We start from the raw sequence: 60,948 nt of genomic DNA, 5'->3' as shown, positions 1-60,948 counted from the left end.
GAGACTAAGAAGCGCTTCTGGGGCCGGAGGAGGGTCAGAGGAGTGTTTTTTCCCAGGATTGAGGGTCTTGGTCCTCAGTGCCCTCACTCGAGTCTGATAATCCTGAGTCCTTCGAGGACGTGTAATGCACATCACAGCGGCAGTCACTGTCGTAGCGAAGACGTGACCCCTCGAACTTCTGGGAAGTGTCATTGGTCCGCAGACAGCTAATGTAACAGCCCGGACACAGGGCATTTGGGAAAATACAGTCCTGGGCAAGCGGGCGCCAAATACTCAAGACCTATACAAGCTGGACAGCGTGACAGCAAAGTTTTGGATGACAGGAGACCTTTGGCTGGTAGAGGCCACTTCGTGTCCCGCATTAGCAAGGCTGCCCTTCTCCGGGCCGGACAACACCTGTGCGAGCAAAGGAATGACCCGAAAGACGTTTCGCGGCCGCATAATTTTCTGGGAAGTGTAGTTTCGCGGTTCGGGCGCCATTGTCTTCACAGCGCATCTAGACGGCTGCCGTTGGCTCCGGGAAGCAGAGTTCGCCAGAAACGACTGTTGTCCTCGCGATACTTAGCGTGTGTGTCCGGTGGAACAGCCCTGCTGTGTAATTTCTCACACAGCCCAGGCTGTGGTCTCGCGGTGCGCCGAGATCGCGCGGTCGCAGTGCCTCCTGGGAAGTGTGGTTTTTTGGGAGGCGACCGTGCGACGCACCGGCAACTTTTGTATCCGACGCGTAGGAGTCTGAGAAGTGCAGCCAGCCGTGGACTCCGCTTTTGGCCCGCCCCACGGTCGTCTCCGGCCCTGCAGCGGAATTCTCGGTCCTGGAATCGCGGAGGACTCTGGGCAGCGCAGTTCCCGCAAGGCGGGAGGCCATTGTCCGCTGCAGCGATCCGGCGCGTTAGGTACAAGGAGGTGCCCACTGTGGACGGCCGCGCCCGGCTTCGGTGCTGGCGGGCTCCGCTGAGGTTTAAGGCAAGTGTGGGTCCCGGGAGGGCCGCCGCAGGCCTCGGGCTGATGGCACCCGGGCGCTGGGCATGGCAGCCACAACGTCGCTGGTCCCAGGGTCTGCCCCGCGGTGTGAGCCCAATAGGCCCCTAGCTTCTCTGGGCCTCTGTCATGCTTTGTAAAAGGGGAGTAAGGATGGCGCTTACCTCAGAGCTGTTGCGAAAAGGAAAAGGGAGAGCCAGGGTGCGTTGTACGCACTGAAAGAAAACGCCATCTACATTAAAAAAAAAATCCAGTGTGTAAACCTTGAACAAATTGCTTTAATATCGCCGAGTTTCAGTTTTCTCAGAGTTTAAAAAAAGAAATCTGGAATAATGTGAATGCCTACTATGCATAGTGGTGAAGACCGAAAAAGCTCTTATTTAACAGTGTTATTACTGTTGTTTTATGAGTTTGTCACTTATGTATATGATAGTTGATTTACACGCAAATGGCACCTGGTTACCTCTTGCCTAGGGAAAGGTTAGAGCCCTAGAAAGTGATTCCCAGTGTGATTCTCCATGCAGGTGTGTCCAGAGCTGCAAGATAAGCCTGATTTTTCATGACTGCTTTTTCCTGTCCTTGATCTGCCTTTTCAGGCACTGCCCTTCTATAAGAAGAGAGCCTGGAAAGAGGACTGTGTTGACTTTTGGAAATTGCAGAGTCATGTTTCAGGTAAGTTGGTATGTCCCCAAATCTTCCTGAAACACCTACTTATCAGGACTCTTGAGTGTTTGCTTTGCCTTTCCTACCAGTTCCCACCTCACAGAGTCCTTTTAGGGACTGGATCTATGATTCCTTTCATTATAGCACAGGATGTAGACTGCAGAACTCCAAAGTACTGTCTTCTCTCAGTGCTTCTGTTTTCTACCAGTTTCTTGCTAGAAGCCTCTGAAGAGTCTTGAGCAAAACTTTTTTTTAAAATTACAATTCAAAGTTCAAGTTTGGAATTATTTGCTTTGTAGTTGTCCAAACTGTATCATGTGGTCTCAGTTAATGGTGTATGTCAGTCCTTTCAGTTGTTCAAGTCGAGAGGTTTGGAGTCATCCTTGAGATCTCCCTTTCTCTTATAACTAACATTCAAACACTCTAGTTGGATCTAAAATATACACAGTGTATCTACACAATCTGACCATTAGTTACCCCATCACTGCCACTACCACTGCCACCCTGGTACAAGCCACTTATATTTTGCAGTAGTCACCTTGCTGGATTCTCTGCTTCTGCCCTTGACCCTCTTCAGTCTCTTCTCAATACAGCTGTCATAGAGATCCTCTTGTTATATAATATCCTGTCATTCCTCAGCTTAAAACTCTTTGGTGGCCCTAACTCATAATAGAAGTCAGAGTTGGGTCGTGACATAAAAAGCTTTGTACAGTTAGGCTCTCTTATTACCTCCCTGATCTCATCTTCCTTCTCTGTCTCTTTGTTCCCTGTGAGCTCCAGCCACACTGGCTACTGCCTCCAGGCCTTGGAATCTGCTGTACCATCTACTTGGAATATTCTTTCCCTGGATATACACAAGCTTGCATTCTTACCTCTGTATCTCTGCTCAGGGGTTACTTTCTCGGTAAAGCCTCCCTGAACACCTATTTAAAATTGCAGTCACCTTCTCTCGACTGTCACTTCCACTCCTCCATCACTGTGTTTTCATAGCACCTATCACTCACTAGCTGATACACTATGTGTTTAGTATATGCATACACTCATCGTTTGTCTCCTCCCACTGGAAGAGATTTTTTTTCTTTTTTGTTGACTGTTTTATCTTCAGTGTCCAGAGTGGTATCTGGCATAAAACAGATGCTTAGTAAATAGCTACTGAGTGAAAGAGTGATGAGAAAATGATGGGACAGAATCATGGCGTGGAAGTGAAGCCTGCACAGGAGAAGGTATGAGTGGCAGATGTGCGTGTTGGGCAGAGTCTGTTTCTTGGGTATATTAGATAATTAGAATTGAAAGAACTTTTTTTTTTTAAGTAAAAGCTAAAGTGAACTAATTGCCAAAATCACTCATGGATTCATTTTCTAAACACATAATGAAGTACCTGTTAGGAAGACTCTTACATAGGTTTGGGTGTACACTGACATGCAGGATTTCATGATCTCGTGCAATACTGTCCAGGAGAACTTTCTACAGTGGGGGTAGTGTTCTATTTGTGTACTGTCCAATGTGGTAGCCACCAGTGCCGTATGACTATTGAGTGCTACAGTGACTGAGGAACTGAATTTTTAATTTTATTTTAATTTTATTTTAATTAATTTAAATTTATATAGCCAAATATGGTGGCTACTGTACTGAGCAGTACAGGACTGGTAGAAAAGTAAGAAAGCATAAGAAATTAAGGTATTTATTTAATATCCTAAGTTCTGGGGACAAAGGTGAATTAACATCCCAGGCTGCTCAGGCAATTGAAGGGGAAGAAAGAGTTGAAGCATCCCTGGGGAAGCAAGGCTGGAGTTGTTTCAGTGTCTCATAGTACCAGGGCGGCAGAGGTAGAAGTGAAGTTATACCAAACTGAGAAAACACCTTGCATGTAGGTAGAGAGGCCCAAGAGTCTTTCAAAGAAGTGCAAAAATTTTGTACAGCAGTGGTTTTCAAAATAGGGTGACTTTATCCCCCTTAGTCCCACTCATAAGGGACATTTGATAATGTCTAGAGACATTTTCAGTTGTTATAACTGGGGGTGGGGGTGGTTAAGGGGAGTTGCTACTGGCATCTAAAGGGTGGAGGCTAGGGATCCTACTAAACATCCTAAAATGCACAGGACAGCTGGCACAATAAAGAATTGTCCAGCCTAAAATGTCAGTAGTGCCAAGATTGAGAAACTCTGATTTAAATAAAGATCAAAGAGTATCTATTAGATTATGTGAGGTTTCTTCTCTAGACTATTAATACAATGATATTCATTAATATCAAAACTTAAAATGTAAAATATCTTTGCATTGGTGGAGTAAAGCATAGTGTTTTATTCACTTAATGTAGTGTTGATTTTTAAATTTGGCTTATCATTTGGGATTTTTAAAAGCTAATCATTTAAAGACCACTGTGGGGGGCTTCCCTGGTGGTCCAGTGGTTAACTTCACCTTCCAGTGCAGGGGGTATGGGTTCAATCCCTGGTCAGCGAGCTAAGATCCCACATGCCTTGTGGCCAAAAAACCAAAACATAAAACAGAAGCAATATTATAACAAATTCAATAAAGACTTTAAAAATGGTCCACATCAAAAAAAAAATCTTAAAAAAGAAAAAGACCACTGTGGAAAATAGGAAAAGATGGAAATTTTCTCAGTTCATATGATAAGGCTAGCGTAACCCTAATACCTGGCTAAGAGTAAATACAAGTGGAAAAAAGAATTTTCCCTGGTGCCAAAAGAGAGACCTTCTCCCCCTCCCTTTTCTTAGAGTGTTTCCTTGAGAAAAATCTGTAATTGTATATCCTTTCCCTCTCCCTTTGAGATGCTTGTTCATCTTTTTCAAAGCTAAATAAGCCTCTGCCAGTTTTGCAAAGCATTAAACTCTTTCTTAAGGGCCTTGGAGCCATCTCTTTAAAATGGAAACATGAAGGAAGATGCACCCCTACCTCCCTATCTGTATGGGAGTTTAGCCTAGACTCCTGGCTGCAGATTCTAACTACTTGCTTGTCATAAAGATATGAGTTTCAAAATTTTTCTTTGGGATAAAGGCAGTTAACACAGATGACTACCCCAATTACCAGGTGAATTTAGGATGAACTGTGTGTAGCAAATGATGCTGTCAAGTCCTCTTACTTAAGGACAAGTTATCATTTACTTTGAAAACATGTGTAATGGATTGTATCTGCCTGAGTTTGTAAAAGGGTGAAATTTCTTTCTGTCCTTGGAGTCTCATTAGTGGTTACCTGTGAAGTGCATTATAGTCTGGTTTAGTGCTTATTCAGTAATAAAACTGTTTTTTTTTTTTAAACTGTAGAGAGGATTTTCTGCTTGGTAGATTTGATTTTTAATTATTTCCCTAACACCTGATGAAGGTAAATTCCCTCTTTAAAACCAAAGACCAGTGTCACTGGTGAACACGTGTATTAATAAAATATCCAAATAAAGTAACAGAATATTGAATCTACACTTGGAGTGAAAAATTTACAATAGCCAAACAATGCCTATTTCACCAGTGAAAGGTAATAATAATGACATTTTAAATGCATACTTTGTTTGCACATATTTTAATTTGACTAACCAGTAAGCTATTATTAAACATTAAAAATTTTGCTATTTTAAATAATACTGTGAATGAGTACTATTGGGAAGAAATCTATTTTCTTAGAATATTTTCCTTGAAATGTGTCTTTTTTTTTTTCTTTGCCCTTCCTTTAAGGTTCTATTCAAGGACTACCTATGGCATGAAACCATCCTTCAGTCTTCTTGCCCAGGGGTCTCAAATTATTTTAATTATAGATTATGAATATGAGGTTTAATTATGTACCATAAATATTTTTGCTTTTTGTTTATAAATTGGTTATGAATGTGTCTATCTTTAATATAAAGGTGTCTTTTTATTATGAACCTATTGGATTCTTTTTTTTTGAACCTTAATTCATGTTCTTTTACCTGGCACGTAAACTATAAAAAACAGAGCTAAGCACTTGACTATACGCCAAAAGTTGAATGCTGATTTTGAAAAATTTTATAATTCTATTCCCTACTCTCCTGAAGCAGAGCTCTTATATTTATCTCTTATCCTTATTGTATAACAATGCCAAGCACATAATTATCCAATTATTACTTAACTTAGATTCCCGATCATTGTCACAACTGCTGAATCTTGTTCCCTTTCTTCCACCCCAGGGTAATTTTACCTCTTAACCAGTGACAAAAGAGGCCAGGGCTATGGTTGAGCCTAAATGTGTTTGCTATTTCAGGTGACATTTAGTGATGTGGCCATAGACTTCTCTCATGAAGAGTGGGGATGGCTAGATCCTACTCAGAGGAATTTATACAAGGATGTGATGGTACAGAATTATGAGAACCTGGTATCTCTAGGTAAGCATATTTCTGCCTCCACCCCAATGAGGGAGATCTTTCTTCTGCCACTCCAAATTGCTAGAGATCCTCCTTAGTAAATGTTCTGAGGAAATGTATAGCTCTGTTGTGTCCTGCCTGAAGCTTATCTTCCCGTTTCAGTGAACATCCTTCAGACCTTTCTTCGGTCCCTTTTTTGATGATAGTCTCTCCTCCATGAAGGCCACAGCTTAAACAATGTTTGTTCTATATTTTTCCTGTAAGCAGGTCTTTCCATACCTAAGCCATACGTGATTGCTTTATTGGAGGATGGCAAAGAACCTTGGATGGTGGAGAAAAAGCTGTCAAAAAGTTTGTTTCCAGGTAAGTCATGGTGAATCAGGCAAAGGAGATCTTTGTTTAAAGATGCTTGTAGAAAGTATGGAGGCATTTTAGTATATTTTAGGGATACTGTCATCAGAGATTCCAAATGTAACAAAATTGAGGGATCCTTAGCTTAGATTTCAAAACAACCATTCCTCTATCCTAAATTATTATTTTTCTGTATTACTCATGTCATCTCATCAAAAGTGGAGGGTTTTGGCGTCATAATAATTCAAATTGTTATTTATTTGAAATGAAAATAAGGCAATTATTCTTTTTGAGTCCACTTAAGGAAAAATATACAAATGGTTTTAGGCTGAAAAAGCAGAACTTCAAAGAACAAATATGAACATAAGTGTTAGAGGAAGTAAGGGATATATAAGAAGGTTTCTGAGAACAGTATTTTCTTTATTTTTTCTTCTGGCTGCGTTGGGTCTTCATTGCTGCATGTGGGCTTTCTCTAGTTGCGGTGAGCGGGGGCTACTCTTTGTTGTGGTGCACGGGCTTCTCATTGCGGTGGCTCCCCTTGTTGGGGAGCACGGGCTCTAGGGCACGCGGGCTTCAGTAGTTGTAGTGCACAGGCTGTAGAGCGCAGGTTCAGTAGTTGTGGTGCAAGGGTTAGTTGTTCTGCGGCATGTGGGATCTTCCCAGACCAGGGCTCGAACCTGTGTCCCCTGCATTGGCAGGTGGATTCTTAACCACTGTGCCACCAGGGAGGTCCAGAACAGTATTTTTTAATGTCAATAAATATGATTTCACACAGATCCTACATAAACTCACAAAGCTTAAATCTTTCTGAGCCATAAAGAGTATTTAGATTATTTTGTTTTCATTGTAGCTGTTTAGCACAGTGCTATATATTCTCCATATTAAGCATACTAATCTGACAGCAAATTTAGATTAATCAAACGTTGGAGAACCAAGGCTGTGTGAGATAAAATGTAGTCTTTCACATAAGTATAGGCACAAAATGTTGGCTTGGGATCCAGAATGCCTTCTGCATTTTCTTTCTGATAGTTTCCTTTTTTCCCCCAAAACTGATTGCCTATGTTAACCCATTTCCCTTATTATACTCTGTTCCTGCCTCGGTGAGCTGTCTGTATTCTCTGTGCTGCATTTGAACTTTGTTCAGAAATCATTGAATATATGAGAGTTGTCAGAGCCATGTGTCTTGGGGGTTAGAGGGGAATGACTTTATTTTTTATCCAGTTCTCCTATTTCTACCATAGAAGTTTCTTTTCAAGAAGTTCAGTAAAAGCAGTGTTTTGCTGTCTTGATATATTACAGATTGGAAATCAAGATGGGAAAGCAAAGAATTATCAACGAAGGAAGATATTTATGATGAAGATTTTCCCCAAATGGTAATAATGGAAAAAACTATAAAACAAAGTCATGAATTTTCAAATTTTAACAAGGACTTGGATTATATAGAGAAGTTGGAGGGGAAGTGTGAAAATCAGGTAGAACATTTCAGACCAGTGACCCTCACCTTTAGAGAAAGTCCCACCAGGGAAAGTGTTTACAAATGTAGTAAGTTTAGAAGCATCTTGCCTTTAAAGTTTATTCTTTCTGAACCACAGAGAATTTCTGCTGAAGGGAAGTCACATAAACGTGATATATTTAAGAAGAGCTTACCAGCAAATTCAGTTATAAAAAATGAGAATATCAATGATGGAAAGAAACTTTTGAATTCTGATGAAAGTGTGGCAGCCTTCAGCCAAAGCAAATCTCTTACCCTTCACCAGACTTTTAATAGAGAGAAAATCTATACATGTAGTGAATGTGGGAAAGCCTTTGGGAAACAATCAATCCTTAATCGCCATTGGAGAATTCACACAGGAGAGAAACCCTATGAATGTCATGAATGTGGGAAGACTTTTAGCCATGGCTCATCCCTTACTCGACATCAAATAAGCCACAGTGGAGAGAAACCTTACAAATGTATTGAATGTGGGAAGGCCTTTAGCCATGTCTCATCACTTACTAATCATCAAAGCACTCACACTGGAGAGAAACCATATGAATGTATGAACTGTGGAAAGGCTTTTAGTCGTGTTTCACATCTCATTGAACATCTGAGAATTCATACTCAAGAAAAACTCTATGAATGTCGAATATGTGGGAAGGCCTTTATTCACAGGTCATCTCTCATTCACCATCAGAAAATTCACACTGGAGAGAAACCTTATGAATGTAGCGAATGTGGAAAAGCCTTTTGCTGTAGCTCACACCTTACTCGACATCAAAGAATTCACAGTATAGAGAAACAATTTGAATGCAACAAATGTCTGAAAGTCTTTAGCAGCCTCTCATTTCTTATTCAGCATCAGAGTATTCATACTGAAGAAAAACCCTTCGAATGTCAAAAATGCAGGAAATCCTTCAGCCAGCCTGAATCACTGAATATGCATTTGAGAAACCACACTAGATTGAAACCTTATGAATGTAGTATATGTGGGAAAGCCTTCAGTCATAGGGCATCCCTGTTTCAACATCACAGAATTCATACTGGAGAGAAACCCTATGAATGTATTAAATGTGGGAAGACCTTCAGCTGTAGTTCAAACCTTACTGTACATCAGAGAATTCATACTGGAGAAAAGCCATATAAATGTAATGAGTGTGGGAAAGCATTTAGCAAAGGCTCAAATCTTACTGCCCATCAAAGAGTACATAATGGAGAGAAACCCAGTAGTACAATAAGTGTGGAAAAGCCTTTAGGCCATATAAATCACTATACATGTGAAAGATCATATAAGAGAGAAACTGCATAAATGTAGAATTTGTCATAATATACTGTAGCCATAGATCCTCCCTGATTCAAAATCAGAAAATCTATACTGGAGAAAATTCTTATGAATGTAATGAATATGGGAAACTCTTTAGCAATGATACAAGCCTTATTGTCTATCACAATTCACACTGTAGAGAGACTATATGAAGGCAGTAGATGTGGGAAAGACTTTAGCCAGCATTAATCCCTTAACTGACATAAGTAAATCCACACTGGGGAGAAACCCTTTACATGTTACAAGTACGGGAAGGACATTAGGTGATATGAATCTCTTAAAAAACATTAAACACATACAGGAGAGAAGCAATATGAATATAAAAATTGTGGGAAGTCCAGTTAAAATGCATCCCTCATTTTACATCAAAGAACTCACACTGGAAAGAAAGCTTATGTAAGAAATGTAGCAAAGTGTTCACTAAGCATTCTTAGCTTGCTAGACATCAGAAGATTAACGTTAGAAAAACCTGAAGGATTTAGGAATTATGTGTAAGTCTTTCTTTGCAATGATGCTAATTTGTAAACAATTCTACAGGAGAACAAACAAGCATATTATAAATGAATATGCATATCTTATAGTAGCAGCATGCATTTTACTCAAGAGTTCTACATAGAAATTATCTTTAGCTAATGGGCATGTGAAAATAGTCACCCAGTGGATCCAATAAATGTTATAATTGAAAATTAAAGTTGCAACAGAAGTAAAAAGTGGTGTGAATAAAATTTTTGGTCTCTAGTAAAATTATTTTGTATATATTGGACTCTTTCACTGACACACTGATATTTCTTACAAAATTTTCCACTACTTTCCTCTTGAAGAATTAGGATCAGCTTTCCTATATAGCCTTCAGTGGGAGACTAACAAACCTAGAAAAAAATGGCCTGATCTCTGAGCTAAGAATGTCTCTATTTTGATAAGGATAATCCACAGTCCATTTCCAGTTGGCTTAATTGACACATTTTAATTTTTACAAGTGCTGTGAGAACATAACCAAGAAACTATACATACTATGAGGGATTAGAGCAGAGAGGATGTGCTTTTTAATCCAAATCCTAAGGAATGAGTCCTAATTACAGTGATCCTCCATAACTGCAGATTCTGCATCTGCAGATTCAACCACTGGCAGTTGGAAAATGTTAAAATAAGTTTTTATCCAGAAAGTTCTAAAAAGAAAAACTTGAACTTACCGGCTGCAGGCAGTTATTTACATGGTATGTACATTGTGTTTACAACTACATGGCATTTACATTGTATTAGGTATTATAAGTAACCTAGGGATAATTTAAAGTATACAGGAGGATGTGCCTAAGTTATAGCAAATACTATGCCATTTTATGTAAGGGATTTGGAGCACCTGCAGATTTTTGTATCCATAGTGGGTGAGGGAGTATGTTGGTCCTGGAACCAGTCCCTCACAGATGCTGAGGACAACTGTATGTAAGGCACACATGCTCTTGGAGTTCATTCTAGGCAAAGCAGACAAGCAAGTTCTATCATGTTTTCTGCATCCAGAATACATTATTCAGTGTCTAGTTTCAAGTTTTGTGGCTTTGAGGTACTACTGTTGGCAGCAACACTAGTAACAGCAGCAGTCATTTCCCCATCCCTTGATCATTGTTATGGGAGGTTGGAATTTACTAGTCCAGAGCTGTTCCCATTACTTCTCCAGCCTGCTCACCAATTTTGAGAGCACTAGTATCCTGCAACATATCTTCTTAAAATAGTTTTTGTTTTCTACACTGAACCTTGACAGATAATTATAAGGGGGATGGCTTCAAATATAAGTTTCAGATAAGAAATGGAATAGCCTTACGGGCTTCACAGTTTCCTTTCTTGTGACTGGAAAGGTGATACAGATCAGCGATTAGGATTGTATGGACACAGTTGCAAGTAAAGGGCAGTTATATAATTTATATTCCAGATTATGTTCTCTATGGCATTTGATAGTTGTAAGACATTATTTTAAGGAAGAATATTATATTGGTGATATAATTCTGGTATGGAATGAGTAATAGGGTTTCCAACTTTAGACAAAATATTCTACTCTGGTACATATGCTACTTTTAACAGAAAGCTAAGAGGTGAAGGCACATAGCAATTCTCACCAGGTATAGTGGGTCTGGAATGGGATGGTGAAGTTTTAATATTAAGCAGAAATTTATCTTTCCTTTGATTTAGTTTTAGTTATAAGATTTATTTCGACATTCTATGGCATGTTGAAGGATCTTCGATAAATTTATAATTAAAGGAGTATGGGATGGTATCAAACAAGGATAAGAACATTTATAATTATGGATAGACTGGCCCCTAGAAGTATATTTAGTTGTGCAATAATGGCGGTAGCTTTTTGTTTCTCCTGTGCTCTGTCCTCTGTTCTCCTAAGCACTGATACAGCAAAGATGAAGTAGTCCTTTAATCCCCCAGATTTTATTCGCTTTCACTACACATAGTTTTATGCCATCTTGTTATTTTGTTATGAGGATTCGTCCAAATACTCATACTTTGTCATTTAAAAAGCATGAGCATACACGATAATGTTTTACAAATCTTGATTTAAAGTGCCTTCACAATAATACTGAACTAGGAAAAGAAATCCAGAGACTTAAATATTTGAGATAGTGACGGTTTTAAGAAAGCAGTAAGAGTATATACCTGAGATCATAATGATGTTATAATGTCACCAATGGAGAATCGTGCTCAGTCTTATCTCTTAACCATTTCTTGATGTGTATGAAGAGCACAGGCTCTGGAGTCATGTTACCTGGGTATAAAACCAAGTTATGTGTATACTGGCTTTGTATGACCTTGGACAAATTACTTTGCTGCACCATGCCTAAGTTTCTCCATCTGTAAAATGATGATAATAAGATCTCAGGATTATTATGAAGATTAAGTGGGTTAATTGATGTAAGATGCTTATAATGCCTGGTACCTCAAAAGCACTAAAATAAATATTAGCTATAAATTTCATCATCATTATCTTCACATGGCTGCTTCATCATTCTGGTCTCAAATGTCACATCTTCTAGTGGGTCTTCCTAATCACCTGTCACCCATCTACTTACTGTTTCACCTTTTGGGGGGCTCTTACAAGACACTCCCATTTGCTTCCAACAAATCTTCCTTTGGTATTTGAAACATCTTGCAGGGGAATATATTTATTATCCAAAATACTCTGAGGAGACACAAAGGACACTGGATAGGAAAAAGTGAGACAAGAACACAGCAGGGCTGCAGGAAGATGGGAGGGTGTACTACACATGTGTTTTGGAGAAAGAGCAGAATGAAGGAGGCTCCAGGTCCCTGTGGAGAAGAAGTGAGGCTTTGCCCAGTGAGACCAGAAGCCTAAAGGTCTTCAGCATCACCTCTCAGTACAGGGTCCTTTGAAATGAGTGCAACTGCCCTCAGTGTTCCTGAATAGAGTTTACAACCATGTTATTGAAGGTCACTGATGCCTGGAAAGTTGGAGTAGCTTCAGTAGGCTTGGGCTAGTCATATGTTGCTGGAGACAATTGTGCAGTCATTCGTAAAAATCCTGAAAGAACCAAGGCACACATCACTAAGCACTTTGTGGGAGACTAGCTCTGTGTTGGGCACCGAAGGGGAGTCAGATACTACCTTTTAAACAGGATGCAATTGTGTTAGAGAAAAAAATGCCTATGATTTCGTTGATGAAAGAATGACAAGGCTGTGCGGCTTGAGGGGCACAGAAAGTAAGTTCTGGCATTAAAGATGAATAGGGAAAAATTATAATGGTAACAAACAATATCGCTAGCAGCAGTATTTTAGTTTCATGGCTGTATACAGTGCACTGTATGCTGAGAACTTTGTATGCAGCATTCAAGCAATTAAATATTGCCAGCTCTGGACCCAAATTCCCAGGTTTGAATCAGCCTATTGGTACTGACACTTGCTTTTCATTAATCTTAGAAAAGTTACTTCATTTCTCAAGCTTTGATTTCAGCATCAAAACAAAAATAATTCCCACTTCACCAGGTGGTTGTGAGAATTTATTTATTCATAAAGCAAACAACAGAGTGATTGGCACATGTAAGTTGTTTTGTGTGTTTTTCTTTTATTAATCCTCCCAAAAATGCTATAATCTTTTCTATGGCACAGTCAGCAACCTGAGACTCAGGCAGCACTAGCAAATCTCCCAGAGTCACACATCTCAGGAACACAGGCTGAATTTGAACATCCAGTGAAAGACATACAGTTGCCTCCTGGCAATACTGTCTCTCAGAAGATCAAGGTTCTCTTTGCAATCTCACATGTCCTCTCATGCCTCCTTGAACAAAAAATATTCCCTTTGACCATGTGGTTCGTTCAGCCTAGAGTGTTTCCAATATCTATCAAGTTCACCTGCCAGAAGGACTACTGCCTACCTTACAAAGTTCACTTTAGGTGTCTGACAACAATTCCTCAGGCAAAAATGGAGAAAATGAGAGATTAAAAAAAAAAGTAATAAGGCACTTGGAAAACAAAGAGCAAGTTGGCAGAAGTTCCTCCTTTCCAGTAATTACTTTAAATGTAAATGGATGAAACTCTCCAATCAAAAGACAGAGACTGGCAGAATGGATTAAAAAGCTAAACATTATCCAGCTACATGCTGTCTATGAGTGACTCACATTAGATCCAAAGACACAAATAGGTTGAAAGTGAAACAGTGGAAAAATCTATTTTATGCAAATAGTAAAAAAAAAAAAAGAGCTGTGGTGTCTATACTAATACAAGACAAAACAGACTTTAAATCCAAGATTACAAGTGACAAAGAAGGTCATTATAAATAAAATGTCAACACAGCAAGAAGATATAGCAATTATAAGCATTTACACATCTAATAACAGATCCATCAAAATATATAAAGAAAACATGGAAAGAATTGAATGGAGAAACAGTTCTACATTAATAATGGGAGATTTCAATACCCCACCTTCAATAATGCATAGATCAACCACATGGAAGGTAGGTAAAGAGACAGAGAACTCAAACAAGTCAATAAACGAACTACATCTAACAGATAAATGACACTCCACCCCCAAAGTGCAAAACACACATTCTTCTCAAGTGCATGTGAAACATTCTCCCAGGATAGATTATACATTAGGCCACAAAACAAGTATCAATAGATTTTAAATGATTGATATCATCATACAAAGTAACTTCCTTGACTACAGCCAAATGAAATTAGAAATTAATAGGAAAACTGGAAAATTCACAAATATGTGGAAATTAAACTGCACACTCTTAAACAACTGCCATGGTCTGAAAATTCATATGTTGAAATCCTACTGCCCAATGTGATGGTATTAGGAGGTGGGGCATTTGAGAGTTACTTAGGTCAGGAGGGTGGAGCCCTCATGAATTGGATTAGTGCTTTTATGAATGAGAGCCCACAGAACTTCCTAGCCCATTTTGCCATGTGAGGACTCAGTGAGAAGTCTGCAACCAGGAAGACAGCCTGACAATTCTGGCACCCTGATCTCAGACTTTCAGCCTCAAGAACTGTGAAAAATAAATTTCTGTTGCTTATAAGCTAGCCATTCTCTTGTATTTTGTATAGCAGGCTGAATGGACTAAGACAAAAATCCATGTGTCAAAGACGAAATCACAAATTGAATCAGAAAATACTTAAAGACTTATGAAAATGAAAACACAACATACCAAAATTTATGGTACACAGCAAAAACAGTGCTAGGAGGGAAATTTATAGCAGTAATCACCTACATAAAAAAGAGATCTGAAATCAATAACCTAACTTCACACCTTCACAAACTACAAAAAGGACAAACTAAACCAAAAGCTACAGAAAGTAGGAAATAACAAAAAACAGGGTAGAGATAAGCCAAATGGAAAAAGGAAAAACAACAGAGAAAATCAATGAAACCAAACGTTGGCTCTTTGAAAAGATCAACAAAATTATTAAACCTTTACCTAGACTAACAAAGAGGAAAAGAGAAAACACAAATAAACAAAATCAGAAATGAAATTGGAGATGTTACCACCAAACTTACAGAGATAAAGAGGATTATAGTACAATATTGTGAACAACTATACACCAACAAATTAGATAACCAAGCAAAAATGGAAAAATTCCTTGGAACAGAAATTACCTACACTGACTCAAGAAGAAATAAAATATTTCAAAAGACCTATAAGAAGTAAAGAAATTGAATCAATAATCAAAAACCTCCCAACAAAGAACAGTTCTGTACCAGACTGCTGCACCAGTGAATTCCCCCAAACATTTAATGAAAAATTAACACCAGCCTTTCTCAAACTTCCAAGAAATTGAAGAGGAGGAAACACTCCATAACTTATTCTATGAGGCCAGTATTTTTCTGATAACAAAGCCAGATAAAGACATCACAGGGAAAGAAAATTACAGACCAATATCCTTTATGAATATAGATGTAAAAATCCTCAACAAAATATTAGCAAATTGAATCCAACAGCATATTAAAAGGTTTACTCCCCATGACCCAGCAATACAAGGGTGGTTCAACATAAGAAAATCAATGTAATCCTTCCCACTAATAAAATGAAGGAAAAAGCCCCCACATGATCATCTCAATTTATGCAGAAAAGGCATTTGACAAGATCCAACGAACTTTCAGGATAAAAATGCTCAGAAAACTAGGAATAGAGGGAAAATTCCTCAATATGATAAAGTTATTTGTGAAAAACCTCCAGCTAACATCATACTCAAAGGTGAAAGACTGAAAAATCAGAAAAAGACAAGGAAGGAGACCTGCTTTCACAGTTGCTATTAAGCATTGTACTTGAAGTTCTACCCAGAGCTATAAAACCAGAAAAAAAAGTCATCCAAAGTGGAAAGGAAGTTGTAAAATGATCTCTTTTTTTTTTTTTTGCAGATGACATTATCCTCCTATACATTAAAAATCTCCAAGAACTCACAAAAAATAATAAAGCTAATAAATGGATTCAGCAAAGTTGCAGGGAAAATCAATACCCCAAAATCATTTGTGTATCTATAGTAGTGAACAACCCAAAAAGGAAATTAGGAAGCTCCTTCTATTTACAACAGTACCTACAAGGATAAAATATGTAGTAATAAATCTAACCAAGAAGGTGAAAGATTTGAATGCTGGAAACTAAAAATACACTGCTGAATGAAATTAAAGACCTAAATAAATGGAAAGATGTCTCATGTTCAAAATAAAATAGGAAGACTTAGCATTGTTAAGATATCAATATTACCCAAAGAGATAACAGATTTAATGCAATTCTTATCAAAATTCCAACAGCCCTTATTGCAGAAATGGGAAAGCCAATCCCCAAATTCATATGAAATTGCAAAGGCCCCCAAATAGCCAAAACAATCCTTTAAAAGAATAAAGTTGGAGGACTCATATTATCCAACTTCAAAACTTAACAGTGTGGCACTAATATAAGGACAGACATACAGACCAATGAAATAGATTAGAGATCCCAGAAATAAACTCTCACATATATGGTCAATTAATTTTCAACAAGGATGATAGGACCATTCAAGGGGAAAGGACAATCTCTGAAAAAACTGCAGAGGAGGAAACACTTCCTCATTCTATAATGACAGAATTGCCTTGATACCAAAATCAGACAAAGACACCATAAGAACACAAAACCAAAACCAAAACTATAGACCAATATCCGTTATGAATATGGATGCAAACATACTCAGAATACTAGCAATAGACACTTCTCCAAAGAATATACATAAATGGCTAATAAGCAGATGAAAAAATGGTTAGCATAATTAGTCATTAGAGAAATGCAAATCAAAACCTCAGTGAATTGCTTCTTGGCCTTTTGGCTAAGATCAAATGCAAAACCACGAGATACAAGTTAACACTGCCAGGATGGCTATAGTAGGAAAAAAAAAAAAAGAAAAAAGAAAGAAAGGCAAGTAAGTGTTGGTGACGTTGTGGAGAAATTGGGACCCTTTGTGCATTGCTTGTGGGAATGTAAAATGGTACAGCCATTGTGGAAAACAGTATGGTGGTTCCTCAAGAAGTTAAATATATTTATAGAATTATATTTTTAAGCAGTTCCAATTCCAGATATACATTCAAAAGAGTTGAAAGCAAAAATAAAAACAAAAATTAAAAAAGAGTTGAAAGCACGTACCCAATTGCTTAGGACTCAGATAACTGCTCACGGATATTTATAGCAGCATTATTCACAGTATCCATAAAGGCAAAAAACAACCCAGATTTTCATCAACAGATGAATGGATAAACAAAATGTGGCATATACATACAATGGAATATTCTTCAACCTTAAAAGGAATGGAATTCTATACAGGCTACAATACAGATGAACCTTGGAAACATTATGCTAAGTGAGATAAGCCATACACAAAAGGACAAATGTTTTATGATTCTATTTATATGAGATACCTAGAATAGGCAAATTCATACAGACATAAAGTAGAATATAGGTTGCCAGAGACTGGGGGCAGGGTGGGAAGGGGAGTTATTGTTTAATTGATACAGAGTTATTGTTTGGGATGATGAAAAGTTTCTGTAAATGGATAGTGCTGGTGGATGCACAACATTATGAATGTATCAATACTTAATACTATTTTTTTTTTTTTTTTTTTTTTGCGGTACGCGGGCCTCTCACTGCCGTGGCCCCTCCCTTTGCGGAGCACAGGCTCCGGACGCACAGGCTCAGCGGCCATGGCTCATGGGCCCAGCCGCTCCGCGGCATGTGGGATCTCCCCAGACCGCGGCACGAACCCGTGTCCCCTGCATCGGCAGGCGGACTCTCAACCACCGTGCCATCAGGGAAGCCCAATACTTAATACTATTAAATTGTACATTTAAAAATGGTTAAAATGGTAAAATTTATATCTTGCAATAAAAAATGAAAGGAAAAAACCCCCAATACACAATACACAGCTAGCCTTCTTTATTCTTGGGAAATTAGATGCTACATCTTAGATTCTAGCAGAAGTATGGCAAAAGGGAGAAGCCCAAGCAAATTATCTAAATCCCATATGAAATCATATATATTTCAGGGTAATTTTCAGAGTGCCACAAACCATACCTGCTAGCTTTTATCTCCAAAAGAGATAGATACTTTTGTAACTGAGCTAACCTATCTCTATTAGGACTCACTAGTAGACAAGTTAATGGAAATTACACACCAAGACTGAACATGTAAAGAAAGAGGCAGAACAAAGTTTGTAAGTGGTCACCAATTACACTGAGAAAAATCTTTCTAAAAGGGTGGCAGGTTCCAATATGTAATGACATTGCTTAATTGTTTATAGTTTTATTTCTCCTTTAAAACTATTTTGTAAGAATAATAGTCTCATACAGGATTACTCATTAATAATTAGTATTTTGGCTCGGTGCTTTGTGACAGCCTGGAGGGGTGGGATAGGAGGGGTGGGAGGGAGGGAGACGCAAGAGGGAAGACATATGGGAACATGTGTTTATGTATGACTGATTCACTTTGTTGTAAAGCAGAAACTAACACACCATTGTAAAGTAATTATACCCCAATAAAGATGTTAAAAAATAAATAAATAAAAATAAAATAAAATAAAGTCTTAAAAAGGAAAAAAAAAATTAGTATTTATGTGAGAAAACAACCAAGTCTGCAACCATTTGTTGATGACCTTAGTTTGCTATATTATATAATGATTTAAATTTTGTAATTGATATGGAAGATAACAACCCATTTCCTAGTTGTAAATCATGTGAGAATTGAGGCAGTAAAAATAAGGCCCAAGACAAGGACACAGGAAATGTTAGGATAATATGTGAATTTTTAAATAATTGAATGAATCAGTAGTTTACAACATGTGGCCCCTGGACCAACAACATCAGCATCACCTGGAAACCTGGGAGAAAAGTGAGTTCTCAGGAGACTGTTCCTGGCAGAGAGGAACATCTGAACATCTGATTAACTGGATAGACTGGGCTTTAGGGAGAGAAAGAAGGTTTGTTGAGTAGAGGTAGTTTCGGGTGGCTGGGAGTATATTCATCAAAACAGAGCAGGGAGGGATTGGAGCATAAGGTATCTTTCCTGACATAACAGAGGTCTGGATTTCATCCTAAGAACAAAGGGGAACCTGGAAACAAAGGGGGCACCTTCCTCATGCACCAGGGACAGACTGGGTCAATAAGGGAACAAGTGCTGGGCATGGCTATGGTACACTGAAGAGTGGATCCCACCTCCAGGAGTTACTGTTGCAGGCACCCAGCTTCTACTACAAGGTCTTCCAGTTTCTGCAAAGAAGCCCAGGCTCAGAGACAGTGTAAAACTGCACAGATTCTCCATGGTGGGAACTGATTCATATTTTTTTTTAAAAAAAAACCCTTTGGGGAGCCTTAACCTACACCTCTAGGCCCCATGTAGACTCCCAGGTAGTACCTGGTTAAAGACAGAACTGAGGGGCTTGGTCCTACAAGCAATCCAGTTATGCTTCCATATATCAGACCAATGCAAATAGAAGAAACATGGATAGATTACTATTTGTAACTGTACAAATAGTGTAGCCTTAATAAGGTTTCATTTTATTAAAACATAAAAGTTGATCACAGTGATCACTTGAACCCCTAGGAGACATATATGAGGGCAGACCCACAGGTGTCTAAATGCAGAGAATTGAGAGAGGTCTTGATGGTCCTTCTGAGGACTCCATCTTTCACAAGCATTGTTGGAGTTGTCAGTTTACATTTGTTTATGTAATTTTTTTTGCAAGAATGCCAGTCTCCCTACTAGAACATTTACAAAAATACAAAAATATTCCCAAATCACAATGTCTGACATCCAATCAAAAATAAACAGTGATACACAGGAGCAGGAAAATATAACCCAAAATGAGAAGAAAAATCAATCACTTAAAACAGGCACAACATGAAAACATGCTCATCATCACTATTAGAGAAATGCAAATCAAAAGTACGAGGTACCACCTCACACTGGTCAGAATGGCCTTCATTAAAAAGTCTACAAATAATAAATGCTGGAGAGGGTGTGGAGAAAAGGGAACAATCTTACACTGTTGGTGGGAATATAAATTGGTGCAGCCACTATGGAAAACAGTATGGAGGTTCCTCAAAAAACTAAAAATAGAGCTACCATATGATACAGCAATCCCAATCCTGGGCATATTGCCAGACAAAACTATAATTTGAAAAGATGCATGCACCCCTATGTTCATAGCAGAACTATATACGATAGCCAAGACATGGAAACAACCTAAATGTCCATCAACTGATGAATGGATAAAGATGTGGTATACACACACACACACACACACAATGGAATATTACTTAGCCATAAAAAAGAATGAAATAATGCCATTTGCAGCAACATGGATGAACCTAGAGATTATCATACTAAGCGAAGTAAGTCAAAGACAAATATCATATGATACCACTTATATGTGGCATCTAAAATACAACACAAATGAACATACCTACAAAACAGAAACAGAGTCACATAGAGAACAGATTTGTGGGTGCCAAGGGAAAGGGGGGCGTGGAGGAGGGAAGGATTGGGAGTTTGGGATTAGCAGATGCAAAGTAGTATATATAGGATGGATAAACAGCAAGGTCCTACTGTATAGCACAGGGAACTATATTCACATCCTGTGATAAAACATAATGGAAAAGAATATGAAGGATATATATATGTATTACTGAATCACTTTGCTGAACAGCAGAAATTAACATTGTAAATCAACTATATTTCAATTAAAAAAAACAGGTGCAGAATGACAGATAGTAAAAGTAGAAGACATTAAAACAGAAAAATTTATTCCATATGTCCAAGAAGCTAGAAGAATGAATATGTGAAGTAGAGACATGAAAGACATAAGGAAGACCCTAATCCAACTAAAAGAGATAAAAACTATAAATTATGATATGAAATATACTGGATGCGATGAAGGGGAGAGTGCACATAGAAGAAAAGATTAGGAAACTGGAAGATGTAGCAGTAGAAACTATTCCAAATGAAGCCAAGAGAAAAAAAAAACAAATATAACAAAATTCATCAGTGATCTTTAATAAGCAATCCTCATTATTTGCGAATTCACCTATTCACTGAACTTTATTTGTAACTCCCAAATCAATACTCATAGCATTTTTGCAGTCATTTGCAGACATGTGCAGAGTGATAAAAAATTTGAAGTTGCCCATCATGCATGTTACCAGCTAAGGTCAAACACGGTGTCACTCTGCCTTCTGGTGTCAGCTTTCATATTATAAAGTGTCCTTTTCGCAATCTCTTTAGTGCCACACTTTTTTGAATTTTTGTGCTTTTTGGGTGATTTTGCTGTTGAAACTGGCCCCCACTCACAGTGTTGAAGTGCTGTCTAGTGTTTGTAGTGCAAGAAGGCTATGATAGAGAAAATACACGTGTTAGATAAGCTTCATTCAGTCATGACTTACGCAGCTATTGGCTGTGAGTTCAATGTTAATGAATCAACAATACGGCACATCCAAAACTAGGAAGAGGAAATTCACCAGTCTCTACATGTGGCCACTCCAGAAATGTTAAAAGTGTCAGGGGAAACTCTGACTGAAACTGACTGCCCTGGCCAGGCAAGATAGTAGCCACTTGTATGAGTTACAACAGGAGGTCCTGGTAAGGAATGCGGAATACCACCGGAATACCACCAACTGGAAGAATTCGGGAAAGGTCAAAAGGAGAAAGGAGACACCAGTCCATATGTCCTTCCAACCTCCCAGAATCCTTCTCACTGGAATCCATCTTGGCTGAGCAATGCATGTGCCAACAGGAAGGACCCTGAATCAGAATGACTGGCCAGAGACAACCCAGAAACTAACCCCATTTCCGTAAAACCCGAGATTGCAAGTCACGTGGCAGAGCAGTTCTCCTGGTTTCCCTTACCCTGTTGCTCTCCACACGGGGAACCCCTTCCCAATAAAGTCTCTTGCTTTGTCAGCATGTGTGTCTCCTCAGACAATGCATTTCCAAGTGTTAGACAAGAGCCCACTCTCGGGCCCTGGAAGGGATCCCCCTTCCTGCAACAAAAGTAACATCTATAGTAGTGTAATGAATCTAAGAAAAAGATGGAAAAGTGGCAAAAGCTGTGGATTCATGAGATGAAGACCAACTAAAAAAAAAACAAAACTGTACAAGACAGCATTGAAAATACCCACTCCAACCTAAACGATCTTTTCATACCCCTAAATACATGTTATCCAACCTCTCAATCAGGACATAATAAAAGCACAACATGAGGGAGCTTTTTAGCAAAGTTCTCAACACCAACAAAGAAACCACCATGGGACGTCCCTGGAAGTCCAGTGGTTAAGACTGTGTTTCCACTGCAGGGGGTGCGGGCTCAATCCCTGGTCAGGGAACTAAGATCCCAAGTGGTGCATGGTGTGGCCTAAATAAATAAATAAAAGAAACCACCATGATGGACTACTGGATGTCTGTCACCATATGCACTATTATTGTGTTGGCACAGCCTGGGACAATAACAAGCAGACTACTATCATTAACTGTTAGGAAAATGCTTCGCCAGACTGCCTGAAAAATTTCAAAGGCTTTGAAGGTGTTACAGAAAATATAAAGGACAGTGTCAAACACATAATGCATATCACATGGCATATAAGTAAAAAAGGCTTCAATGACATGACGGAAGACATGGAAGAAATTCTGGCAGAGAAGGAAGTGGAACCCACCAACAAAGACCTGGAAGAGATGGCAAAACAAGGCAACAACCTCTCCTTTGGTTTTCCTGGGTCAGGCCAAGGTCAGGAGATTAATCCACTCAGGGCACTGCCCCATCACACATCCTGCAGTTCTATCAAAATCAGAGTTTTAGTTAATGTTTTTAATTTTGGTTAATTTTTAATTGTTTCTAGGACTTTCTTTGCATGACTGTACTGTAGAGCAGTGTACTGTATAGTGTTTACATGTTTATTTTATATGAGTACTGCATATGTGTATTGTTTGTATGTATGACTGAGTGAAAAAGTTAAAGCAGTACAGTAACAATACACAAAAATGATATAATTAAAATATTTTTTATTATAAGGAAATATTGGATGTAACATAAGAAACATTTATTAAATAAGGTGTCTTTAAAAACAGAAAAAAATTCCATAAAAGATTATGTATTGGGACTTCCCTGGTGGCGCAGTGGTTAAGAATCCGCTGCCAATGCAGGGGACATGGGTTCAATCCCTGCTCCGGGAAGATCCCACATGCCGCAGAGCAACTAAGCCTGTATGCCACAACTACTGAGCCCGCATGCCACAACTACTGAAGCCTGCATGCCTAGAGCCCGTGCTCCACAATAGAAGCCACCACATTGAGAAGGCCATGCACTGCAACAAAGAGTAGTCCCCGCTTGCCACAACTAGAGAAAGCCCATGCACAGCAATGGAGACCCAATGCAGCCAAAAAAAAAAAATTAAAAAATAAATAAATAAAAAGAGTATGTACTGATTGGTTGATGAAAATGTGAACAGAGGCTCACAGGAACTTAAACCTGTATTGCCACTAGGAGCAATGGTTCAGTATTCACTAGTTCAGTGTTTGTGGTGAATTTATAGAATATAACTACCATGAATTAGAAGAACTGACTGCATATGTAGGTGTGTATGCATATGTATTTCATGACTCAGGCCTTATATTCAAGGGTAGACATGACAGTGTTTTGTAACAAAGAACTTTTAATAAATGTTAGCAGAGCTGCCCCAATGGTCAATTCTCCTGACTATGGATATATAAGAAAACACATAAAGGTGATGAGGCCTTTTGATCTCTCCCTCTTCATCCCCTCTGCATGTGCACACACACAATTGACAAATTGTCATAGCCTGGCAGGGAAATCAGAAAGCAGCCACACATGCATTTCTCTTTCCTTTCTTCTACATCTCTTTGTTCTTTTAAAATACTCTTGAGATGGATTTATTGTATAAACGTAGGAAGAACTGTTGCTGACATTTTCCTCAAATGCATGACAACCACTGAGTCTCTCTCGTGGATGATTCTCAGGTGTAGTGTAGAGCTGCAGGCTGGGTCAATTTCTAGATGACCTGCCACAGAAAGCTTTCACAGAGATGAAAATTATGATGTTTTTCTTCAGATACTGAGTAAGATATTTCTCTGGCCAAAAGACTTCCCTGAATAGTTATACTCAAAAGGAAAGGTATTTCACCAGTATGAGTTCACTAAAATTGACTGAAGTGAACACATTTGCAAAAGGCCTTGTTACATCTTTTAAACTCTGGTGTGAATCTTTCGATGGTGAATGAAGGATGAACTATGGCTGAAGGCCTTCCCACATTCACCACATTCAAAGGGTTTCTCTCCAGTGTGAGTTCTCATGTGTTAAGGCAAAGTTGTCACAAAAGGCCTTTTCACATTCTTTGCACTCATAGGGTTTTTCTCCAGTGTGGATCCTATTATGCCGAACAAAATTTGCAGGTTGGGTAAAGGCCTTTCCACATTCTCTGCATACATAAGGCTTTTCTCCAGTGTGAATCCTCATGTGGCGAGTAAAGGAAGAGCTATAGTAAAATGCTTTTGCACACTCTTTACATTCCAAGGGTTTTTCTCCACTATGGGTCCTATTATGTCGGATAAAAACAGAATGGTGTGTAAAGGCCTTTCCACATTCACTGCACTCATAGGGCCTCTCACCAGTGTGAATCCTCATGTGTTGAATTAAGGAAGAGCTGTCACAAAAGGCTTTCCCACATTCTTTGCACTCAAAGGGCTTCTCTCCAGTATGGGTCCTCTTATGCCGAATGAAAGTGGAGCGGTGAGTAAAGGCCCTTCCACATTCGCTGCACTCATAGGGTTTCTCTCCAGTGTGAATCCTCACGTGTTGAGTGAAGGATGAGTTCAGGCAGAAAGCTTTTCCACATTCTTTGCACAAAAAGGGTTTTTCTCCTGTGTGGGTCATATTATGCTGGATAAAAGTGGAGCGGTGAGTAAAGGCCTTTCCACATTCACTGCACTTGTAAAGTTTCTTTCCAGTGTGAATCCTCATGTGTTGAGCAAAGGAAGAGCTGTAGTAAAAAGCTTTCCCACATTCTTTGCACAAAAAGGGCTTTTCTCTAGTGTGAGTCATATTATGCTGGATGAAAGAGGAGCGGTGGGTGAAAGCTTTACCACATTCTTTGCACTCATAGGGCTTGTCTCCAGTGTGAATACGCTGGTGCTCTGTGAGGTGAGACCTGCGTTTGAAGGCCTTCCCACACTCAATACACTTGTATGGCTTTTCCCCAGTATGAAACCTCATATGTCGAATGAAGTCTGCCATATAACGACAGGCTTTCCCACATTCACTGCATTCATAAGGCTTCACTCCAGTGTGAATCTGTTGATGCCGAACAAGGGCCCAATTCTTGCTAAAACCTTTTCCACATTCCTTGCATCTGTAGAGATTATTCCTTGCATCAGTAACAGGGTCTCCTCCTGGTTCTTGGGAATCACGTTCATGCAGGGCATCTCGTGTAGTGACTCGCTCCTGTAAAACCCTTAAATAAAGACTATCATCTGTCTCAAAGTCATCATGTTTATGGCTCAACTTCCTAGGGCATGTCTCCTTGTGGATGTCTGTTCCTGGCCTCAAGTTCCCTTCCTGCATTTCTGACAGTTTTTCCTGATCCCTTGCTTGCTCCAGCCTGGAATGCCTTGAGGCTCCATGTGTCACTCGTTCCTCAAAAGGGGCTCCCTCAGTGAGGACCAGGTGAGAAGCAGTAAGCTCTGTGATCTCAGGTTTTGCTTTTTCACCTGAAGGAAATCCAATATAAGAAAGGTGCCTATTAGTGATGTCAACACAGAACAAAATAAATTAACACTTTAGTGGAAGAATGAAGGTGAAAATAAAGCCTCTACTGTCTATGGCATTTTTACATCTTTTAAACCCAGGTTTAAAATTTCTTTCTTTACTGATCCTTGGACTCTTGACATCTTTAAAAGGTAACCCAGGAGGAAAATCTGGTGCAGAATAGAAAATCTGGAGTGGAGACTCCTCCTCACTCTCCAGAATGGGGTACGGTGGACAGAGTAATGATAATGACTGTGTTCCAACATCTCATAGTGCTATGACAGCACAGGGAAGGTGGACCTAACTTGGCCCAGATGGAAGACAGAAAGAGGTCAGTGGAGGCTACCTGGACAAGGTGCTACATGAGCTTACTTCTAAAGATGAGTAGGAATTACCTGACAGAGGGATTAGGAGGAAAATTGTAGCAGATGACTGAAAGTACAAAGGTTCGGGGTTTTGAGAGAATGTTGAATGCCAGGCAAAGAGAAGAGGATGACAGGATGGTGGAGAGGGAGGCAGGGAAAGAGGAAAAACAAAATCTTAGGATTCTGGAGTGTGAAAGTTGGGGCAGGGGCAGTGATAAGCAACTGGGTGCAAATATTGAGTCTATTATATCTAGTAAAGACTAGGTGAACAAACTCAAAATAGATAACATTTAGATGAAGTAAACCAGGAAACATATCACATTAATGAAGATTTAAATGAAAAGAGATTAATAATATAAAGTTGCCAATTTCCCTCAAATTCATCTATAAATTTAATACAACTTCAGATAAATCCCAGTAGGGTTTTTCATGGTTATTGGCAAGCTGATTGTGGAATTTATATAAAATAACAGAGAGACCAGAATATCTCTGAAGAAGAATAAAGCAACGGGACTTGCCCTTTGAGGAATTAGGATTATGATGAAATCATATACATCAAGGCAGTGTGATGTAGCATAGACATAAGATAAGCTGTCAAATTGTCAAAGGAAAAAACAGAATTGGGAGCTCAGAAATGTATATATGGAACTTTGATATAAGACAAAAGCAGCAGAGACGCCAGTGGAAAAAGGAAGGAATACAGGAAGTCCCCTACATACGAACCTTCAAGTTGTGAACTTTCAAAGATGCGAACAAGGAGCTTACTAATGACTGGATGGAATTGGAGGCTCAGAGAAAGAATGAAGAGAGACAACAGGAAGAAGAAGTAACTGAAGAACCAAAGAGATTCATGACGCAGGAAATGGCAAGGGAATTTTCTTTATTTGAGGAGGCACTGTTAGTCTTTGAGGCACAGGACCCAAATGTAAACAGTACACAAAAGTTGCAGCAGCCATTCAGAATGCAATCCAGTGCTACCGTGTCATCTATGACAAGAAAAAAATAGCTACTATCCAGACATCATTGGATCATTTTTTTCAAGAGGGTAGACAGAATTGAATCCAACACGGAACCAGAACCTGTGCCATCAACATCAGGTGTGAGTGAAATTGCAGCCTGCCCTTCTCCTATTGCTGATGATCCTTCAGCTCTACCATCTCCCACCTCCTCCAGTCAGTAACACTTCTTGCCAGTTCACTCTATGCCAGCTCCTGTATACCAGCTGTTGTACTATACTACTGTACTTTTCAAAGTACTGTACTGTAAGATTAAAAATGTTTTGTTTTTTGTGTTTGTTTTTTATGTATTATTTGTGTGAGAAGTCTTGTAAACCTATTACAGTACAGTGCTATATAGCTAATTGTGTTAGTTGGGTACCTAGGCTACCTTTGTCGGACTTACAAACAAATTGGACTTATGAACGTGCTCTTGGAACAGAACTTGGTCATATGTAGGGGGCTTGACTGTATTCAATAAATGAATGTAGAAAAATTATTTGCCACAATGGAAGAAAATGAAATTGTATTTCTATCTTGTACAAAACAAAAAATTAATTCCAGACTGATTAAGACTTAACTGTTAGAAGCTAAAGATTAAAAACTTTTAACAAATAGTGAAAATGACTATCTTTTAGATCTTAGGGAAAAGATTTCATAAACATACAGAAGCATTCTTTATAAAAGACTAATCAATCTGACTAAACTAAATATAATTTTTAAAAAGGTAAACAAAGAAAGATGGCTATATTAACATCAGGACTATATTAACAGACTACAGAGCAAAGAAAATGGGACAAAGAGGGACATTATATAATGATAAAAAGATTAATCCACCAGGAAGACATAACAATCCTAAATCTGTATGTACCAAATATAAGAGCCTCAAAATATACAAACCAAAAACTGTGTTGAAAGGAGAAATAGACAAAACTACAATTACAGCTGGGGACTTCAACACTCCACACCCAAAATGAAAACTGAACGTATTATGAACTGATATTTCACAGATGTATATTGGCCAATCAACATATGAATAGATAACTCAAATTTCTTAGATATGAGGGAAGGGCAAATTAAGACTACAGTGAGAGACCATTTTATATTCACCTGATTGAAAAAACTTATCAAGTGTTAGAGAGGGTATGGATCCATGGAATTGTTCATACAAGGCAGATGAAGTGTAAGTGGGTATAAATAACCATTTTAGAAAACAACAGGGCATCATCTAGTAAAGTTCCCCTTTTGCTTAACTTATAATCCCCAAATTCTAGTCCTAGGAATATTTCTAAGAGAAATTCCTACACGTTTGTGAGAACACATGCATGTGAATTTTCATGGCTGTATTGTCTGTGGGTACAAAAAATTAGAAACAAGAAAATTCCCATGAAAATGGATGAATACATTGTGTTATACTCATATAAACGACCATAGAAGAAAAAAATGAGTAAACTATAGCTTCATGCATCATGAATCTTAGTAATGTACTGTTAAATGAAAAGTACAAATCCTATACAACAACATAAATGGATACTTTTTATAGTATTCAAATAAAAAAGCAAACCATACACACACAAGTACGATGAACAATCTTTATTTTTTTGAGAATGTCAGTTTTTTATTTTTTATTTTTGCGGTACGCGGGCCTCTCACTGTTGTGGCCTCTCCCATTGCAGAGCACAGGCTCTGGACGCGCAGGCTCAGTGGCCATGGCTCACGGGCCCAGCTGCTCTGCGGCATGTGGGATCTTCCCGGACCGGGGCACGAACCCGTGTCCCCTGCATCGGCAGGCAGACTCTCAACCACTGCGCCACCAGGGAAGCCCGAGAATGTCAGTTTTAATGGCATTATAAAAATGATATGTACAATACATACCTAAAATTTAAATTGTGGTAAAATATACATAACATAAAATTTACCATTTTGAGATGAAACCATCTTAAAAAGTAATGGATAGAATAATTAGATGAAGTGGACAAATTCCTTAAAAGACTCAAATTACCAAAACTGATACAAGAAAAAACAGAATATCTGAATAGCCCTGTATTTACTCAAAAAACAAATTTTGGTATGGACTGAATGTTTGTGTTCCACCAAAATTCATGTGTTGAAGCCCTAACCTCCAATGTGTATTTGGAGATAGGGACTTTACAGAAGTAATTAAGGTTAAATGAGGTCATAAGGGTAGGGACCTGAGAGGATTAGTATCCTTATAAGAAGATACACCAAGGGACTTCCCTGGTGGGCCAGCGGTTAAGACTCCTCACTCCCAATGCAGGGGGCCCGGGTTCGATCCCTAGTCAGGGAACTAGATCTCGCATGCTACAACGAAAGATCCCTCATGTTGGGCTTCCCTGGTGGCGCAGTGGTTGGGGGTCCGCCTGCCGATGCGGGGGACGCGGGTTCGTGCTCCGGTCTGGGAGGATCCCACATGCTGCGGAGCGGCTGGGCCCCGTGAGCCATGGCCGCTGGGCCTGCGCGTCCGGAGCCTGTGCTCCGCGGCGGGGGAGGCCGCAGCGGTGCGAGGCCCGCGTACTGCAAAAAAAAAAAAAAAAAAAAAAAAGAAAGATCCCTCATGTCGTAACTAAAGATCCCTCATGCTGTAATTAAAGATCCCGCACGCCACAACTAAAGATTCTGCATGCCACAACTAAAAGATTCCCACGTGCCGGAACTAAAGATCCCGCATGCTGCAACGATGATCCTGCACGCGGCAACGAAGATCCCGCGTGCCGCAACTAAGACCCAACACAGCCAAATAAATAAATAAATAATTAAAAAAAAAAAAAAAAGAGACACCAGAGAACTCTCCTTCTCTTCCCCACCACCCCCAGCACCACACACCACACCTAGGAAAGGCCATGGTCTCTTTGTCTTCATATAAGAACACTAATCCCATCATGGATGCTCCATCCTCATGACCTCATCTAAACCCAGTCACCTCCCAAAGGCCCCACATCTTAATTTCATCACATTGGGGTGTTAGAGATTCAACATACAAATTTTGGGAGGACACAGACATTCAGTTCATAACAAGGTTACGTAAGAAAATGTAAATCAATCATCACAGTGCATGGCAAGTGTTCTGTAAATTTTAGACCACTGTCTCCTATCATTATCACAGTTGTTGCATTTGTCCATCAGAATGTCAACAATAACCTGTAAGAACATTTTTAGTACTGTGGTGCTGAGAAATACCCCTACTCAAAGAGTAAAGGGGCAGATACAACCTGCTCACTAGTATCTGAAGCAATGAGGACTCTTACACGTGGCCGGTGGGAATGTGAAACGGTGCAGTCACTTTGAAACTGATTGATGGCTTCTTTTAAAGCTAATCATGTAACTACACCATGATCCAGCCAGTCCACTCGTATGTATACTCCCAACAGAAATGCATGCTTATAGCCAACAAAAAATATGATCAAGAATATTCATAGCAGCATTCTTCATAATATTCCAAAAATGGAGAACAGCCAAATATCCATCAACAGGAAAACAGGTATATATAATCTTTTAATTCATTGAGATATTGCACAGCAAGAAACTAACTCCAAATATATGCAACCACATGGGTAAATTCCAGAGTCATAATGATTATCAAAAGAAGACAGAGATAGCAATATTGTGTACTGTGGAGTTCCATTTATAAACCTTCAAAACTAATCTATGGTGACAGAGTCTAAACACTGGTTACTTTTGTAGAAGGGGATATTAATAAGGAGAGAAGTACAAAAAGCCTGAGAGGTGCTGGAAATACTATATTTCTTATCCTGTGTGGTGGATACTCTGGCTTATATATATGTAAAATTTCATGATGATGAACTTTAAGATTTGTACATTCACTATGTGTAAATTACCCCTCAGTACAAAAATTACAGAAAATAGTAAAGGGTAGGTCTGTGTAGATGTCTCTTCTGAGAATGAGAAAAGTCCTCGAAGAAGCTTGGTAGTTCAGCTGAAATAGAGTCAACAACTTTTGGAGGGCACTGGAGAGCCAAGAGCATTTATTTTTTAAAATGTTTCCCTCAAGTGTCAGAAACTTGACCACGTTTTTTATGTTGAGTAGAGAGAAGATGGAGATATACAAGAGGTAGGAAATAAATGAAGACACACATTCCCTGATACAGTGGACAGACTCATGTATGGTTCCCCATAATCCCTGCCTCATGGTGCTCACACAGTTTTGATACCCTCTGCCTGAATCCTAGTAGGACCTTGATTTACTTCTAAAGAATAGAATATAACAAAGGTGACAGAATGTAAGATGTAAGAGATAAAGTATATGTGTAAGATCTCTCTTGCTGGAGTCTCTCACACCATTACTTGATTTGAAGAAGTAAGCTGACATGTTGTAAGCGGCCTACGATTGCAGCTTTGCAGAGGACCCAGCTAAGCTGTGCCTGGATTTCTGATCCACAGATGAGAGATAATACATGAGTGATATTTTAATATTAAATAATGAGTGATTTTTAATATTGCTATATAGCAACAGATAACTAATACACCTGAGAAGGTAAGTGAAGGTATGACCTAGATGCTGCTTGGGGAATTAGCCATGGCTGGGGATGAGAACTCTTCTGAGAGGTGAGAAGGAACCCACAGGGATAAATCAGTAAGGGTTAGAAGGCAAGAAAAACAAGTGAATGGCCTTTATTTTCAAAATGAACTAGGCATATGCTGAGATCTCAGTGGCTAGGGAGGTGGTGATATTTGGAATAAGGTGTGAGTAGACGGGGAAGTGGATGTAAGACATAAAGCTGATCAGAGGCACAGAGCAGATATGGGGGGAACCAGTTAGGAATCTGTTAGCATCATGCAGGCAAAAGATGATTATAGCCTGGACTAGGGTGACAGTGCTGGAACTGATGGAATTGGTGGAGACGATGGATTCAGGAGAAACGTATGATGAAATATGATCAAGATTCAGGGATGGCTGGATATTGGGAATGATGAAAATGGAGGTGTTGAGGGGTTGTTCAAGTTTGGTTTTGGCTTTCTCATCTTAGTGAATGGCAAGACCATGAATTGAAATGGGGAGACGAGAGGAACGGGCAAGATCATGAGGTCCTTTTTAGGCATGATGGGTGTGAAGTGCCTTTGAAACATTCAAGTGAAGGTGGAGAACTGCGGGAAGGGGTGAAGGCTTGAGACAGACTCAGCAGGGCTGAGGAGGCGCTGGCCAGAGATACTCACTGGCTGGCTGAGCAGCCTGAAGGAACCCTAGTGGGGAGAGATCATGAATCTGCGTCAGTGCTATCCACACACTTGAAGTGGAGCTGACAAAGGCAAATGTCCCCTTGAGGTTTTACAAGACAGGAGGGTAGGAAGATGACAAGGCTAGGGACTGCTTCTGAACATCTCATTTACAAATGGAAGGATGGATGCATGCAGGGATGTATAGATAAATAAATGATTGGATGCAGGTAGAAAAGAGTGGGAGAGCAAAATATAGTTGGAGATAGTAATCTGCAGAAAAAGAAAGGACTGTCTTTTCTGAATCTGGAAGGAAGTTTGAGATATCATTGTTCTCTATTCATTATGAGTAATAATATATGAATATTACTAGTAGGTAAATTTATTAAGCCACTAACTTTGGGTCAGGCAATGTCCTAATAAGCAGTTTCAAGTTATCTAATTACATTCCCAAACAATACAGTGATGCAGAAACTATTATTACTCTATCTTTTTCTAATATAGGCTAAGTTTAGCAAACTGAGTATATGTTCATCATATCCCTGGTATTTTGTCCTTGGACACAAGGTTAAACCACATTTCTATGACAAAACACGTAGCCTAATGCCCAGTTCTTGTCAATGGAACGTGAATGGAAGTGACTGTGTATGCAAGTGGATATGACTACTCCCCTTCTCTCCTGTTCCTCTTGGCCAGCTGGATGATGCCAGGGCCACCTTACAGCCACATACTGACAATAGAATACACCTGGGTCCCTGAATAGATATGTGGTACAGAGCTCCCCTGCTGACCCACATTATACCATGGCACAAATGAGAAACAGTCTTAACCAGCTGACCCACCAAGATTTTGGAGTTATCTCTTATAGCAGGTAGCACCAACTCAGCTTTGAGTTGATATCAAAGGCACAGGGAGATCATGCAACTTCCCCAGGGTCATGAGGCTAGTAAGTGGCCAAGTTTACAGCCCATCTCTTACCCAGTATACCACATTTCAACCCTAGTAAAGGCAAAGAGTGTGATGGGATTGGGAAAACAGAGGAAACACAGTTCAAAGTGCTCCATGACCACCTAAGACCCCAGGAAGGCTGCAAAAAGAAACTGCCCATGGAATTTCAGACACAGTCATTCCCTGGTAGTCTGCCAGCTGCCATGCCACCCACCTGTACAGGTGCTTCTGGAGAGGCCTCTCTTCACTGTCCTTAGTTCTTGCCCATGCTCCAGTAGGTGAATCAGCTCTGGTTTGGGAACAGGATGCCCTGTGCATGGAGAAATAAATGGGGCATGGGTATATAGGTAAAGACAAAAGGAAAACTCTCAAGTATACTGGAGTGTACACCTTTAACACACCACCATGAAACCCCAGAAAGGGGATGACTCCTTTCAGAAGGTTTTCCCTAATTAAATCAATAAGATTCAACCTTCCCATGCATCAGAACTACTTAGACATGCCTGGTTCTAAACACAGAACAAATTAAACCAAATCTCTGGGCATAAAAACTGAGCTCTGGTTGTTTTCAAAGCTCCCCAGGTGATTCTGGTGGATTTAGCCAAGGATGGCTAAAAACACTAGACTAACTCAACTGATAGTCAGTTATCTGAGGTAGGCCATGACCTAAATTGCTACCCATTCTTAAGAAAAAGCCTTCAATCCAGGTTGGGAAGACAGGGCTGAATGTGGGGACCTGCTGCCTTACTTGCTGCTGCATCATCCTGTGGCCACTTCAAGGATGCTGGCCTGATGATCTGGGCCAAGGAGAGAAAGCAGACAAACAGAGACAACTGGGTTGGTAGATACCAACCCAGGAGCCAGCACCACCTCAGGGCTTCTCATTAGGTGAAGTAATAAACTTTTTTCAGGGTGAAACCTGTATGAGGTGGTTTTCTGGTACATGCAGCCAAATATATGTTGCCAAATTCGAAGGCTAAGGGACAGGAGGACTCTGGAGAGAAGTCAATGACTTAGAAACCAGGACCACAGAAACTCTGATTAGAAAATCCTGTACTGCAAGCCAGAGTGCACCCAGCTGTCACTGAGCAAATGTTCACTGATGTCTGCCATACGCCTGGCACCAAGCTCAGTGATGGGGCCGTGGAAAAGGAGAACCAGATATTCCTTCGCCTCTGTTGGACCTGAGCTCCCTGACCCCTCAGGGACTTGGCTCGTGTTGGTCCCTCCACCTGGAATACTATCCCCCAGATGTCTCCTTTCAACAACTAATCACAATTGTCATAAAATAACACTGGATTTACTTCACTGATGACTGACCTCCTGGGAGAGACTATGTGGACACAAGGCTGGGAGAGCCCTGTCAGAGGTAACCATTTCTGGATAAAGTGGACATTTAAGGTTTAGGTGGGAGAACACTTGGGATTTATTAATTTATTATATATAACAAATGCATGTGTGGCACTTGCTATGTTCCCAGTTCTATTCTAAGCACTTTACAGATACTAGTTCACTGGGGCTAAGTGGAAGGTTACTATAAAAATATGATAAAACAAAAATAATCATGGTCCCAGCAAGCTCATGCTGCCGACTCAAGTCTGTGAGTCCTGCGACGGTTCTTTCTGCTGAAGGGGAATCAGCCAACAGCCATGTGAACGCTGAAGACTCAGCACTAAGCCCAGACTCTCTCAACAACAGTCAAGAGGCAGGAAAGAAGGGAAAAAGAAATAGCCTTCTCAGATGCCCATCAATGCCATTTGAAAATATGTCTGTGTACTCTCTAAAATTAACTCCCATAGCCTCAGAGAAGCAAGGCACAGGCCTTAGGACATAAGGGACGACTGTGCAGGTACCAGGGGTCAAAGAAGTCTTTTAGCTGAGATTGTGTTGCTTAGAAAGATACCAGTAGCACTGATGACAAATAGCTTCCTGTCTGTCTAATTCACCATGTTCTTGGAGAACGTCCCATTAACCACAGGTCCTGTTAACTGGGCTCTGAGGACATTTGACCCAATCAAGCTGAATTCCAGATCATGGGAATCTGGAATAAGAATGTCAGATTGAGGTCAGCTTATGTTGGACACTTGGGTAAAAGTGTTAAGAAGAATTGCGTTTGTTGTACAACAATCCTTGATGCAGACAAGAAAACCAAGCAAGAGGAGGTTAGATAAGAACATGCTGGGGCTGGAGGGAGAAGGGAAGGCAGGTTCCTCAGGTCTTCTCAACCAGCCATGCTTAGAGAGAGAGAGTGGAATGAAAGAGTCTGTGGGTACCACACAGGTGAGGCCTTACCCAGTGAGACCAGGAGGCCACAAGTCTCCAGCATCACCTCCTGGTATAAGGTCCTCTGGGCCAGGTCCAGATGTCTCCATTCCTCCCCAGTGAAGGTTACAGCCACATCTTCAAATGATACCAATGCCTGGAAAGTCAAACAGAAGTGGTGGGGTGCCTGTATGAGCCTACTGCTTGGTTAGTGGCAAAAGTCTAGAGAGACCCAAGGCCTGAATCACTGAGTATCTCCTGAGAACCAAGGTCTGTGCTGGGCTCAGGAGGGAGGTAGATGGTGCCTTTGACAGAATACAAAGGTGCAGGAGAGAAAAGCCACCTATATGGGAATCCACTGGGGAGTGACACAAACAGTGGTAATCTTGTGTGGACTGTGAGTCCATTACTGTAATTCAAGTAATGATAACACAGCAGCAGCTGAGCCTCACTGGTCTGCACTGTTTGCCTGCACCTAAGGGCTTTAGATGCTGTGTTAAAGCAACTAAAAGTCTCTAGATCTGGAGCTAGACTTCCTGGGGCTTAAATCCAGCCTTTTGATGCTAATTTCTTTGAGCCTCAATTTCCACATTACCACCTTCACCATGTTATTGTGGGAATTTAAGTGAAAATGTTCATAAAGCAAACACTGCAGTGCCCAGCACATGTCAGTGCTCAGTGTGTATTTATGAATTTCATTAATCCTCCTGCAGCCCATGGGGTAAACACCATCACTGTCTCCATTTCACACTCAGCAAATGGGGACTCAAAGTCAAGCTGCCCAGAGTCATAGGTCTAATGAGAAGGGGCAAGATTTGAAACCAGGTCCCTCTGGTTCAGCCACGGTGGGGGAGTTAGATTTAAGTATAATGGGAGCCCCAGACGGCAGAATCTTTCATTCATCAACTGCTTACTGAACACCTGGTACAGGCCCAGCACTCTTCTAAGCCTGGGGATAAAGCAGAGAACAGGACTCACACTCTTGTCAAGGAAAGATCCTTGACAAGAAACTAAATAAATGATCAAGATAAAGTCATATGGCCCTAAGGGCTCCGAAAAAACCCCCAAAAGTGAGTGCGATGACTACAAAGATTATGGGAGACTTTATGATACGGGAGACTTTAGATGGGGCAACTGGGGAAGACCTCTCTGAGTGGATGTGGAACAAGGCTGGAATGAAGTTAGGGAGCAAGTCGGGTGAGGAAAAATGGGTAAATAAGAGAAGTTCTGAAGGTGATCTGAGCTATGATGAGCGCAAACAAGGTGGCATGCTGAAGAATAACTTAAGGCCTGTCCATGTGTTTACATGCCTTGAGAAACAACATTCCTATGCACTGTCATTAAGGAATACTGTAATGGATTCACTTTTCAAATATAAGTAAATGTGCTAGGAAAATGGGTTCACTGCCATAAGTGGCAAGCCAACCTCACTTGTAGTACCCAGATGGCATCTGCAAAGATAAATTCAGTGACTGGCTTGTCTTCTGGTCTGTCCAGGGAACTTCTACTCCTATTAGAGGAGTAGCAATTCCAAAAACGCTGCTCCCACCTCACCTCTGCTCTAGAGGCTCTCTCATCCCAGTCTCCCAGCTTTCAGCTGGGTTGAGGCCCGAGGCAGGGAGGCCTGAGGGTCAGACTCCACCTGGGTGTGAGACTAAGATAATAGCAGGACCAGGAGAATCCCTCTCTGGAAACCACATCGAGAGTGATGCTCTCTGGGTCCTGCTGAGCACTGAAGGTCACACGTCACACGCATATCCTCTCCAGTTCCCTCAACCGAAAGAGAAAAATAGTTAATAGTCCAATTTTTGACCCGAGGGAATGGAGGCCAAGGGAATGGAGGCCAATCGACAAGCTCAAGGTTAGAGCCAGAAATGGGTGCCCCTCTCCACACCTGAACCCCTGGCCCGGATTCAGAAGCCTGGATTGGAAGTGATTAGCACTGTCGTTCCCACACCCCATTCTCACTGGACCTCCAGATCCGACGGTATTAAGAGGAAAAGGCGAAAGGTCCCAGGATTCCCTATATCATAGCGAGTGGAACTGTGCTGACAGCGACCCCAGCGCACATGGGCCTGCGGAACCCTCCACTCACCAGCTCCGGCGCCGCCATGGGGCCCAGTGGGCAGAGTGGGACGACGAGAGGCGGCGACAAAAGCCGGTCCAGCGGGCTCAGCCGACTCCTCAGGCCAGCCCTGGGCGGGGGCACCTGGGACCTGAGTGTCCGCGGTGTGGGGTGAGCACAAGGCCCCGGGAGCCGCCTCCGGGACCTGCGGAGACCGAAAGCTGGGAACGAGCTCGGAGAGTGCTCGGCTGACAACCCGCTCGAGAGGGGGTCACGGCTCATACAAAAGCGTAGAGGTGGGCCCCATTCTCCTCGCGGTCCTTTGCTCGGTCTTGAAGACCTTTTTCTAAGAAGCGGCCAATGCCCAGTGCTCCAGCCAGAAAGGCCAGTAAGGACATACCGGCCACTTCCAAACGACGTCCTAAGACCCGACGCCAGAAGCTCCGCCCAAGCTGCAGCAGGGAACACCGGCCTCCCCCGTCAGTCATTGAGTCAGCGCCCGCCGCCGACGTTCGAGGCACTGCCTTGTGGGTAACGTAATTTCTGACTGCATCCGGTGAACTGGGGAGCTCACTTCCTGTTTTCTGTGAAAACTGTACCCTGAGGTTCCAAAGAGGGGGCGTGGCCTCGTTTCTTCTTAAAGGCACGCAGATTTCCTTGTCCCTTCAGGCAATGCCCCGCCCTTAAAGGTCTGTAACACGTGACCCATGCCTTGACCTTCCGCACTGTACTCCTGCCCCAGCGTTTCACCTGTCTGAGCCAGGATTTACAATGAAAAATGAAGATTATTCTTTAAGATAGTAATTTAAAGTGTTCCCCTAATCCGTGGTTTCCAACCCACAGACCACATCAGCATTACCTGGGAATTTGTTACAAATACAAGGCCTCAGACCCCACTTCAGACATACTGAATCATGTACTCTTGGGTGGGGCCCTCATACCTGTGCTTAAGCCCTCCACGGGATTTTAATGCTCCAACACAGTTAAGAACCGGACTCTTTAAATTCCAGTGAATGAGACAAAACTATCTACTTCCTGGGAGATAACTAAAAAGTGCTTAGCACTAGGCCTAACATAATGATAAGTACTTAAGAGCTTTTGCTGTAATTTTATTATTATTTTATATTAGTATTATTGGCAATGCCTTCACAAGGATATGGCATACGCTGCTGTGAGAATAAGTCTGATATACTTCTTTGCAGAGTCATTGGTGATATTTGTCAAAACATGAAATATATTGACTCTCTGGCTCAATAAGAAGCCTCCTAAGTAGTGTTTAAGACTTCTACATAATACAGTGTTGTACCATTTGGCTCACGTCATTTTGTTTTTTTTTAATGGTCCATGCAGCAGAGTTTCATAATATAGGTAAATCTATTTCCCAAGGGATACTTCCTTACAGGCCACATGATTCAAAATTTAGCATCACCAGGAGTAATTGCCTGCAGGCCTAAGTGAAGAGTAAAGTTGACATGGTTTCTAGTTTGTTGGTTAAGATGACGTTATTTTTCATCTTTAATTCATAGGAACCAGGACCTCACCCTTCCAGCCCTCAGGGCAGCCAGGCACAAATGAATGGTCGTGAGACAGCCAAGTCTAACACTCAGGGTCTCAGGGTCACCAAGTCTTGTTCTCATCAAGGGACTGTCAACCCATCACCCAAATTTAGAGTCCACAAGAAGATGGCAGTAAATCCTGGGGGTTGTGAGAAGTGAAAGCATTAAGTCCAAAGAGGCATTCCGAGGATGGAGCAGAAATGAGAAAACATAATGATGACAGCTTCACAATCACTTCTGCCCATATTCCATTACCCACAACTCATTCACATGGTCCCCAAATGGATTGATGACCACCCAGCCATTTTCTAGCACAATCCTTTAATTTGGTCATCAGGTATCCTTTTTATTATTTATCCTCTACATTCCACACTCTCACTTACTCCTTAATGTGACAAGCCAAAACCCTGTCCTGTCTCTGACCTCATCTAAATTTTAGAATCTCAGAGTGATGTGTCATATTACGCATCTGGTCCAGATTTTGTTCCTCTAAGATCAGGAAGCTCAAAACAAAGCTAAATGTGGCTTCTACCCAGACCTGATGTGCAACTGCCAATCAAAGACATGATGGAAGGACATAAACTACTGGGAAAAATACCCCTGCCAGCTGAAATTTCTATGCACAGCAAAGTACCTTCCAAGAACAGTGTGAAATAAGACCATTTAAGGCCAAAAATGTGAAATGAATGGAAAAATAACCCTCACAAAATGACAATCTAAAGATCATGTTTAAGGTCAAAGTAATTCCAGTTGAAAATTCTGCAATGATAAAAGGAATAAGTATACAAGAAAGGTGTGTTTGTGCATTTATACAAGCACTCATTAGCTATATGAAATCATTATATTTCCTTTTCGAGTTAGAAAGATGAACTTACCATATATATCCTCAATAACACATAATTTAATATGGGGAAATTGTTCTAAATCCATTATATTGTCCAAATGGAAGTAATTTATAAATCTATACTTTAATATGTTAAAGATGTAAATAGATGGAAAGATATTTTGTGTTAATGAATTGGAAGACAACACAGTAAGGATGTCAAATCTCCCCAGACTGATAAATAGGTTTAATATAATTCCTATCAAACTAACAGACAGGGCAGGGTAAACAATTTATAATTCAACTAGTTTGAATAATTTCAATGGGCTCTAAGTTATAGGTGTGGTAGCTGGTTGCCTGGTACCTGGCCCTGGAATGATTAAGGCAGAGGAATATTGCTTCCTGGGGCACACAGGCAGATAGAGGAGGTAGAGCTCTGGATTGATTAGTTTGCATGTTCTGGGCTGAGTCCTTTGCTATCCTCAAGAATTGGCTAGCCCTGGGAGGGCTAGTCTCTTCCCAGTCAGAGCTGCCCCTTCTAGGGCTAGCCAATTCTTTTTTTTTTTTTTTGCGGTATGCGGGCCTCTCACTGTTGTGGCCTCTCCCGTTGCGGAGCACAGGCTCTGGACGCGCAGGCTCAGCGGCCATGGATCACGGGCCTAGCCACTCCGCGGCATGTGGGATCTTCCCAGACTGGGGCACGAACCCATGTCCCCTGCATTAGCAGGTGGACTCTCAACCACTGCGCCACCAGGGAAGCCCTAGGGCTAGCCAATTCTTAAGGGCAGCCATACCTCCTGAATATACATTGTTTACCCTGCTCTGTCTTGCCTTTCTCATGGAAACTCCAATAGTCTGTGGCCTAAACCTATCTCTTGCTCTTGCTTCTGTTTTCTGACCAAAATCTCCTGTGGCCCTGCATGCCATGCCATTCCTCTTGTTTCCAGGGGAACTGAGTAACATTATAAGCTCCTTTCAGTGGCATTGAGAGAGAGAGAGGAGAGGGAGAGAGAGGAGGAGAGACTATAAAGGGATAAAGGGATATCATGAGGGAGATTTTCACGGAGATAGGATGGTTCTGTATCTTGATTGCAGTGGTGGTTACACAATTCTTCACATGATGCAATGATGTAGTATTACATGTACACACATTGTATGAGGATTAAATTCCTGGTTTTGATATTCTAATAATTACCTAAGAAGTAACCATTGGGGAGAAACTGAGTGAAGGGTAACATGACTTCTCTACTATCTTTATGACTTATTTTGAATCTATAATTATTTCAAAAACAGATCATGTCACTATCCTACTGAAAACCTCCTATGGACTCCCAGAGCACTTAACATAAAATCCAAATTTCTCATCATGACCTATGAAGACTTATGCCCCAGCCCCCTGTGCCCTGTATCTCACTGCCTTGCACTTTCTTCCTTCAGCCACATTGGCTTCACTTGCTTTCTTCACTAGACCAAGCTTTTTTCAGCCCAGGGGTTTTGGCACATGCTAGTTCCTTTATCAGGAATGCTGTTCCCCACCTTTGAACCTGGTGAGACTATTCCGTCCTGCAGGGGACTGCATGATGTCAGCTTCTGTTTACTCTGCTGTCCATCCTGAAGTTTGTACCTTAATGTCCATTGTCCCTCTTTTACCAATGAGAACACTGAGAGGTGATATTAGCAGGAAATGACAGATCAATATCCCTTACGAATATATCAATAGATACAAAAATCTTCAAAAAAAATTAGAAAACCAAATCCAACATCATTTAAAAATTTATAAAGGGTTATACACCACAACCAAGTGGATTTATCCCAGGAATGCAAGAGTGGTTCAATATAAGAATATCAAGTGGGGACTTCCCTGGTGGCGCAGTGGTTAAGAATCTGCCTGCCAATGCAGGGGACATGGGTTCAAGCCCTGGTCCGGGAAGATCCCACATGCCGTGGAACAACTAAGCCCATGTGCCACAACTACTGAGCCTGTGCTCTAGAGCCCGCGAGCCACAACTACTGAGCCCATGTGCTGCAACTACTGAAGCCTGAATGCCTAGAGCCAGTGATCCACAACAAGAGAAGCCACTGCAATGAGAAGCCTGTGCACCGCAACAAAGAGTAGCCCCTGCTCGCCGCAACTAGAGAAAGTCCGCGTGCAGCAATGAAGACCCAATGCAGCCAAAAATAAATAAAATAAAATAACATTAAAAACAGAAAAAATAAAATCAATAGACCACATTAATAAACAGAAAAAGACATGATAATCTTAATTGACAAAGAAAATGCATTTGATAAAGTCCAACACCTTTTTATAATAACAATAATAGTAATAAACACTCAGAAAACTAGAGATAGAGGAAAAATTTCTCAATGTGATAAGTGGTATTTACAAGAAAGCCACTGTTAAAATTATACTCGATAGTGAAAGACTGAAAGCTTTCTCCCCAAGATTAGGAACAAGACAAGGATTCCTGCTTTTAGCACTATCATTCAACAATGTACTAGAAGTTTTAGCCAGAAATTAGGCAAGAAAAAGAAACAAAAAGCATTAAATTTGGAAAGGAAAAAGTAAAACTACCTCTATGCACAGGTGACATGATTCTAAATATAGAAAGTCTCATAGAATCTACCAGAAAAACTACATGTATTCAGAAAAGTTGCAGGGTACAATATCAACATGCAAAAATCAGTACATTATTGGTGGGAATGTAAAATGGGTCAGCTGCTGTGGAAAAAGAGTTTGGTGGTTCCTCAAAAAGTTAAGCATAGAACTACCACATGGCATATGATTCCATGGCTAGGTATACACCTCAGAGAATTGAAAACAAGTACTTCAACAAATACTTTCACACAGTGTTAATAGCAGCACTATTCACAATAGCCAAAAGGTGGAAATAATTGAAATTTCTGTCAATGGATGGATAAACAATGTGTGCTATAAACATACAACAGAATGTTATTCAGCTATAAAAAGGAATGACACAAGGAATTATACAATGTGGATGAACCTGGAAAACTATGAAAGATTTATAGAAAAATAGAGAAAATGGTGAAGCCTAGATAAAGAATTCTTAGACATGATTGCACAGGACAGAAGGGAAAAAACTGATAAATGAGACTTTATCAATTTTAAAGCTATTTGTTCTGTGAAAGTATTTTGAACTGAATGGAAATGAAGACACAACATATCAAAATTTGTGGGAGGCAGCTAAAAGAGTATTTAAAGGGAAATGTATCACATTAAACACATTTTAAAAAGGAAACGTCTTAAATCATGGAACTCAGTTTCCACATTAAGAAATTAGAAAAATAAGAGAAACCAGGAAAAGGATATAATAAAGATCAAAATGGAAACCAGTGAAACAAAGAAACAAAACTAGAGAAAATCATTGAAACTAAAAGCCTTAAGATATGTAAAATTGATAAACCTCTAGCCAAATTTTATCAAGAAATAGAGAATACACAAATTATGAAATCAAGAATGAGAGAGTGAACAGACATCACCACAGATTCTATGGATATTAAATGTTAATGTGGGAATATTGTGAACTTCTTTTATGGCATTAATTGAAAAACTTAAATGAAATGGACAATTTCCTTTAAAGACACAAACCATGAAAGCTCATTTAACTTATTTAGCCCTATATCTATTATAGAAATTAAATTTCTATTTAGAAACATTCCCACAAGGCAAATTGCAGGCTTAAATGGCTTCACTGTGAATTCTACCAAACACTTAAGGAAGAAGTAATAATTCTACACAAACTCTTCTAAAAAGTGGAAGAGTAGGGAATGTTTAACCAATATATTCTGTGAACTTAGCATTCTGTTGATACCACAACCAGACTAAGGCATTACAAGAAAAATGCAGACCAACATTCCTTATGAACATCCATGCAGAAATCCCAATAAGATTTTAGCAAATCAAATCCAGCAATATATGAAAAGGATTGTGCATCAAGACAGAGAGGAGTTTATTTCGGAAATGTAAGGTTTGCTTTTCCACTTTCACTGCACTCATAGCTCAACTCTTCATTGTCAGCTCTTTGATGAGCAATGAGAGTGGAGGTCTGTCTAAAGAATTCCCCACACTACGTCACTCATAAGGCCTTTCTCCAATATGGATTCTCTGGTGCTGGCCAAGTGTGAAATTGTAGCTGAAGGTTTCTCCAAATTCACTTCACTTGTAATGCCTTTGCACAGTGGGAAAGGCCACTGCACACTTGATGCTCCTGTGAGGTTTCTCCCCTTCCTGGTCATTCCCTGGTGAGTGACCTGACACTGGAGAAAGCCTGATGTGACCAAGCAGTCCTTCCCAACCTCCCTGCATCTGAAAGGTTTCTCTGATGTGTCATCTCTACAGCTCTTTACAAAGGAGCCCCTTCCCTCCTCCCAAAATTCTGATGGACTTCTTGACATTCTGCTGCATCTGTTGCCGGTGAATTTTTACACTAAATCAGAACCCTCTCCGCATGCCACACGAGTGTGTGGTCTCTGCCCTGGGTGTATGGCTTGGTATCCAGCCAGGTGCAAAATGTTTTTCAAGAGTAGACCATGCATGTCACAGGGGTAGGTCTTCTGAGTGGAAGGACCTAACTGAGTGGGATTCCTAACATGCGACACTCCTACTATGCTCAGAAGGGGACCCCTCACCCTCCACTCCGTGCCAGAACACTGAAAGCTGAGACATGCTGGAGAAATTATTGTTAACTTTTGTGGGAAGAAACAGCCCATCACAAACATATGCCTGACCCAGGAATGAGGGCATGGGATTGTTGGGAAGATGAAGGTGTTGAGGTCAGGGTAAGGAAGGCATGCTGTGCACTAGTAAGCCTCTAAGGGTTACAGAATCTAGGGGCAGCCTTAAGAGTGCCACATACTCACCAAAGCCAAGAATACAAGGATGGGACACGGAACTGGATGGAGAGGCAGGGTTCTCAGGTTACTTCTCTGTAAACACTTTTTAGCAAGGCCTTGGCTGCCGGTAACACACGAACCCTGTGCAGAACCAGGCCCCAGGAAAATCTGATTACAGCTGAGCTGCTGGTGTCCAGGGGCTATTAACGGAAATGTGCACAAGTCACAACACATTAATCATAGGCCACGTGGGAGAGCCCTGAGGAGTAGTGGAGAGGGTGAGATGTGGAGACTGCAGGGGGATGGGGAGTGCAGCCAGGGACCCACAGTCAGAGTAGAAATAACAAGTGGTCAAGTTTCAAGAATGGGGAAGGAATGATGTAGAGGAGGTATGGCCATTAGCTTTGGAACACAATAGTAAACAGGAGACATGTCGCTGGTGTGATTTGAACCTAGTCCTGACGTCATGCCATCCCCCAGCTCCCACTCAGCAAGGCCGGACCACCTTGAGCACCTCTTGCCACAGTTGCAGTAATGTTTGCTCTGCTCGGGCACATAGGGCTCTTCCTTCAACTCCAGTTGGGGACTTAGAAGATGAGAGTCCTAAGGGAAAGATATGGTAGGTAGAGTTGCCCAGGTGAACTACTCTACCATAGACTACAGGAGAGAAAACCTAAATGAAACAAAATAAAACAAACAAACCCCTCTGAGGAATGTCTGGCAGGAATAATCCAGTGGTCCCAGACAGATAGTGCCTATGTCAGTGTCTATAATTCCTGGCACAGCCAGAACCCAGGAAATGTCAGCTGAAAGGGGCGGCAGAACCCAAATCACAGAACTGTCCCAGAACTGGACAACCATCTAAGGAGGGACTGGCTAAGCCAGATGGGATCCACCAGGCTGACCTCAAGATTAATGACTCTCGCCCCTTAGGTGCAGGGCTTCAGGGTGGCAGCTGTTGGGGCTGATAGAGGACTATACTGCTTAGAGTAGTGCATACAGCTCAGCCCTGGAACCCTGGCACATAGGCCAGGGAGGTGGGAAGGAAGACGTGCCCATGCTCCAGCTGTGGGAATGAGAGCTGCCTCTGGGGAGAAGGGGACAGGCAGAAACCAGCTCAGGTCACTGGGGTAGATGTGAAGGCCTTATGCAGTGAAGCTATACGTGCAAAGTTGTCCAGCACCACTTCCCAGTACAGGATTGTCTGAGCCTCATCAAGCTGTCCTCACTGCCCCCAGGGAAAACTAAATGGCAATATCCTCAAAGGTCATACAGCACTTTGTGTGGGGGCAGTTCATTCCATGATCGGCAGGGCCCCAGTCCATCCTCCCATAATCCATCCCATGCTCAACTTCTTCCCCAACTTCGCAATTCAGAGGAGATACCAGACACTGGTGCTCACTCTCAACTAATACCCCATTGATCGCTGCGTTAACCCACAGTGACAACAGACAGGCAGGCAGATAGACAACAAGTAAGCTCTGGGCCTTGTAGGCAGGGTATTTTAAGATGTACCTGGGGTTTGTTTTTATCAGGTACGGTAAGATGACAGACATGGAGAAAACTGTCTTTGAAAGAAGAGTTTATTACTTACAACTCCCAAGAGGAAGGAGCACAGCAGGCCATGCTGGACCACATGGGGAGGCACCAGGATTGGTCAGGAGACAGAGGAGTGAGAAGAAAACAGGCGCCAGAGACCATTGTGGTTTTTGCAGGAAGGAATGGGCAAAGCAGGGTAGGCAAGCTGAGCAGGTTTAGGATTGGAGAGTTTGAATAATTTTGGTAAGTTCTGGGCTATGAGGTGGCATCTAGTTGTCCAGCACCTGGCCCTGGGGCACTTTAGGGCAGGGGGATAGTGTCCTAGGCTGCAGGAGCCTGATAAAAGGAGGTGGGTGGGGGTATGGACCCAGATTGTTTGGTTTGCATATCAAAGACTTGCTCACAGGTAACTTTTTTACTGCCTCTAGGAGCTAGCTGGCTCTGGGAGGGGCAGTCTCTCCAGGATCAGCAAGGCCCCCAAGACGTCAACCCATCATGAATGCAGAAAATAAAAAGACATGATGAATACACAAGGCCCAACCCCATCTCCTGGTGGTACCAAGATCATAACTCAGTCTTCTTCAATCCCCAAAACCAGGGCCCTGGAGCCAACAGTTAACACTTCCTCCCTACATGCATATCACTCTTTAGACCCCCCTTCCCCATGAACCCCCAACACCACTGCTACCCAATCCCTGGCCCACACCCTAGCCTTCTCCATAGACTCCCCACAAATCACTCTGCACCTGGCATTCAGAGAGCGTTTTGCAAATGCAACCAGGATCTCATCCTGCCCAAGACCTTCTGTATTAGTTTTCTTTTTTTTTAAATTAATTGATTTTTTTTTGGCTGTGTTTGGTCTTTGTTGCTGTGCGCAGGCTTTCTCTAGTTGCAGCGAGCGGGGGCTACTCTTTGTTACAGCGTGCAGGCTTCTAATTGCGGTGGCTTCTCTTGTTGCGGAGCACAGGCTCTAGACACGTGGGCTTCAGTAGTTGTGGCACGTGGGCTCAGTAGTTGTGGCTCGTGGGCTCTAGAGCGCAGGCTCAGTAGTTGTGGCGCATGGGCTTAGTTGCTCCACAGCATGTGGGATCTTCCCGGACCAGGGATCGAACCCGTGTCCCCCACACTGGCAGGCGGATTCTTAACCACTGCGCTATCAAGGAAGTCCCTGTATTAGTTTTCTAGTGCTGCTGTAACCGAGTACCACATACTGAACAACAGAAATTTGTTATCTCCAGTTCTGGAAGCTAGAAGTCTGAAATCAAGGTGTCGGCAGCACCATGCTGTCTAACGGCTCTAGGGGAGAATGCTTCCTTGCCTTGTCTAGCTTCTGGTGTTTGCTGGCAGTCCCTGGTGTTCCTTGGTTTGTAGATGTACTGCTCCAGTCACCTGGCCATTTTCTGTGTGTCTTCACATCATCTTCCCTTTGTGAGTATCTGTCTCTGTGTCCATTTTCCCCTTTTTCTGAGGACACCAGGCATATTGGATTCAGGCCCAGTTTAATGACCTCATTTTAGCTTAATTACCTCTATAAAGACTAATTACAAGTGAGGTCACATCCTGAGGTGCTGCATGTTAGCACTTCCACATATATTTTAGGGGAGACATGACTTAAGCCACTGGCAAGGGCGGCACCCAATCCTGCTCTGACGGCCTCCCACCGGACTCTGTTCCTGGCTTCAACCTCAGTCATAACTACACACAGATGTCTGATACCCTCGATCATTTTCTCATCTGTGTTGCACATTCTGTCCCTTCATCACCAGTGGTCACCAGGTCAAAAGCCTGGTATGTCCACAGAGGGGTGAATAAGCATTAGGCCAGGCCCTATTGTATTTTACTTCCATTCCTGCTAAACCTCAGTGTCCATCTAAAATCCATTCCCCCTTGGAATGTTTGGCCACCTGCTAGGCCCTGATCTTCCTGCAGGCACCCCTCACGGTCACTGTATTCCCTCTCCTGTCCGTGTGATGCCCACCATCCTCACTCATTTGCCCGAGCAAGATAACCGGTCCTCGGGCCCCACCCTCTCCTTTCTTTCCTTGCATTTTGGTTGCCACCATGACCAGAAGATTCCACCTCCTAAATCTAACCCACAATTCCATACTCATCCATACACCAGATGCCACGTTTTGGATGCTTATAACCTGAAAGGCCCCCAGCACACCATAATTGTGTGTCTAGTTCTGCCTATTCATAACCTCCACTCAGGGGTCTCTGCAACGTCAGACTCAACATGACTAAAACCTAATTTGCAGCATTTGGCTCCTTTAAAATTTTTTATTCTTAAAAATAGATCACGAAGAAGGGTTTCATAACTATAGGCAGGCCTATTGCCTAACAGACGAATTCTTACAAGGCCAAATGATTCAACACCTGACAACATCATGTCTAACTGCCCCTCAGGCCAAAGCTGGAGTGGAAGTGATGTGATTTCAAGAGTGTGACAGCAGTTGACAAGTCACCGTTCATCTCTAATTCTCAGGAGCTTCACCTAGCTCCTGCCTCCCCTCTGGCTCTCAAAGCAGCCACACCTAGGTACATATGTTTGACCAGGAGATGGCACAGCCTGATGACCAGTGACTCATAGACACCAGGGACTGCCCTCATCAAGACTTTGTCAGTCCATCACCTGAACCTGCCATCTGCAAGCGAGCACCAATTAAGTGTAAGGGAAGCTGGGTGTCCAGGAAGAGAAAAAGGGATTGCTGAGCACCTAGCCAGTTTCTACACGATCAATCAATTTGGCCACGAGATACCTGTTATATTATTTCTCTCACACCCTCAGCACGCTCATCCTTTTTATGTGACAACCCCACAGCCCATTCAATCACTGCCTCCATCGATGTTAGAATTTCTGTTCCTAACCAAACCTCAGACCTGGAGACTACAAACATATAGTTGTGGTTCAGAGACACAGTGGAAGGGACCTATTCAAACTGCTGAAGAAATAACTACTAACCTAGCTTTCTAAACAACTCAATAGTGCTTCTGAATCAAGAGTACGAAATAAACTACTTCACATCATAAATGAGAAATTTAATGTAAAATTAACCTGCAGAAAACAAAATTCTTCTTTAAGGATTTTCTATTTAATGATGAAAAATGATCCCAGGTAAAAGATCTGCGATGATAGAAGAAATGAGGATCCATGGAGAGGTGCATCTGTGGATTTAAAAAGTGCTCATTATCTGTGTAAAACATGAATAATATTCCGTTATGAAGTTAGAATGATAGCATTACCATGTATAGCCTCAATAACATGTATATATATATATATATATATTTAAATTGAAAACCAATATTTTATATTTTAATAATATGTATAAGGGCTTCCCTGGTGGCACAGTGGTTGAGAGTCCGCCTGCCGATGCAGGGGACATGGGTTCGTGCCCCTGTCCGGGAAGATTCCCACATGCCGCGGAGCGGCTAGGCCCGTGAGCCATGGCCGCCGAGCCTGCGCATCCGGAGCCTGTGCTCCACAACAGGAGAGGCCACAACGGTGAGAGGCCCACATACCGCAAAAAAAAAAAAAAAAAAAAAAAAGTATATATTGAGATGGGACAAATTGGTTAATGTTCTAAGTCTCTTAATATGGCGGAGGAGGAAGGTAAAGTGTTTGAACTTCCTTGTTCTAGTATGTTAAATAAGTTTGTAATTTTTAGATTAAGCAATATGTAATTTTTAGATTAAACAATACTAAGAATCAGGGTATACACTTCCGAACTAGAAGAAAGAAAATTTGGATTGTAAATAAGTAATCAATGGAAACTTTATAAAAAATGACCACCTAAAGAACAGTGAGGCAAAGAAATCTACAAAATAAAAGAATATATTTAAAGCCAAATACATCAACTGTTACATTAAGTGACTATGAGAGAAATGTTCAAATTAGCAGTCAGTGATCTTTATTGGCCCAAAATACCCTGTATGAGGGATTTAATTTTCGGTGAATTTAAATTTTCATTCGAAGTACGACTAATTCCATGGCATCCTCAGCCACCACCAGTGGAAAAGGAGCCAGAGCGTGGGTAGGGATGTCCTACGTTTGGCTGGAGAGGTGCCAAGATCTTATGTTGAAGGTCATCAGGGTCACAGCCAAGGTACGTTAAGGCCTAAAGCCAGCTGAGATGTCATTGGGAAACTGTAGTACGTGTGCTTTTATTCAGAAAATCCCTAGGTCAGCAGCATTCTCTGGTGAGGGAGATGGGGGTGGGGAAAGGACAGTACAAAGGAGGAAAACTGTGATAGTAATTACAAAAATAGCTGCCCTTTATTAAACATGTTCATATATCAAGCATACATATGTGTACAGACACTGTATCCTTTAATCTACACAGCAGCCTGGAGAGGTGATCTGCCCAGTTTACAGAGAAGGAAATCAAGACTTAGAGATCCCTGAGTTGCCCTCAGTGATGCTTGGTAAGTAGCTGGGAATGGTGCCCCACAGAGTTGCAGCTCTGCCCACCACCCACATGGTCTCCTTCCCAGTATCATCTAATCTGGGCAGGGCCAAGGCCCGTCTGTGTGAGAGAAACAAAGGCATAGAAAAATGAACTGCCCAAGTAACCCTCCTGGGGACAGGGAAGAGTCTTGCTTTTTCTATGCCCCAGAAATGGCAGCCTTTGGCTTCACTCACTCAACCTGTTACTGTGTACTGATTGAGAAATTTAAACATGAGAATAGGACACGCCCTGCAGTCCCATGTATGCAGTGGGTTTTTACGAGATGGGAAAAGTCATTCCCTGGGGTTCACCCCCTTATCTCAACCACCCATACATCCATATATCCTGTTAGTTCTGCTTCCTAACATGTCCCTGGTCATACTCTTCCCCCTAAGCTTAACACTGCAGTCCTGAGCCAGTCCACCATCAACACACTCCTGGGTTATACTGTGGCTTGGCCACAAGCCCTGCATCCGTTCTTGGCTCTACTAAGTACCTTCCTCACACACTAGTTAGAGGGAGATTTAAAAACAAATCAGATCATGTCTTTGTCCTAGCGAAACCCTCCCACAGCCTCCCAGAGCAATTAGGATAAAATCTACGTTCCTCACATGGCCTACAAAAACCTGTGCGTCCATCTCTGCATCCCACTCCATTTCACGCCTGCCACTCTCCTCCTCTCCACACTGGCCCAGCTCTTGGCAGCCTCAAAATCTTGGCCCATGCTCTTGTCTTTTGCAGGAATACTATGCCCTATCTTTGAACCTGGCTTCCACGCCTACAAAGGAGTCTGCATGAAACCTATTCTGCTCTCCTTATTGTGCTTTATAATTTATTGATCATCTTCCCATTTCTACTGACAAGAATGCTAAAGCCTGGGGAAAAGAGACTTGTCAAAGTCTGGTGATGGGAGTAGCTCAGAAGTGCTGGAATTCCAATCTATACTCAGTATCCAAACCCTTAGCAACCGGCAACTAGACTACTCTTGCCCCTGTACATCTTTCCTCCAAGACCCAAGTTTTGAACCTACTCTTCTTTATGCCTTTGGGGGCCCTGGACAGGTTTCTACTGTAGCAGCAGAGTTGTTTTACTGCACCTGTTTTCATGTGTGTTTCCCACACTAGATGGCGAGTTCTCTTCCTGCTCAAGAGCCAAGCCTTGGTCACCCACGTGTCTTTACTACCCGTGATGTGTCAAGGACACAGTGTGTGGTAATGTGGATGAAGGATGACTCATGACTCTTGCTTATACCAGCAAGAACATACCAGACCCCTTTGGACACAGAAGTGAAGACTGAATGAGAGAACTGAACCCCAGGGTGTCCTTCCTCCATTGGACTGTGCATCATTCCTGCTTTGGAACAACTGGAGGCTCGTGTTTTTGTGTGAGCCATGTTATAGCACAGATCTTCCTGGTGAGGAACCAAGGTGTGATCTAGGAGAGGAGGACCTTCAACCTCTGTGATGCAGGGGTTCAGCTACCTGAGGCAGCTGAACCCCTGCATAGCTACAGCAGAGACTGTGTACCTGAGGGATGATAGGGTTTCTCTTCAATATGAATTCTCAGATGTTGAGTAAGATTATTCCACTGACTGAGCAATTTGCCACAGTGGTTGTATTGAAAAGGCATTTTTGTACTATGAGTCCCCTGAAGTAGACCGAGGTTTGCCCATGCGTGAAAGATCTACCTACGTTTCTCATACTCATCGGGTTTCTCTCCACTATGAATCCCTCAGTGGCTAGTGAGGGATGAACTAAGGCTTACAGCTTTTCCACATTCACTGCACTCATAGGGCTTCTCCCCAGTGAAGAAGACCTCACACGTCTAGTTGAGGATAGCTTGTCACAAAAGGCTTTCCTACATTCTTTACAGTAAAAAGGGCTTTCCTCCGGGGTGGGTCCTATGATGCAGATAAAATCAGAGTGGTAACTGAAAGTCTTTCCATATTCACTGCATTTATAGAACTTCTTTCCAGCATGAATCCATGTATGTCAAGTTAAGGAAGAGCTGTCACAAAAGGCTTTTCTACATTCATCACCCTCCAGGAATTTTTCCCCACTGGATAAAATCAGAGTGGTCTATGAAGGTATTTCCACATTCACTGTACCCATAGGCTTTCTGTCCAGTGTGAATATGCTGGTTCTCTGTGAGGTGTGACCTGTGATTGAAGGCCTCCTCATACTCAATGCATTCATATGGCTTCTCCCCAATGTGGATGCTGTAGTGTTGAGTGAGGCCTGCCCTCTTGAGAAGGGTTTTCCCATATTAATCGCATTAACAGGGCTTCACTCCAGGTTGAGTCCACTGATGTTGAAGATGGAAGCAATTATATTTTTAACATGGATTTGGTTATTTACTGAGACTTCAGCAACTGCGATTTTTTTTTTTTTTTTTTTTTTTTTTTTTTTGTGGTACGCGGGCCTCTCACTGTTGTGGTCTCTCTCGTTGCGGAGCACAGGCTCCGGATGCGCAGGCTCAGCAGCCATGGCTCACGGGCCCAGCCGCTCTGCGGCATGTGGGATCTTCCCGGACCGGGGCACAAACCCGTGTCCCCTGCATCGGCAGGCGGACTCTCAACCGCTGCACCACCAGGGAAGGCCCAGCAACTGCGATTTTGTAATAAGGTCTGAGTGGCTGGGGAAGCTGATGCAGGAGAGGGAGCTGACCAGAGGCACAGAGCAGATGGGCAGAGATCAGGTGGGAATCTGTCAGCATCATGCAGGCGAGAGATGATGATAGCACGGAGAAGGTGTTAGTGGTGGAGCTGATGAGCTGATGGATTCAGGAGATGTGTATGATGTAGAATGGACAGACCTCAGGATGGCTAGATGTTGGGCTTGATGGTGATAGAGGTGTTGGGCTGTTGCCTGTGTTTCCTGCCTTCTCAACTTTCTAGATGGCAGGGTCATTCACTACAGCTAGGGAGGTAGGAGGAGTGGTCAAGATCATGAGTTCCTTCTCAGGCATGATGAATATGAAATGCCTTTGAGACATTCACGTGGAGACGTGGGATTGAGGAGAGGGGTGAAATTTTGGAACAAACTCCAAGGAGCTGAGGAGGGGTTGGGCAGAAACATGTAGCTGGCTGTGCAGCCAGAGGGACTACCAAAGAGAGACCATCACTCTCATATGGTGCCAGTCAACACAGTGATGGCTTCTGGTGCTCTCAGCAGCCCAGCTGTGGGACAGGGAAGGTCAAAGACACCTAAACGTTTTACAGAACAGAAGGGATGACATGGAGAAAGGATTGCTTCTGAGTGTCTGATTGACAAACAGAAAAATGTATGCATATATGGAGAGATAAATGGATAAAGAAGGTAGGAAATGGTGGGATGCAGAGTATAAATGGAGGTATTAATAGTAGAGAAAGAAAGGCTCTTTTCATCTGAGCTCTGAAGGAAATGTATGATATTACTCTTATTCATTACGATTAATGTCATTACATATATGATATCAATATCAAAGCTAACTTTTTGTGAGGCACTATGTGTCAGGTACTATACTAAGTTTACATATTTTCTAGTTAGATCCTCAAACAATCCAATGGGATAAAATGAGATAATATTGGGTTAGCCAAAATGTTCGTTCGGGCTTTTCTGTAAGATGTTTCATTTGGAAAAACACAAATGAACTTTTTTGGCCAACCCAGTATTATTACTATCATTTTCTAACTGTAGTCTGAGTGTAGCAGACTAAGTAGAGGTTCACCAAACCCATTTTCTCTTCTCCTTGGGCACACAGCTAAGCCATTTCCTAGCTCTGAGAATACAGGTGTGGCCAAATGCCCAGGTTTCATTAGTGGGATGTCAGTGCAGTGGTGATGGCAATGTTATGTGTACAGTGGGTATGACTTCTTTCATTCCTCTCTCATTTCCCCTCTGCTGGACAGAGAATGCCAGGAAAGCCTAAATTAAGCCACATGTTGACAATAAAAGGCACCTTGTTCCCTGAATAGCTGTGTGGTACAGAGCTTCCCACTGACTTACGCAGATCTTGACATGAATGAGGAAAAGAAAAAGACAAAAACAAAACTCCCTGTGCTGAGCTGCTGAGATTATAGTTTCTAGCATTAATTTAAATAAGCTGGCATTAACGTAGCTTATTTCTAACAATGATGAGATCACTCAACATCCCCATGGTCACAAAGCTGAAGAGAGACAAAGCCAGGTGTTAATCTCAAAGATATGGAGCCTACAGTCTGACATTTACCTGAGACAACCTACTCCTCCCCAAGTAATGGGGAAGAGTGTAACTGGGTGAGAGGACAGGCCGAAGGGCTCCATGGCCGCTGGGCCCCCAGGGAGGTCACGACAAGAGGCTTCCCAGTGGTCCCCTACTGGTCTGCAGGTGCACTGACCCACCACCTGCTGGCTATTGGTCACCCACCTGGACAGGAACTTTAGGCGAGGTCTCTCTTCAGCATGCATAGATTTTGCTCATTCTTCAGCAGGTGGATCAGTTCTGGTTTTGGAATAGGATACTCTGATCATGGAAAAACAGGACAGCAGTGTTTGAGTAAAGGCACAAATGAACCTCTCTTATTCAGTATGATATTCAAAGATGGGATCTTGGAATGAGGCTGCTCCCACACCTGCAAAGAAAGTGCTGACCTGTGAGTGACCTGGAAACCAAGAGCACAAACACCATCCTTGGACCAAAGGTCTGTAGAGGGTAGTGATGGCTGTCTACCTAACACCCATTCCCCCCGATCTCCATCCCACAGAGTCAAATTCAAGGGTACCCTTTCCTTTATACACAGCCATGGGACCCCAGGAAGGTGACACCCTCATCTTGGAAGCTATTTTCAGTGTTCCAACCTCCCTGGGCATCAGAAGCACTTGGGAATGCCAGGTTTTGACCATGAGCCAAATGGAACGAAATTTCTGGGGAAGAAGCCTGGACAAGAATGCCTTAAAAGCTCTCCAAGTCACTCTGATTCACTCCGTTATAAAGCAGAAACTAACACACCATTATGAAGCAATCATACTCCAATAAAAATGTTTAAAAAAATAAAAAATAAAAAATGAATAAAGCTGTTAAAACAAGTGATCCAGGTACCCAGGGAGGACTGAAAAGTATAAGTCAACTGATGCCTGACTGTCTGACCTCTTTCTGTTTCATTTGGGAAATGTTGAGTGTTCTGCTATTCTGGAGCTATGATTTGTGATGGTGCAAAGTGAAGCAAAGGGAATCTGTATAAACCAGAAGACATCTGCATCAACAGTCTCAGGACAGAAGTTAATCCTTGTACTATGAATCTCACGAAAAAGGATGTTGAGTGAAAGATTCCGAACATAAAGCAGTGTACACTGTGTGATTCCATTCATATAAAGTTCAGGAACAGGCCAATCCAATCTCTGCGTGTGGAGGTCAGCAGAGTGGTGTCTTTGGTGGGGAACTGACCGAGAGACTGGGGAAAACCTGCTTTGGGGCAAAAAACGCTCCACAACTTGATCCAGGTGGAAGTCATGTGAGTGGGTACACGGAAATATGTACAGTTGAGCTAGACACTGAAGACTGTACATTTTATTGAATATAAGTTATACCTCAAATAAGCATATTCAAATAATAACTCATGCTAAAAACTGTCATAGTTGTCTTTGGGCAGCAGCTTCCTGGAGGGGAGAGAACTGGGTTCAGAATGAGCAAAAGATACTGTGAGAATTAGTGGAGTAGCAACAGTCATGTCAGGAGCAGGGCCTGCCATGGGGTGTGAGTGACCAGGGAGCATTAGCTGTGTCCACTATTATAAACTGCTTTTTTAAAAACAGTTGACCCATAGTTTGTTTACTTAAGTTGATTTCTTCAGAAGGGGAATCTTGTATCACTTTTAAATGGTAAAAATAGATTCCCTTTTCACAAATAGGTTACCATCAAAATATAACAATGAAAGCAGAATAATGTGGTAAGTTCCAGCAAGCTTACGTGGCCTTCCCTGCAGTATGAGTCAGGGGCTGCTCCTTGTGTTGAAAAGGAAAATTAGCCAAAGTTAGGGGAGACATCAATGATTTCTCACTAAACTAACTCTCCTGACAAGAATCAGAGGCAGGAAAGAGAAGGGGAAAAGGAACGGCTTTCTCAGGTATCCATCAATGCCAGCTGATATTGTCTGCACACCCTCGAACATCATCTTCTGTACCAGCAGAGGACTGTGGCCCAGGCCTTAGGAAGCAAGGGACGATCATGCAGGCATCTGGGAAAATAGCCTTTAAACCGAGATTGTGTAGTTTCACTGTTGCTGGGTGGCCTGCCTGACCCATGGACGTTTTGGAAAATGGTCTTTCATCTCTAGCCCCTGCTCACTGGGTTATGGGGACACCTAATCCAACAAAGCTTGACCATTCAGTTTCGCTCCAGTGAGGATCTGGAATAAGGGCCTCAGACTAAGGCCAGCCTGTACTAGGTACTGGAGTGAAGGTGGGCTTCATTTAGTTCTTGATTTTACTTCTTGTTTTTTGGCCCTTCATCGTGCTTGGCTGGACACAGGGAGACCAGGAAAGAGGAGGTGGGACAGGAACACAGCAGGAGTTATGGGTGGGAGGGACGGTGGACTCCAGGGGCCTTGTCTACCAGTCAGGCCTGGAGTGAGAGGGTAAAATGAAGAAAGAGGCTGCGGGTTCCCCACACGGGAGGGAGGTCATCCTTACCCAGTAAGACCAGAAGACTGAAGGTCTCCAGCATTACCTCCTGATACAGGGTCTTCTGTGCCAGATCCAACTGCCCCCACTCCTCCCAAGTGAAGGTCATGGCCAAGTACCTGAAGGTCATCGACACCTGGAAAGTCAAACGGAGACAGCCACCTTGACTTTGGGACTGTTAGATGAGATTAGAGTCTGTTGCTTGGTCACTGCTAAAGGTACAGAGAGACTCAAGGCCTTAATCACCAAGCACATCTAGTGAGCCAAGCTCTTTGCTGTGTTCAGTGTGGAGGCTGATGCTGCCTTTGACATAATGCAGTTGTGCCAGAGAGAAATGCCATCAATGGGGGAAGCCATTGGAGAATGACACAAGGTTAGGACAAGTCCATAGGACTATAAGGTGCAGACAGTAAGTGCTCCAGTGTGTCAGAGAATGGGAAAATAAGATAAAAATTCCAATAATAATGGCAGCAGCAGCTGAGCCTCACTGTGTATCAGCAACATGCCAAGGGCTTCATATGGTCTGTTAAAGTGTCTAAGTCCCAGGTCTGGACCCAGATTCCTAGGTTTCAGTCCATCCTTTAGAAACAAAAATTTGCCAGGTACATGACCTTGGGGAAAGCACTTCATTTTTTTTTTAACCCTCTTAACAAAAATTATTTTAAATTAATTTTTATTGGAGTATAGTTGCTTTACAATGTTGTGTTAGTTTCTACTGTACAGCAAAATGAATCAGCTATACATATACATATATCCCTTTCTTTTTTGATTTCCTTCCCATTTAGGTCACCACAGTGCATTAAGTAGAGTTGCCTGTGCTCTACAGTAGGTTCTTATTAGTTATCTATTTTATACATAGTATCAATAGTGTATATGTGTCAATCCCAATTTCCCAACTCCTCCCACCCTCCCTCCCACCTTGGTATCCATACATTTGTTCTCTATGTCTGTGTCTCTATTTCTGCCTTGCAAATAAGATCATCCATACAATTTTTCTTTTTTTTTTTTTTAAGTACGCGGGCCTCTCACTGTTGTGGCCTCTCCCGTTGCGGAGCACAGGCTCCGGACACGCAGGCTCAGCGGCCATGGCTCACGGGCCCAGCCGCTCCGCGGCATGTGGGATCTTCCTGGACCGGGGCACGAACCCGTATCCCCTGCATCGGCAGGTGGACTCTCAACCACTACGCCACCAGGGAAACCCCCATCCATACCATTTTTCTAAATTCCACATATATGCGTTAATATATGATATTTGTTTTTCTCTTTCTGACTTACTTCACTCTGTATGACACTCTCTAGGTCCATCCACATCTCTACAAATGACCCAATTTTGTTCCTTTTTATGGCTGAGTAATATTCCATTTTATATATGTACCACATATTCTTTATCCATTCCTCTGTTGATGGACATTTAGGTTGCTTTCATGTCCTGGATATTGTAAATAGTGCTGCTATGAACATTGGGGTGCAAGTGTCTTTTTGAATTATGATTTTCTCTGGGTATATGCCCAGCAGTGGTATTGTTGGGTCATATGGTAGTTCTATTTTTAGTTTTTTAAGGAACCTCCAAACTGTTTTTCATAGTGGCTGTATCAATTTACATTCCCACCAACAGTGCATGAGGGTTCCCTTTTCTCCACACCCTCTCCAGCATTTCCTGTTTGTAGATTTTTGGATGATGGACATTGATTGGTATGAGGTGATACCTCAGGGAAGTTTTGATTTGAGTCTAATAATTAGTGATGTTGAACATCTTTTCATGTGTTTGTTGGCTGTCTGTATGTCTTCTTTGGAGAAATATCTATTTAGGTCTTCCACCCATGTTTTGATTGGGTTGTTTGTTTTTTTGATATTGAGCTGCATGAGCTGCTTGTATATTCTGGAGATTAATCCTTTGTCAGTTGCTTCGTTTGCAAATATTTTCTCCCATTCTGAGGGTTGTCTTTTCCCCTTGTTTATGGTTTCCTTTGCTGTGCAAAAGTTTTAAGTTTAATTAGGCCCCAATTGTTTATTTTTATTTTCATCACTCTAGGAGGTGGGTCAAAAAAGATCTTGCTGCAATTTATGTCAAAGAGTGTTCTGCCTATGTTTTCCTCTAAGAGTTTTATAGTGTCTGGCCTTACATTTAGGTCTTTAATCCATTTTGAGTTTATTTTTGTGTATGGTGTTAGGAAGTGTTCTAATTTCATTCTTTTACATGTAGCTGTCCAGTTTTGCCAGCACCATTTATTGAAGAGGCTGTCTTTTCTCCATTGTATATTTTTGCCTCCTTTGTCATAGATTAGGTGATCATAGGTGCATGGGTTTGTCTCTGGGCTTTCTATCCTGTTCCATTGATCTATATTTGTGTTTTTGTGCCAGTATCATAGTGTCTTGATTACTGTAGCTTTGTAGTATAGTCTGAAGTTGGGGAGCCTGATCCCTCCAGCTCCGTTTTCATTCTCAAGATTGCTTTGGCTATTCGGCGTCTTTTGTGTTTCCATACAAATTGTAAAAATTTTTGTTGTAGTTCTGTGAAAAATGCCATTGGTAATTTAATAGGGATTGCATTGAATCTGTAGATTGCTTTGGGTAATATAGTCATTTTCACAATATTGATTCTTCCAATCCAGGGACATGGTATATCTCTCCATCTGTTTGTGTCATCTTTGATTTCTTTCATCAGTATCTTATAGTTTTCTGCGTACAGGTCTTTTGCCTCCTTAGGTAGGTTTATTCCTAGGTATTTTATTCTTTTTGTTGCAGGGGTAAATAGGATTGTTTCCTTAATTTCTCTTTCTGATCTCTTGTTGTTAATGTATAGGAATGCAAGAGATTTCTGTGTATTAATTTTGTATCTTATGACTTTACTAAATTCATTGATTAGCTCTAGTAGTTTTCTGGTGGCATCTTTATAATTTTCTATGTATAATGTCATAATTTTCTATGTATAATGTCATGTCATCTGCAAACAGTGACAGTTTTACTTCTTCTTTTCCAAGTTGGACTCTTTTATTTCTTTTTCTTCTCTGATTGCCATGGCTAGGACTTCCAAAACTATGTTGAATAATAGTGGCGAGAGTGGACACCCTTGCTTTATTCCTGATCTTAGAGGAAATGCTTTCAGTTTTTCACCATTGAGAATAATGTTTACTGTGGGTTTGTCATATATGGCCTTTATTATGTTGAGGTAGGTTCCCTCTATGCCCACTTTCTGGAGAGTTTTTTTTTTTTAACATAAATGGGTATTGAATTTTGTTGAAAGCTTTTTCTGCATCTATTGAGATGATCATATTGTTTTTCTCCTTCAATTTGTTAATATGGTGTGTCACATTGATTGATTTGCATGTACTGAAGAATCCTTATATCCCTGGGATAAAT

The 60,948-nt window shown here is 41.6% G+C and overlaps 2 protein-coding genes and 1 long non-coding RNA gene across 3 annotated transcripts; 1 reads left to right on the top strand and 2 right to left on the bottom strand.

Moving 5' to 3' along the window:
* Positions 1–224: 224 nt before the first annotated feature.
* On the top strand, positions 225–9,863 carry LOC137215564 (zinc finger protein 181-like). The gene is given in 6 exon segments (XM_067720941.1): positions 225–893; positions 1,575–1,650; positions 5,868–5,988; positions 6,232–6,330; positions 7,618–9,024; positions 9,027–9,863. Coding segments are annotated over 5 exon segments (1,686 nt in total). The 5' UTR covers positions 225–893; positions 1,575–1,641; the 3' UTR covers positions 9,077–9,863.
* Positions 9,864–18,885: 9,022 nt separating this feature from the next.
* Positions 18,886–38,276, bottom strand: ZNF599 (zinc finger protein 599). The gene is given in 5 exon segments (XM_067720940.1): positions 18,886–24,461; positions 24,463–25,871; positions 33,624–33,719; positions 35,702–35,828; positions 37,767–38,276. Coding segments are annotated over 5 exon segments (1,995 nt in total). The 5' UTR covers positions 38,019–38,276; the 3' UTR covers positions 18,886–24,350.
* An 11,301-nt stretch (positions 38,277–49,577) lies between these two features.
* On the bottom strand, positions 49,578–57,720 carry LOC137215569 (uncharacterized). The gene is made up of 3 exons (XR_010939324.1): positions 57,598–57,720; positions 55,337–55,432; positions 49,578–49,670 (listed from the first exon to the last, which is right to left on the bottom strand). It is a non-coding gene; the product is annotated as an uncharacterized lncRNA (long non-coding RNA).
* Positions 57,721–60,948: the final 3,228 nt, after the last annotated feature.

The sequence above is a fragment of the Pseudorca crassidens genome, chromosome 20, assembly GCF_039906515.1.
Source record: "Pseudorca crassidens isolate mPseCra1 chromosome 20, mPseCra1.hap1, whole genome shotgun sequence".
Classification (NCBI taxonomy): Eukaryota; Metazoa; Chordata; class Mammalia; order Artiodactyla; family Delphinidae; genus Pseudorca; species Pseudorca crassidens.
Note: the sequence above shows the minus strand (reverse complement) of the source record. Positions and strands in the feature narration are given on the sequence as shown.